At 36.7% G+C, this 72,089-nt stretch overlaps 1 protein-coding gene across 5 annotated transcripts; it reads left to right on the top strand.

Annotated features, from left to right (window-relative positions):
* Window positions 1–15,560: 15,560 nt before the first annotated feature.
* Window positions 15,561–39,655, top strand: SPDL1 (spindle apparatus coiled-coil protein 1). Of its 5 annotated transcripts, XM_046665445.1 has the most exons (12): window positions 15,561–15,674; window positions 19,990–20,171; window positions 23,196–23,372; window positions 25,894–26,088; window positions 26,679–26,828; window positions 26,925–27,023; window positions 27,101–27,211; window positions 28,861–29,001; window positions 33,388–33,491; window positions 34,074–34,261; window positions 36,199–36,541; window positions 38,777–39,653. In XM_046665445.1, exons 2-12 carry the CDS (start codon window positions 20,013–20,015, stop codon window positions 38,922–38,924), a joined length of 1,815 nt encoding a protein of 604 aa, XP_046521401.1. In that variant the 5' UTR covers window positions 15,561–15,674; window positions 19,990–20,012; the 3' UTR covers window positions 38,925–39,653. The 5 variants fall into 5 exon arrangements, with proteins under 5 accessions (XP_046521401.1, XP_046521403.1, XP_046521402.1 ...); XM_046665447.1 differs by lacking the exon at window positions 23,196–23,372 and having other exon boundaries at window positions 38,777–39,655; XM_046665446.1 differs by lacking the exon at window positions 26,679–26,828 and having other exon boundaries at window positions 38,777–39,654.
* Window positions 39,656–72,089: the final 32,434 nt, after the last annotated feature.

The raw sequence follows: 72,089 nt of genomic DNA, 5'->3' as shown, positions 1-72,089 counted from the left end.
CATGATGCAGGCCAGCTTTCAGCCCCTTCCTATCGCCCTTTGTCTTGTCTCCTTTCTGCCAGTGTGTATTTCCCTTTTAAACATCTAATGCTTAGTGAAAAAAATCAATGTTAACAGGTTAAAAGTTAATGTGCTTCACCTGTTTCACCTCCTTCCATTAGTAAACTTGGACCGGCTAAGGGGGATTTGATGTATTACCTGTTTGCCTATCTCCTCCATGGAGAAAATTATGAGGGGTGCTCAAGAGTTGTTAATCAAAATGTCAGGTTCCAATTTGGTAAAATCATTATAACACCTGCTTTCTGGGAACTATCGTGAAATCTCACTCCTTTTCCCTTTGTATAGTGCCTGCCATTGGCCAAGAAATACACCCACCCATGACGTTTATTTACAGTTCAAGGCCTATTTGGGATGGTAGGAAGGAAAGACATTTCAGGAATCAGCTGGTGGTGAACAGTCCTTGGAGGATGAGGCTGAAAGGCATCCAGACTGCTTGAGAACCCTCTTGAGATTAGGGGGTTCTTACAAGATTGTCAAGGACTTCCGAAGTTTCCATTAGTCAGACTCAGTAAGCTATGAGAACAGTTTCACCTGGAAACTATCTCAACTCCAGCCAAAGCAGCAAGCATCTGATATTCAGATAAATTAAAAAGAAATAATGTGCAAAAAGAAATCAAGTCTGAAGCACTTGAAAGTCATAGAAAAAGCTCAAAATGGCAATCCTTTCGAGAGTGCAGAACTGGGGTTCCTGGAACCAAAGCTTATACTCAAGATTCAGGTCTTCCCTCTTTTCTATTTTCTTGCACGGCGACACCCCCCCCCCCCCCCCCCCCCCCCCCCCCAAGTCTCCTATACTCCTCCCCTGCTGGTCACCCAACAACACCCTAAACAAAAGAAAAATGTGGTTCTTCTTGGCTCACTGGGGGATTTTAAGCAGTTTTTAATTTCCAAATTGCTTATGTCTTTTTATCTACCACCTCTGCAGCTAGAAGGGCTAACAGCTAAAAGACAGGCCATAAACCCTGAAGATTGAAAGGAGGGAACTCGCCCTGAATTCAGCTGCTGATTTTTCTAAGGATGAGCCATGCTCTCCCAATTACCATTGCCAGATGTAGCAAATAAAAATACAGGACACCAGGGGCTGGCCCTGTGGCCGAGTGGTTAAGTTCGCGCGCTCTGCTACAGGCGGCCCAGTGTTTCGTTGGTTCGAATCCTGGGCGCGGACATGGCACTGCTCATCAGACCACGCTGAGGCAGCGTCCCACATGCCACAACTAGAAGAACCCACAACGAAGAATACACAACTATGTACCGGGGGGGCTTTGGGGAGAAAAAGGAAAAAATAAAATCTTTAAAAAAAAAAAATACAGGACACCAGCTAAATTTGAATTTCAGATAAACAGTAAATCTTTTTTTATTATACATCCCAAATATTGCATGAACATACTTGTACCAAGAAATTATTCATTGTTTAGCTGTAATCAAATTTAACTGGCTGTCCTGTATTTTATCGGGTAATCCTATCACCAATGGATTCAGGAAAATGGTTGGACTTTAGAGCCTAGTGAATTGAAGAAGAAAATTCATTCAACAAAGCTAATGAACAGCAATTTAAAAATGTAGAAAGTTCTTAACTGCCAGAAACAGCCTAAAGGACCCACCTTATCCTACCTATTTACATCATCAGCTAGCCCACTGATTCTCCACCAAGGCTGCATACTAGAGTCACTTGGGGAACAGCTAAACATTTCTGATGCTTGCACCCTGCCGTAGACCAAATGAATCAGAATGGGATGTTTTAAGATGCTTTGTGATTCTAATGAGCAGGCTGGTTGAGAACCATTGAGGTACAGAGGCAATGAAGAAAAATTGAAGTGTGGTAGAGTATATGACTGTTTTAACTCGGGCTTCCAAACTTTGCTGCACATTGCATTCTCCCAGGGATCTTTAAAAATTACTGATGCCTGACCCTACGCATTCCGATTTAATTAGTGTTGGGTAAAGACTGGGCATCAGGAGTTGTAAAAGCTCTTCAGGTGTTTTAATACAGAACAAAGTTTGGAAACCACTCTTCGAAACTTAGATACCTCTATTTCTTAGGATGAGAATAGCCCCGACGACTTTTGTGGAAACAGGAATAAAATCAGACCTTCCAACCATATTTAAGAATCAATTATATGTTACTTTTTACATCGATTTTTCCCATGTTGGCTGGGAGATTTAAACCCTATGAACAGGATGCTGTTTTCAAGAACTTAACTCTGCTTCTATTTACAGGACATCTATTAATCCCTTTGCCAGAAGTTTTATAAGAGGAAGGATGATAATCACCCAAGACCCTGTCATAATTCCCTACCTTCAATACAACAACAATGACTATGTGCCGATGTAATTCAGTAGCCAAACCTCTTTTGTACATAGAAATTTGCTCTGTGCACAAACTGATGGATTGACTTGGGGGAAGAGTGAGATGCCAACCTCCCGACTAATTTATAAGAAGAAAAAAAATAATCTGGGCCTTGCTACATTCAAATATAGTCATAAGGGACACAGTATTCCTCTGATCTTTCTTATAAACTGCTAAATGCACACTGATCCCTGGAACTGTTAGTCCTCCAACATTTAAAAGGTTACTCACTCCCAAGAGATTGCTCAGCCCTGACCTGACAGAAAGGGCAAGAGCATTACTTTTTAGTGCCCAAAGCCAATAGATCTGAATTTCCAAAGAGGCATGCTTTGTGGGAGGATATGGGCTTTACCCCAGCCAGTTGGGTAATCTGAGAGCCAAAGGAAGACATGACTGTCAGAGAGGACACTTGACAAGTTCCAGAACTTCAGCTTAGGGAAGTATTTCACAAGACTGACCAATTTATCAAAAATTGCCAAACACTGCCAGCATGTAATGTGTCATGGGGAAGCTGATGGGATTCGTTTGTGATGAAGCCAGAGTCCAAGCATCCTGCCTGATAATGGAGAGGCAAATAAAATGGCAAAGCAATGACTAATACAAAGAAAGGATCACGTCTAGTATCAGGGCTGCCTAAAGTTGCATCACCATGACAGAAAAAGAGTTTTTACTGTCTGTATAAGGTATGTAAAGTTCAGAAAACACTTTCTCATTTCTCATATTTCGAGAAAACTTTGAAAACATAAAAAAAACTTTTAAATACAAATACCTAACATTTCTCATTACTTTTGAGCCTTCTTATGTAGTCGATCATTTCATAACCAAAGGACTTTAAGGATTATTGAAATCGTATACCCTTTTTAATATTTTCTATTTTTGGAAAATTAATAGGACAAAACGTGCCAGATTTGTTTCGTAAGAAATAGATAAACTCATCCAAGACATGGTAAAATATTAAGAAAATGTGTGTTGTAAAACTTTAAGTTTATCAAGGGTGGCTCTTCCTTTAAGAGAACTTCATTTTTCCTTAAAGATTGGCACTTGAGCTAACATCTGTTGCCAATCTTTTTTTTTCCTTCTTCTTCTCCCCAAAACTCCCCCAGTACATAGTTGTATATTCTAGTTGTGAGTGCCTCTGGTTGTGCTATTTGAGATCAAGCATGGCTTGATGAGCAGTGCCATGTCTGCACCCAGGATCTGAACCAGCAAAACCCAGGGCCTCTGAAGCACAGCATGTGAACTTAACCACTCAGCCCTGGCGCTGGCCCCCCTTAAGGGAACTTAATACATGAAAGTCTGTATTGAAGAGGGTACAAGATGGTGGCATGGGAAGACTGTGAACTCACTTCCTCCAAAGGACACACTGAATCTACACCTACATATAAAGCAATTCCTCCTGAAGAAGAGCTGAGAGCTGAATGAACAGCTTCTGCACAAGAAATGATAAAGGGACCATAGAGAGACTAGCGGGAGAGATGGAGGCATGGTATCAATGGAAAATCCACCACTGATGTGACAACCTGCAGTAGGGAGGGATATCACTGAGGGGCCTGCGTGCAGTCTCACTTATCCTGGGGCACAGCAAAAAAACAGTGGTTTAAAGCGCACCTAGACTATACATGAAGGAAATTCATTTACTAATCTACAGCATTTGCCAAACAAGTGGGGAACTGCGAGAACTTTCTCTGGGGTTGAAGGTGCCTGCAAGTGCCATTTTATGTTCTCTCTCCACTTTGACAGCATGAGTGGAAGCATGGTCCAGGGGCTCTAGCCTGCCAGTCAAGGCTGCCCTCGTATGCCCAGGAGCCTGGCCCACACCAGCTCCAGACTTCCCACTGCCCTGGCTTATGCCCACCTCAGCTCCAGCCCCCTACAGGGGTGGCCTCAGTGTAGTGCACCCTGGAACCCCCCCAGCCCAGGCCTGCTCCAGCTCCAGAGAGCCTGCCAAAGCCACCAGCACATGCAGTCTACAAAGGGGATGCTTCTACACAAGCCCACTCCTTCAAGACCAGGAGAAGTAGCTGTTTTGCCTAATTCATAGAAACAAAAACACAGAAAATCAAAGAAGAGACAAAGGAATATGTTCCAAATAAAACAAAGTAAAACCCCAGGGGAAAAAAAAACCCTAATAAAATGGAAATAAGTAATTTAACTGAGAAAGAGTTCAAAGTAATGTTCATAAAGATGCTCAGGAGCATCAAGAGAACTCAGGAGAAGAATGGAAGGACACAGTAACAATTTCAATAAAGCGTTAGCAAATAAAAGAAAGAACCAATCAGAGAGAAAGAATACAATAACTGAAATGAAAAATACCCTAGAAGGAATCAACAGCAGATTAGATGACACAGAAGAATGGATCAGGGAAATAGAAGACAGACTAGTGGAAACCACCCAATCAGAACAGCACAAAGAAAAAAGAATTTTAAAAAATGAGGATGGTTTAAGGGACCTCTGGGACAACATCAAGAATACTAACATTCACATTATAGATATCCCAGAAAAACAAGAGAAAGATAAAGGGACAGAAAACTTCTTTGAAGAAATAATGGCTGAAGACTTCCCTAACCTGGGGAAGGAAACAGACATCCAGGTCCAGGAAGCACAGAGAGTCCCAAACAAGATGAACTCAAAGAGATCCACAGCAAGCCATTTTATAATTAAAATAGCAAAAGGTAAAGATAGAAAATCTTAAAGGCAGCAAGAGAAAAACAACTAGTCACATACAAGGGAACCCCTATAAGATTGTCAGCTGATTTTTCAGCAGAAACTGTGCAAGCCAGAAGGGAGTGGCATGATGTATTTAAAGTGTTGAAAGGAAAAACCTTACAAACAAGAACACTCCACCTGGCAAGGGTGTTATCATTCAGAATTGAAAGAGAGATAGAGAGTTTCCCAGACAAGCAAAACTAAAGGAGTTCATCACCACTAAACCAGTGGTACAAGAAATGTTAAAGGATCTTCTTTAGGCAGAAAAGAAAAGACTGTAACTAGAAATAAGAAAATATATGAAAGAAAAAATCTCACTGGTAAAGGCAAATATATAGTAAAGGCAGTGGATGAGTCACTTATAAGGTAGTATGAAGGTTAAAAGACAAAAGTAGTAAAATCAACGACAACTACAAACCTCAAAAGGGATACACAAAATAAAAAGATGTAAAATATGACATTGAAAACATAAAACATTGTGGGTAAAAATGCAGTGCTTTTAGAATGCATTTGAACTTAAGCTCCAATCAGCTGGTTAAAATAGACTGCAATATGTATAGGTCAATATATATGAATTTCATGGTAACCACAAACCAAAAACCTACAATAGATACACGAAAAATAAAGAGCAAGAATCCCAAACATAACACTAAAGAAAATCATCAAACCACAAGGGAGGAGAGAGCGAAAAGAAGAAAGGAACAGAGAAGAACTACAAAAACAATCAGAAAACAGTTAACAAAATGGCAATAAGTGCATACCTATCAGTAATTAGTTTAAATGTAAAGGGACTAAATGCCCTAATAAAAAAACATAGGGTGGCTGAATGGATAAAAAACAAGTCTCATCTATATGTTCCCTTCAAGAGAAACACTTCAGACCTAAAGACACTCACAGACTGAAAATGAAAGGATGGAAAAAGATATTCCATCTAAATAGAAACAAAAAGAAAGCTAGGGTAGCAACACTCATATCAGACAAAATAGACTTTAAAACAAAGACTGTAACAAAAGACAAAGAAAGGCATTACAATATGATAAAGGGATCACTCCAAGAAGAGGACATAATATTCATAAAAATTTTGCACCCAACACAGGAGCACCTAAATATATAAAGCAAATATTAACAACCAGAAAGGGAGAAATTCATGGGAATACAATAATAATACGTACACCTCACTTACATCAATGGATAGATCGTCCAGACAGAAAACCAATAAAGTAACACTGGCCTTAAACAACACATTAGACCAGATGGACTTAATAAATATATATAGAACATTCCATCCAGAAACTGCAGAATACACATTCTTTTTAAGTGCACATGGAACATTCTCCAGGATGGATCACAAGTTAGGCCATAAAACAAGTCTCAATAAATTCAAGAAGAATGAAATCATATCGTGCATCTTTTCTGACCACAACAGTATGAAATTAGAAATCAATTACAAGACGAAAACCAGAAGAAACACAAATATGTGGAGACTAAACAACATGCTACTAAACAATCAAAGAGTCAATAAAGAAATCAAAGTGGAAATCAAAAAATATCTTGAGACAAATAAAATTGGAAACACAACTTTCCAAAATCTATGAGACACTGCAAAAGTAGTTCTAAGAGGGAAAGCTTCCAAATGCATTTTACAAGGCCAGCATCACCCTGATACCAAAACCAGACAAAGATATCACAAAAAAAGAAAATTACCAGTCAATATCCCTGATGAACATAGATGCAAAAATCCTCAAGAAAATATTGGCAATCCAATTCAACAATACATTAAAAGGATCATACACCACAATCAAGTGGGATTTATTCCAGGAATACAGAGATGGTTCAATATTCACAAATCAATCAATATGATACACTACACATTAACAAAACAAAGGTTAAAAAATCATATGATCATCTCAATAGACACAGAAAACACATTTGACAAAATTCAACATCTATTTATGATAAAAAATTCTCAAGAAAGTGGGTATAGAAGGGATGTATCTCAACACAATAAAGGCCATATATGACAAAGCCACAGTTAACATCACACTCCATGGTGAAAAGCTGAAAGCTTGTCCTCTAAGATCAGGAAAAAGACAAGGATGCCCACTCTTACCCCTTTTATTCAACATAGTATTGGAAGGCCTAGCCACAACAATTAGTCAAGAAAAAGAAATAAAAGGCATTCAAATTGAAAAGGAAGAAGTAAAACTGTCACTATTTGCAGATGACATGATACTATATACAGAAAACCCTAAAGACTTCACGAAAAAACTGTTAGAAACTAATAAATGAATTCAGTAAAATTGCAAGATACAGAGTTAATACACATAAATTGGTTGCATTTCTATACACTAATAATAAGCTATCAGAAAATCAAATTAAGAAAACAATCCCATTTACAATTGCATCAAAAAGAATAAAATACCTAGGAATAAACTTAACTAAGGACGTAAAAGACCTCTAATCTCAAAACTATAAGACATTAATGAAAGAAAGAAATTAAAGATAATACAAATAAATGGAAAGATATACCACAATCATGGATTGAAAGAATTAATATTGTTAAAATGTCTGTATTACCCAAAGCAATCTACAGATTCAATGCAGTCCTCTCAAAAATACCAATGGCATTTTTCACAGAACTAGAACAAAGAATCATAAAATTTGTACAGAACCACAAAAGACACTGAATAGCCAAAGCAATCTTGAGAAAGAAGAACAAAGCTGGAGGTATCATGCTCCCTGATTTTCTCTATACTTTGTAGTAATCAAAAGAGTATGGTACTGACACAAAAATGTGTCAATAAAATAGATCAATGGAATAGAATAGAGAATCCAGAAATAAACCTACACATATATGGTCAAATAATCTATGACAAAGGAGGCAAGAATATACAATGGGGAAAAGACAGTCTCTTCAATAAATGGTGTTGGGAAAACTGGACAGCTACATGCAAAAGAATGAAACTGGACCACTGTCTTACACCATATACATAAATAAATTCAAAATGGATTAAAGACTTGAATGTAAGACCTAAAACCATAAAACTTCTAGAAGAAAACATAGGCAGTCAACTCTTTGACATCATCGGTCTTAGCAATATTTTTGTGGACCAGTCTCCTCGTACAAGGTCAACAGAAGCAAAAATAAATGGGATTACATCAAACTAAAAAGTTTTTGCACAGTGAAGGAAACCATCAACAAAATGAAAAGGCAATGTACTGAATGAGAGAAGATATCTGCAAATCATACATCCAATAAAGGGTTAATATCTAAAATATATAAAGAATTATACAACTTAACATCAAAAAACAAACAACCCAATTAAAAAAATGGGTGGAGGACTTGAGTAGACGTTTTTCCAAAGAAGATATACAGATGGCCAACAGGCACATGAAACGATGCTCAACATCACTAATCATCAGGGAAATTCAAACTAAAACCATAATAAGGTATCACCTCACACCTCTCAGAATGGCTATTATCAAAAAGACAAAAAATAACAAGTGTTGGCAAGGATGTGGAGAAAAGGGAACCCTTATACTTTCTTGGTAGAAATGTGAATTGGTGTAGCCACTATGAAAAATAGTATGGAAGTTCCTCAAAAAATTAAAAATCAAACTACCATATAATCCAACAATTCCACTTCTAGGTATTCATCCAAAGAAACCAAAAACGCTAATTTGAAGAGATACCTGCACCCCTATGTTCATTGCAGCATTATTTAGAATAGGCAAGGTATGGATGCCAGCTAAGTGTCCACTGATAGAATGGATATGTGGTATATAAATAGAATGGACTACTACTCAGTCATAAAAAAAGAATGAAATCTTGCCATTTGCAACAATATAGATGGACCTAAAGGATATTATGCTACACAATAGGGCGAGAAAGACAAATACTGTATGATTTCATGTATATGTGGAATCTGAAAAACCAAACAAAGGAACAAAAAAAGCAAAACAGAAACAAATTCATAGAGAAAACAAACTGGTGGTTACCAGAGCAGGGAGGGGTTCAGGGGCGGGGGTGGAAGAAATAGATGAAGGGAATTAAGAGGTACAGACTTCCAGTAATAAAATACAAAAGTCATGAAGATGTAACATACAGCATAGAGAATACAGTCAATAATGTTCTAATAACTTTGCATGGTGACAGACGGTAACTAGGCTTTTCATGGTGATCATTTCATAATGTAAATACATATTGAATCATTATGATATGCACCTGAAACGAATAGGATATTGCATGTCAATTATACCTTAATTTAAAGAGAAAGAAAGAGATTGTAACATAAAAAAGCAAGTCTATATTTACACAGAAGTGAACATTTACTTCTGCCAAGGATTCTTTACTTTACAGGCCGCTCCGATGGGGTTATTTTATAAACCAAGTTCTGTAGCACAATTTACAATACTTGAATTACTGAAATTACATCAATACACAAATTCTCAATGAAGAAATATTGGTTCAAGTGAGGGACACATATTGTCACAGTTCAATGAAGCAATTAAAATTTCAAAGGGTATCAAATGCCCCAAACTACTTATTTGGTATACAGTCTCTGGGACATTTAATCTGTTTTATGTAAACTGATTAATAAATTTTCAGCATTTTTCACTCAGGATTAAGAATAGTAATTATTTTACAAGTTACTTGACTCTGATCTCTCAAAGAGAGTTTTACAGATTCCCCATTTAAATCAATGAATTGCATTTTTCATTCATTCATCAAACAACTTCAGCACCTAGCATGTTCAAAGCACTTGCTGGGAGAAACTGTAGGGAGTAAAACTTAGATAGGTCTTTTCTATCCTAACAGAGCTTATAACTTAGTGAGGGAGGCAGACATAAATCACACAAATTACTACAAACTAGTCTAAGTGGTTGAAAAAATAAGCACAGGTGCTATGAACTGCACACAGAGGTCATGCCCTAGGCTCCAGATTCAGCAAAGGGGGCCCAGAGGGAGTGACATTGGAGCTGAGACAATGTTCTTAATAATAACAGCTACAATTTACGGACATTATGCTAAGAGTTTTAAAAGTATTAGCTCATTTAAACCACACAATGACCTACAGAATTAAGTACTTTGATTATCCCCTTTTGTACTTGAGGAAACTGAGGCTTAGAGAGGCTAAGTAGTTTGTTAAAGGCAACCACAGCTAGGAGGTAACAGAGCCTGCAATTGAACCTGGATGCCGACTCCAGAATACGTACTGTATTCTTAACCACTAGTCATAGGGCCTCTCCAGTGAAAAGGAAGAGATGGAGTATATTAGTCTTCTTGGGCTGCAATAACAGAATTCTTAAACAATAGAGAATTTATTTCTCACAATTCTGGAGGCTGGGAAGTCCAAGGTCAAGGCGCTGGCCAATGCAGCTCCTGGTAGGGGCTCTCTTCCTGGCTTGCAGGTGCCACCTTCTCACTGTGTGTACAGACGGCTTTTCTTCCATGATGCACAGAAAGAGAGAGATTCTTCTTCTCATAAGGCCACCAATCCTAACGGATTAGGGCCCCACCCTTATGACTTCATTTAATTGTAATTACCCCCTAAAGCCTCTAATCCAAATAAAGTCATATTGGGGGTTAGGCTTCAATACAGGAATTTTGCGGGGACACAATTCAGTCTATAGCATGGAGTAAACCAAGCAGGAGGAGAGAAGAGTTCCATATAAGGAATAAGTACGATCTCAAATGACTAAGAGTGTAGGTTATAACAAATACATGTGTTTGGCTAATCTAGCTGAAACTAGCAAGGTAAACATCTCCACCAACAGAAACGAATTTCTGTAACAGAAAGTCTCCCTTCAGATAAAGCATTTGCAAAGACTGTCACCTAGTGGCAACAGGCAGGAGGTGGCTTATTACTGAACAGGTGTATTCAGCTGCTAACTTCGGGGTGCTGACTCATCAACTTCCCCTTTTACCATGTGCACTCCCAAGTTGTTTTTCCTAAGAATAAAATACATTAAACCCAGCATTACAACATCTAGCAGCCACCATGTCTTTCCACTGAATTGAGACACTACACATACAAACACACACACACACACACACACACAGAAAAGTAGTGTGACAGTTTCAAGCTCTCAGAGAAAGAACAAGACCCTAAGTTTTATCACATCCCACTTTGAGTCAGACCAAATAAATTTACACCAACAGAATAGTGAGTAATATAAATCATAACTAGTGATTATATTTTTTCAGTAGTATAGATGTGGGTCTCTCTACTGGATAAAGAACCTCAACCAGCTGAGGTATTACCAGAAAATAAAAGCAATATGTAATGGGTACTGCAAGATAGGAAGTGATAAGCAGCAACTACAGACCTGTGAATAGTTGCAAAAATTAGGACTCTAGCATTTTTTTATATACATATATATCTTCAACTAACTAGAGTGGGTATTGTTCTTGGAAAGTAAAAACCGTAACTGATAGAAACATTCAGTCTTAATTCTAACTGGCTTAGGTGTTAAAGTCACCTGAAGAAGTCAGCTTAACAGGGGTGTAATGGTAACGTGAAGTGGAGCCAAGAAAGGGATTACACACAGCTGTTTGGATCCTTATTTTCCTCCACTATACACTAGGCTTCTTCATTTAGGATAAACCTTCCTTTTAGTTCAACCAAGGCATTTTTCTCAGAGGAGCCATCACTAGATCCTATCTCTGGAAGTTAGCACCTTTCAGTTTTAGCCTTATAAAATTCTAAATGTAGAATGAGAACTTGACAGGTTAATTAGTCCACTCAAGCTCAAACACAAGTATTATTGAGTGTACTGTTTAAAACCCTTTATGTTGAAAATAACAGAAAACTGAAATTGAAGCCATTTGAGCAAAAACTAAACAGTTCAGGGATATCTCTAGCTTCAAGAGGAGCTTCATGTAGGGCCCAAACAGCATAAGCATGACTCTCTTCTCTCTCTTTGTCAGCTTTGCTTTTGATTCAATTTCAAACAGACTTAAAGTTCATGGAACCAAGATGGCAGCTGGTAGCTCTGGGCTGACATTCAAGTCCAGAAGGGTTTAGCAAAATCCATTTTTCCAGCAGTCCCAGTGAATATCTCATTTTATTTCACTGACTTGGATTCAGTCACATGCACATCTCTGAACCAATGACTACAACCAGAGTGATGGGATACCCTAGAGCTGAAGGGTGGGACCAATTTTAAACAATCCACATGGCTGAAAATGGAGGGAAAGATGAATTACCCAAGGGATAATCAGAATGCTTTTGGCCAAAAAAGGTGAGGGAACTGATGCTGGGAAGTTAGCCAATAAATGTCCACAATATTGAGATGGTGCACCTTTGCCGTGAGTGAGGACCATAGCTACTTAAGGGGAAAAGGAGTATAGCAATAGGGCTCATGCAGAGTTGAAGCTGGTGTTATACAAAGCAGGGCCAGGAGAGACTGCAGAGTGGGCTGTCATTGTCATTATTACTCTTAAACAGTCCAACCTGCCTCCTGGCACAATTCTTCATTTTGATATCAAATCATCACAGAGGGAGCTGCGACAATTCAATTTCCTTATCTCTTCTCAGATGGCTCTGCTGTTTGTTTTGCTGAATGCTTATTCTCCTCTTGTTCTGTGAATTAGGACCATCACCAAAGTCCTGCACACAGCCCCCTCTTTCTCTAAGCCTCTTTTCTTGATCTCAGCCATTCTCCAGGTTTCAATGACCACGACTTTGAGTGTAACTTCCAAAACTTCATCTCCTGGCCCATTCTATGAATCATGGACTTTGTAAATTAATCCAGTTCTTATTTGCAAACTCTGTGTCTTAGAATCCTGGGCTTGTTCTTGTTTGACCCCAAAAAGACCAGCTTGGAGCTTTACTTAACAATATGAAGGAAAAAGAAAGTCTTAAGCCATACTCTGAGTAAAGGTTTATTGTTTGGTAAAAGCTCCTTCCACTAAATTCCAAGTTCCTTGAGGACAGAGACTATTCACCTGTGGTAGCAAAAACAAACTTAATCATTCAATAAGTTCATGTCAAAATATACATAGATTTCAGTACAAAGCAACACTCCCTCCTACGCCATTTCTGATAACCAATCCTCTCATTCCCACTAGAACAGTCACAGTGAAGGAATGATGGTCAGCTTACTCCAGCAGTCTATCCCGGTTGTGAACAGCTATAATATTAGGAATTGTATTGGGGGAGGAGTGGTGGTGTTGTTTTCCAACATCTAAATTCCCTTCATATGCTTGGTGAATCCACTACTCTCTGTGAGGAGGCAAAATCCTCTCTCTCAACTTGTAAGCTCAAAATGACACATATGTGGTTTTTTCCTCCTGACCCTTAGCATTTAGCACATGGTATGTGGACCTCATCTGGGTGTGTAGATCTGCATCTGGAACTGTGAATCTTAAGCAAGTTACCCAAACAAGAAGAGACCAGCTAGAATTCATTTCACTTGTGACATCTAGTGTCCAGTGGTGGTAGTGGCAGTACTCTATGCAGACAGTTCCTAAAGAATGATCTTAATATGATATGGGTAGCTTCTGTGGCTTTGCTAATGCTGTGCCCTCCCCTTGAATGCCCTCCTTCTTAGCTCTGCTATCCTTGAAGGCCCTGCTCAAATGCTACATGCACTATGAAACTTTAAGGGAATACTCAGAGAAAACTGACCTCTCCCTTTACACAATTCCTTTACTGTAGTGTAGCCCTGTAGTTATATATACATATAGACACACACACACATATATATATTTAATCCCCTAGTATATTGTGAGCATCTTCCAGACAAGAGTGGAGATTACCACATCTCTGAATTCCTTCCACTATGCCTAGCACATTGTGTCCACTCAGTTCATAGTTTAAAATATTTAAAAAATATTAGAAACATTAATGAAATATAGGTCTACCTTCTCATATAACGAAGGAGAAAATGAAGTTCAGATACATTTTAGATTACCTAATTTCAGCCGGTCATGATTGGCCTAGGCTAGAGTGGTGTCTTCCTGACTCCTGAGCTGAGGAGTCTTTGCTACATAATAGAGAATGGAATTTCATTTATTCAAGAACGTCGGGGTGAAGATAAATGAATGAGCATCTGGCTCATTCAGCCCTCAAACACATATGCAAGGCTATACTGTGAACAACTTGAAGGCATCACTGTTGCCAGTGTTCAAACCCAGATCAACTCTTTATGGTCTGGCCTAGCTCAGTCAGAAACAGAAGGCTGCAAAAGAAACTGAGAAGAGGAAAGCAAGGAGGGTGTGTTATCCCAAGACCCAAACCGAGACTCAAGGAGAGCAATTGATTTTGCAAGACGGAACTCTCTGGTGATGTCGAGAAGAGCCATTTCACCAGACTGGCGGGGACCAAACCTGAAGTGGGAAACAAGTTAGAATAAAAGGTAGAAAATGAAGATAGTGAGTCTAAACTTTTTTTCCCCAGGAATTTTGTTATGAAGGGAAGCAAATAAATGGGGAGGTAGCTGCTTGGAATCAAAGGAGGTTAGTATTATTTTATGAGATGGAAGTCATTACAGCATGTTTACTGATAGGGAAGATCCAAAAGGGAAGAAAAAACTGATGATGAAAAAGATACGAGCTACGGCCAAGTCCTCAAGTAGGCAAGAAAAGATGGGCTCAAAAGCACAGCATGATCGATACAACAGTTGCTAGGACTCAGAAGTGCTCACTAAATGTTGGCTATTATTATTTCCGATTGCGTAAATTTTGGAATAATGAATAGGCACCAGGTTTACAAAACATAAATTCATTATTTAAACATACATGCAAGAGCTTGGACTCTTAGCAGCAGACTGCATTAGTTCAAATTCTAGTTCTACCACTTGGCCAAGACTCTTTTCTTCTTGGGGCTTTGTTCTCTGCAGAAAAAGAGAAGGTAATAATACCTACCTCACAAGGCTGTGTGCGGGCTTAAATGAGACAATCCGTGTAAAATTTTGCATTTCCCCGGCACATGGGGAAGGCTGGAGTGTTAACGTTATTATAATAACTGTCATTCTATCTCATAAAAGTAACTGTGATTCTCGCCGATGATGCTGTTAGGCACTGTCATACTGATTCTGATTCGTGGAACCACCAGAAAGGCACCAGAGGGCGGGGTCCTCAGAGCGCACACTGGCCAATCCGCTGGGAGGGTGTATGAGGCCGGCACACCTCGGAATTCCCCACCGCCTCGCCTTCTAGGGACACTGTCTCTCAAGAAACACTGTCATTTAAAAAAAATACACCCGGGAAACCAACCCTGAGTAAGGTTGACCAGACGGTGAGCCCCCTCGGCGCCCACGCCCAGCCCACGGCCCTCCACGTGCGCCCTCACTGTCGCTCTAGTGGGGCGGGGCACTCTGCTGAACGTTGTTCCGGGTTTTTCCTTTACGCGCGGCTTGGGCGGAACGTCTCGTGAGAAGTGCGCATTCTCGCGGGAACTGCATTCAAAAAGCCCTGGCGCTTCCCGGGGCGCTAGCTGAGCGTCCTGGCCGGTTTGTCTGTGGTGCGTTGGAGTTGCCGCCACCAGCTTGGGCGCCGCGAGCTCTCGCCGCGAGCCGCCCCCTGCAGCAGCAGGGGAGAGGGGTGAGGAGAGAGGTAGGGGCCAGGGGCCTGGAGGGGGGTGCCTGTGGAGAGGAGCGGCGGGGAGCGGCGCGGGGCAGAGAGCAGGGCCTTGAGGGACCCAGGGCCTGCGTCTCGGCCGAGGCCTGAGCCGGGTCGGCTCCTCCTGCGGAACCCGGGGCTCTGGTGGACGGCTTCCCAGCCGGTCTCAGTTCCGGGGGGGCCGGCTCGGCTGCCGGCCTCTGAAGGAGCGGACACTGGGTCTGCGCGGTCGGGTCCGGTCCGGTCGCCGCCGGCCACACGCGGCGGTCCGCGCGAGAGACCCATTTCATGGAAAATACGCACCCGGTTTCGAGGACTTCTCAGAAGAGTAGTGTGTCTCGTTAATTCTCTTTATAATGATTGAATGTTGAAATGATAATATTTTGGATGTACTGGGTTAAATAAAATGTTATTAAAATGCAACTCCGTTCACTTTTTTTTTTAATGTGGCTCCTTGAATATTAAAAATCCTGTGTGGCTCGCGTGACGTTTCTGTTGGACAGCTGCGTGCCGGGCTCTTCCCCGACTGCTGTTCGCCGGGTAGCTGGTTTCATGGTCTCAGAACCCTGTTAGGGAGAGGTCAATGTCCTGGGGTTGGGGAGGACGGACAGGGCGTGAAGGAACTGTCCGAGTTCGTGCGACCGGTGAGCAGGTAGGCGGGTGGGGACTCGGGCAGCCTGGGTCCCGCTGCTGCCTGTCCCCTAGATGCTCGGTGCCTGCTGTGGGTCTGAGACGCCGAGCTAGGAGCGGGTTAGGAGCGCCAGGCTTCGGAGCTAGAGCCGGCCCCGTCTGACTTTGCATTTCCTAGCTGGTAACCCTTGGGCAAGTTCCTTATCCTTTCTGTGCCTCAGTTTGCACCTGTGTAAGATGGGGGAGATGACTTCTGTTTTATGGGGTTGTTGAGAGGATTAAATAAAATAACCGTCTGCAAAGCACCAAGCACAATGTCTGGCACACGTTAGCTGTAGATGTTATTCAACCCTGGCTCCCCGCTCTGCAGGTTGATAGGTGAACTCTTACTCATCCGTTAGACCTCTGCTGAAAAGTCACTTCCTCCGGGAATCTTTCTTGTCCGTGATCCCCCCTACCCCGCCCCCACCCCACTACCCAGATTAGGGCAGCTTCCCCGTGTTACAGGCTCAGATAGCGCTATACATCTCTCTCTCTTGCATTTATCACACTTTATAGTTCAGATCTTTGGAATGAATGAGAGCTAATATTTTGGCTTCCTTGCACATTGCTGGCTGGGAGGTCTTGAGGCTAACTCCATTTTTTCTTTGGTAAATATTGATGACAATAGTACTTAGGCCCATCAAGAGAATTAAATGAGATAATGCATTTGAAGCCTTCTGCCTGGCAAAGGGTAAATCCTCAATAAATATAAATTATTAACGGTGCAACAATTAGGGGCTGACTCCATCATGTACAGGCTTTGGAAAGGTCTTACATTTTAGAGCAGTAACTGCCATCCCTGGATAACATAGGATACCTTCTTTTTTTTCTTCTAAAACCCTGTATCTCCTTCATTTTCATCCTGAAAGACCTTGCTTCCTAATTCCATGATAAATTGAAGCAGTTAGAAAGGCACTTATGCAGATTCTCGCCACTATATCTGCCTACATACCTACCCTACCGGTGTCTGCACCCATGTACTTTTCTTTCTCTTACTTTAGATGAAATGTTCGTGTTGTGTCTAAAATCACTTCCTGTACGTTAGACCTCACCCCTTTATTCATCCCTCTGGCCATTCTCCATGTCTTCTATATCATCAGTTTTTCCTCTCTTGGATCTATCCCATGGTGTACAAGCAGGCTCTAATGTTTTTCTTAATTTTTAAATTTTAATTATTTTTTATCTAAGAAAAGAAATCTTTGCCCTACTTCCCCTCCAGCTACTGCCCCATTTATCTGTTCTCCTTTGCACCAAAATTGTGCTTGCTGTCTCCTAATCTACCATTTTCTCTCCAACCTGTTCCAGTCAGGCCTTTGCCCCTTCTCTCCTCCAGAACTGCTCTTAGGGTAACCAGTGACCTCCATGAATTCAAATCCAATGGCCAATTCTCAATTCTCGCCTTATTAGACTTAGCATTTGGCACAATTGATTACTTCTACCTCCTTAGGGTAGAATAAACACTTTTATTTATTGGCTTCCAGGACAACACATGCTCTTGGTTTTCCTCCTACCTCACTGGCCATGACTGAGTATATTTTGCTGTCTTCTTTCCCATCTCTTAACAGGGCTCAATCCTTGGTCCTTTTCTCTTTAATTATGCTCATACTCTGGTGATAGCAAGTCTCAAGGATTTATGCTAATAACTCCCAGATTTATATCTCCAGCCCAGACCCCTTTCTTACTCATATAGCCAACTTCTTACTTGACATATTTCCTGTCTAAAGCCTAGTCCTCTGATTTTCTTTCCAAAACAGTCTTTACTCACCAGTTTTTGGTGCCTCAGCTGTTGGGGAATCTATTCTACTAGTTGCTCAGGCCAAAAGCCTTGGAGGCATTTTTGACTTCTCTCTTTCTCACACATCCCACATTCCATTTGTCGGAAAATCATGTTGGTTTTACCTTCAGAATATATGCAGAATCTGACCATTTCTCACCACCCCCTATGCAGGCACCCTAATGGGAGTGTTCATCTCACCTTGTTTTTCTGCTTCCAACGTGTTCCCCTCCAATCTATTCAACATAGCAGCCAAAATGATCCTTTTAAATGTCAGACCTCTACTGCAGACTTTGCAATGACTCCCCATTTCACCCAGAGTAGAAGCCAAACTCTTTACAATGGCTTGATCGGTCTGTTCTGCCCTATTATCTCTTCTGACCTAAACTCTGTCTTGTTCATTCATTGGGCTTCCTTCCACCTTAATGCTACCCCATGCCTGGAACATTCTTTCCCTAAATAGGTACTTGGGTAATTTTCTTATCCTCTGCAAAGCTTTACCCTGAAGTCTCCTGAGGGCCTACCCCTCAACACTAAATTTCATCCTAGTTGCCATACCTCTCCCTCTTCCAGGCTCCCTTATCCTGTTATATATTTTTTTCATTTCTACTTTCTAACGCACTTAATATTACACTGTTAATGCTTGTCTTCTCCCACTGGAAGGTAAGTTTTATGAAAAGAGAGCTTTTTTTTTTTGTCAGTTTGACCTCTGATGTATCTGAAGTACCTAAAATGGAGCCCAGCACATAAGGCATTCAAGAAATATTCATTTAATGAATGAGTACATTGATTGGAGACATGGGAGAACATCTTAATAATGGCCTGTTGCTCTTTGAAGGCGAAGCTGAGTTTGAGTCTGGCCTAAGAGTTTGGGACCCATCTGGAAAGGGTGATGAGTGAGGTTAAGTTAAAATGGAATGTTTCTATATATAATGTTTAAGTCCTTGCTTGAAAATTGATAATGAGAGCAATGTTCTTTAATTACTGTGAATATGGTTTCTGTTTTGCATGCCCTCATAAATAACTAGAAAAATACTAGTGAGTCTGTTTTCAATAAAGCAAATTTAATGTGGCAAATTTAATGTGTTCAGGAAGTTAACACTTATGAAAAATTGTGGACATGATAGTCCTTGTTTTACCTTAGGAAACTTATTCAAAGCTGTCTTTTTATTTGTTAAGTAGCAGTCATGCTACTATAAAGTTTCTTGGTTTCTTTCATTCTTTTCTTACCTTGATTACCTGAATAATGATCTATTTATGAGACTCACCCTACCTTACCATTTAAGGAAGCTGAGCACACAACAACTGAACAGTTTCCTGATACTGCATTTCTTAGAAGCAAAACTAAATGTATTCATTTGTATTCATTTACATCAAAATGTAATGTTTGATTTGGTCTCAAATCAGGTAACAGAATGGTCAAACCTTGCTCTTAGGACAAGAATACAATTTTGAACATTTAAAAGTCAGGAAGATCTTTAATATTATGTTTTTATATGGTGGTAGTATTGAGTATATATATATATATCTTTTTGTGTGTGTGCGTGAGGAAGATTACCCCTGAACTTGAGCTAACATCTGTTGCCAATCTTTCTCTTTTTGCTTGAGGAAGATTGTTGCTGAGCTAATATCTGTGCCAATCTTCCTCAGTTTTATGTGGGGTGCTGCCACAGCATGGCTTGGCAAGCAATGCTGGGTCTGCATCTGGGATCCAAACCTGCAAACACTGGGCCGCCAAAGCAAAGCACACAAACGTACCTATTCTGCCACAGGGCTCGCCCCTATATATGTATATATGTATTTAATTGATATCATTGTATGAACTTTTTTGTTTAAGCTTAAGTACTTTTATTTCCTCTACAGTAGACTAAAAACAAGAAAAAATCATGGAGGCAGATGTAATTGCAGATCTTCGCTGCAAACTCAAAGAGGTTGAAGAAGAGCGACTAAAAGCTGCACAGTATGGTTTACAGCTAGTGGAGAGCCAAAGTGAATTGCAGAATCAATTGGATAAATGTCGTAATGAAATGATGACCATGACTGAGGTAGGACTCTAGATTCCTCTGTTTACAAGGGTATACGTAACTATTGAAGATTTGTGTTGTCTAGCAATTATCATTAATATTTTTATTCTTTTCTGAAGATTTTATGTCTAGTTCCCACCAACCCCCATCCCCAATAAAGGGGAATAAACTAAATGAAGTCCTAATAATTCTTTCTGACCCAGTGTGTTCTGAGTTTGAAAAATCAAATTATCATCACTCTCTTTACCGCATATTGGATTTTAGGTTTTGTTTTATCTGCACTCTTCCTAGGTGACCTCAGTTGTTTCATAGCTTTAGATGACATCTAAAAGCCCCATGACACTACGCCAAGTTCTTAGTTCCCCCTTAAAGTCTAGACTCTGTATTCAATTGCGCACTAATAGACATCTCAAACTTAACATAGAAAGAATAATTGATTTCCTGCCCACTAACCAAACATTCCCTTGCAGTTTTCTTTATCTCATTTAGTAAATATAGTAGCATTCATCCAGTTACTTGAGCCAAAAATCTAGGAGTTTAATTCAGTATCTTTCCCTTATTTATCATATTTAATCCATTAGTAAGCTCTAAGAACTTGACCTACAAAACATCCGTCTATACTACTGCCACTCTGGTTAGACCACCATCATCTCTCCCTAGACTACTACTGCAGCCTTCTAACCAGGTTGCCTATTTCTCTCATTGCCATTCAGACCATCCGTTCCTCACACAGCAGCCAAGTTGTCATTGAAGAATATACAAAAGAGCAGTCACAACCCTGCTAAAAACATGCAATGGCCTCCGTTTATGTATACAACAAAATTTAGAACCTGGGTTTGCAGATCCCTATGTGATCTGACACCTACCAACCTTTTGACCTCATCTCAAACTTCTTTCCCTTGTTCTTAGCTATGCTAGTCCTGCCTCATAGGCTTTACTGAGCTGCTGCCTCCATCTGAGATGTTCATCCCCCACTGGCGTGGATTGAGTCCTCAACCTTCAGGTTTCTTTTAAATGTCACCTCAGCAGAAACGGCTTCCCTTACCATGTTTGTAAAGTTGCCATCATTCACTCTTTTAGTTCTCTGCAGTGCTAATTACCTCCAAAATAAAAGCTCCCTGAGGGGCCGGCCCAGTGGCAGAGTGGTTAAGTGCACACATTCCACTTTGGCGGCCCAGGGTTCACTGATTCGGATACCGGGTGCTGACATGGCACCGCTTGGCAAGCCATACTGTGGTAGGCATCCAACATATAAAGTAGAGGAAGATAGGCATGGATGTTAGCTCAGGGCCAGACTTCCTCAGCAAAAAAGAGGAGGATTGGCAGCAGATGTTAGCTCAGGGCTAATCTTCCTCAAAAAAATATATGTATATTGTAAAAGCTCTGAGAGGCAGAAGACTGCTGTATCCCTAATGTCTCGAATGCATTTATTGAAAGAATGAATAAATCAGTTTGATTTAGTAAATGCTCAGAAATATATTTAAATTTTGAGAAAAAATTTAAATATAGCAAATAATCACTAAGACTAAAAATAATGTGTTGGAGAGGGTGTGGAGAAAAGAGAACTTGTGTACACTGCTGGTGGGAATGCAAACTGGTGCAAATACTGTGGAAAACAGTATGGTGATTTCTCAAAAAACTAAAAATAGAACTACCATACAACCCAGCTATCCCACTACTGGGTATCTACCCAAACAATTTGAAATCAACAATCCAAAGTAACATATGCACCCCTATGTTCATAGCAGCACTATTCACAATAGCCAAGACATGGAAACAATCCAAGTGCCCATTGACTGACGATTGGATAAAGAAGATGTGGTGTGTATGTATATATATACACACACACACACACACACACACACACAATGGAATACTACTCAGCCATAAAAAAGACAGATTCATCCCATTTGCAGCAAAATGGATGGACCTGGAGGGTATGATGCTAAGCAAAATAAGCCAGACTGAGAAAGACAAACACCAGGTGATTTCACTCATGTGGAATATAAATATACACATGGTCAAAGAAAACAGCTCAGTGGTTACCAGGGGAGGGGGTTGGGGGTGGCACAGGGGGTGAAGGGGAGCACTTATGTAGTGAGAGACAAGAAATAATGTACAACTGAAATCTCACATAGATGTAAACTATTTTGAACTCAATTAAAAAATTTTTAATATTGCAGGTAAAAATAAATAATGGCATTCCTTTTCCTGTTTTTCCTTCTTTTATTTAATCTAATTGTATTTTATTTTATTTATTTATTTTTTTCCTGAGGAAGGTTCTCCCTGAGCTAACATCCACTGCCAATCTTCCTCTTTTTGTATGTGAGCCGCCACCACAGCATGGTCACTGACAGATGAGCGATGCAGGTCTGCACCCAGGAACTCAACTGGGCTGCTGAAGTGGAGTGCGCTGAACTTAACCACTAGGCTACCACTCCTGGCCCTATTTTATCTTATTTTTTAAAATTTATTGAAGAACTTTGAACTGATGCCCTTTTTATCTTTAAACTTCCCTGTCAGTAAGCAAAAGCCTTCTTAAATACTCCTTTTATCTCAGCACTATATTCATTTGAGTAGTCATTTGTGAACATTTCTCAGATGACTACATTCTGAAAGAAGGGCTTATTCAGTATTTCACTTTACACCTCATCCACTATTTCTTCATTTTGCTCTGAGCTACAAATAGAGCATATCATATCAAATCAAGTAATTCTCACTAGGAAGACTTAATTGCTATTAAATCTTTTCTCTTTTTCTTTTCCTAGCAGAGATTACTTAACACATTGGCATTGCCATGTAGCACTTTTTCCTTCCTTGAGAGGGCATAGAAGCAAATACTATATCCCTGGCGTGGACTTGAATGTAGTCTCAGAATACGCCTCGGGCTTTTTAAGACTGATTAGCTACAGTTATTCCAGATTTAACATGTGGTTGTTACTTAGAAAGCAGCAGATGTGTGAAACAGTTGAAGGTAGAACTGCTGGTACGTGATGACTGTAACTTATTTTTATGTAATTGAATTACTGTTGAAACTGTTTTCAGAATTATGAGCAAGAAAAATATACACTTCAGAGAGAAGTTGAGCTCAAGAGTCGAATGCTAGAAAGTTTGAGCTCTGAATGTGAAGCTATTAAACAACAACAAAAGATGCACCTGGAGAAATTAGAAGAGCAACTGAACAGAAGCCATGAACAGGAAATGAATGAACTAAAAAATAAGGTTTGGATATCTATGTATTTCAGAACAAAAATGTTCCATGCTTATACAGCAATCTCTGACCTTTAGGTGATGAAGATTTTCTCAAGGGCTCCCTCATCTTAATGTTGGGAGTGGGAACACTGAGAAACGAGAGTTTACCCAAAGGACTTGTATAAATAACATTCTGCTAGTTAAATACAATTATTTCATTTTAGTAACTGGACGTTTGTTATGGAGTTTTAGTTCAGTGACCAGCATGACCTCCTTGCTTATAGTATATAGTGTGGCAGTCCCCTTTGAGAAAGACTAGTCTCCTAGCTTTGACTGCAACTAGTGGTACACTTTGTAATTCCACAAAAGAAACCAACAGTTTCTTGTTAATTAATGTACATTAGAATTGATACTTTATAGTTTGTTTATTGAAGATAAACTAATACATATGATCCAATTCTTAAAACAACTTCATAGGGGCCGGCTCTGTGGCTGAGTGGTTAAGTTCACGTGCTCCGCTGCAGCGGCCCAGGGTTCGGATCCTGGGCGCAGACATGGCACCGCTTGTCAGGCCAAGTTGAGGCGGCATCCCACATCCCACAACTAGAAGGACCTGCAACTAAGATATACAACTATGTACAGGGGGCTTTGAGGAGATAAAGCAGAAAAAAAAAAACTTCATAAAGGGAGATACCATTAATTATCTCCATATAACAGATGAGAAAACCAATGTTTAAATAGATAGAGTAAGCTGGATGAAATTAAAGAGCTAGAAATTATAGTCAAGAGTTGAAGTAAGGCTGTCTGATTCCAAAGCCCATGTCACTATACTTAGTCTAATGACATGTTATACTGTCTCCATTTCAAGCATAAATACAAAATAAATGATTATTCAGTGATTGTCCCTTCCCTTTTGGCACCCCCATCTACCCAGTTCCTTCAGGTTACTCATAAGGAATCCAGAACTTTTGTCGTGGCTCCTCTGTATAGAGTCCATACTTTCCAGAACCCTCCCTATCAAAACTTGCCTCACTTTTGTCCTGTTTTCTCAGAAGTGTGTGTTCCCATTTTCATTGTTAGGTGTAGCATCGTTTAAGATTTTTGCATATCTGTGTACCACTTATTGTTACTTAATTTCTCATTAAATTGACTTTTAAATATTTTCTCATTTCTCATCTCAAGTAGTGATATAGTGAAATTACATATTTGAGCTGGTTATATTTTTTCCTAATATGCAGTAAAACAAACATAACTATCAAAATATGCTTTTGTGTAATACTTAGAATCATCTTGCATACCTCTGGCAAATAATAATCCAGCTTATCTGAACCTAATCTGAGTTGAGACACCAATGACTGATAATAACGCATCCTTTTCTTTTTCCCGGATGTTATTTTGATTTTAGCTGTAGCTTTCATTACCTAAACACTAAAGAGTAATGTAGGAAATATTCAGAGACTGAGGCAAGGCCAATTATAGAGATGGCTTTTTGGTAGGGCAAAGACTGAATCAGTCAAAAAATATTTTCAGTCTTAGTGATGTCCTCAAACTACTTGTGCCCAAAATTTGGAGGTTTATTTGCTATCTTTCTTTCACTTATTTCTCACATTTACTCCATCAACAAGTTTTAAGAACGTGACCTACAGAACATCCATCTACACTACTACCATTCTAGTCCAGATCATATCATCTCTCTCCTGGACCACTACTGTAGCCTTCTATCCAGATAGCCTGCTTCCATCATTGCTCTTCATAACATTCGTTCTTTACACAGTAGCCCAAGTGGTCAGGAATCTAGACCTACTTTGATAACTTGTATGGATTCTTTGTATGTTTATAAAACAAGGCATGTCATTATCAAAAGATGCCTGGCCTTGGCCAAATAGGAAACCCTAATAGTCTCCTCACGCAGTAAGTTTGCTTCAATCAGTGATGTTTTTTGGGTAGATGGCCACATTTTGACATAGATTATTCAGCTGAAATTTTTATTTTATATCATAAAAATAGAAAAGGGAAAACAAATCAATCTAAGAGGCTCTTATTTTTAAAATAGAAAACAAATATCAGGATATATTCTAAGAATGCTGAGACCTTATTGAAGATAATTCAATATAGATGATAATCATAACCCTGGATATCAAGTGAAAGCTTTTTATTGATAACAGAAACCATGTAGTGAATGCTAGACATGATGCTGAATGTTTTACCCCTCTGATCTCAATTGAGAGCCTAACAATGACTCAGTGATGGTAGGTGCACTCATTTACCAGTTTTACATATGAGGAATGACAACACTGAGACAAGTTAAACTTAGGCCTCACCCTAAAGCTTTCTCCTTCTGCTGTAAGTTTGTTCCCTTTAAGCTATATATTCTAATTTTCCAAGATTTGGAACTATGCGACATTTTAAAATAGTTTTGTTCCACTTGACTGTTTTCCTAAAAGTTATCCTGTAGATACCAGGACAATTTGTGCTACAACTGTATATTCTGATGACCTTCAGTTACCTTTTGATTTATAAGAATGTGAATTATTTTCTTTTTTTACTTTAGTTAGAAAAACTGAAAGCAGAATTAGATGAAGCTAGGCTTAGTGAAAAGCAGCTGAAGCATAAAGTTGATCATCAGAAGGAACTCCTCTCTTCTAAATCAGAGGAAATACGGATTATGTCTGAACGTGTACACGAAAGCATGTCTTCAGACATGCTGGCTCTTCAAATTGAATTGACTGAAATGAAAAGTATGAAGGTAATTTTTATGGCATGTGTGTTTTCAGTTTTCTTTCTTTTTTTTCTTGCATATTTTTTACATAGTTTTGTAATAATCCTTATGAGCTAATTTTAAGGCTGAAATATTCTTTGGCCTAATTTTGATTTAACTAATTAAAAAATGTTTTACAGAGTCTTCAGGTAGATTACTTCATGCATAATAAAGCTTTAGATTACATGATTACTTAAGGCAGAATTTACCTTTAGATTAATGAAACCTCTGGAAAAATTTAGAGACATTTTCTCTGATCCTAGTTTGTGTCATAAAAGCCCCTTATAAATGTTGGTCCATAGAAGTTGATGTGCATACGAGTGCAGTTTTTTTCATTGAAGGCTAAGGTTAATTAAAAAGTGAAGCCTTAAATTCTTAGGAAAGAAAGTCTCCAGAGCCTTTTATTTGATTCTCTGCTAAAAAATTTAGTAATTTTTATTTGTTATGCACCTTACAACCTTCAACTAGTTCTTTCACTTTAGTTTTGGGTGTGCAACACTGATGATAGATAAACTGAGCAGCTACTAAATGAAGGATTATTCAAGAAGATTTCGTCTTTTTTAATTCCTGTTGAATAGACCACCCTCAAAGAAGAAGTGAATGAACTACAGTACAGACAAGAACAACTAGAACTTCTTAGTACTAATTTAATGCGCCAGGTAGACCGGCTTAAAGAAGAAAAAGAGGAGCGAGAGAAAGAAGCAGTTTCTTACTATAATGCTTTAGAGGTATTATGGTCATAGTGACATCATCTTTTCCAATTTGTAATAAGTTTTCTTGCTAATCTAATCTCTATTAGCTAAACTGTTTTCTTTTGAATTTAGAAAGCTCGTGTAGCAAATCAAGAACTTCAGGTGCAGTTAGACCAGGCACTCCAGCAAGCCTTGGACCCCAATAGTAAAGGCAACTCTTTGTTTGCAGAGGTACTTACAAATATTCCATTGATTAAATTGACGTTTCACTTAATAGAAGAATAATGAAACAGATTAATATTTTCTAGGTGGAAGATCGAAGGGCAGCAATGGAACGTCAGTTTATCAGTATGAAAGTCAAGTATCAGTCACTAAAGAAGCAAAACGCATTTAATAGAGAACAGATGCAAAGAATGAAGGTATTGAATTATTACCATCAAAGATTTATTAAACCTATTTTGTATCACCATTACATGTACGGATATATCAAAGAAAGCATCTTTTTCTTCAAGGAGTGTACTTATTTAGTTATTTCTAGAAAAGCATGATTTTAGAAAAAAATCAGTATTTTTAAGTTGAGCTAAAGATCCATTTATATTTTATTTAAAAAAATTAATCCTGTAGTAAAGATTTAGTAGTAGTGTATTTAGCATTGATTGATTGATTGATTTTTTTTTTTTTAATAGTTACTCACTAGCCTTGCCTGAAAGGTATAAATCTTTCTTTGTGGAGTGGGGAAAAAAATTAATAAAAAAGTTTTCATTTCCTGCTGTTGGCCTGGTGTCTTTCTGAGCACAGCCCTACAGTTCCTACTTCCATTAAAACTAGCTCTCTCACCATTCTTCAGTTCTCCCACAAAGCCTTTTTATAGAGTGAAATTTGAATTTCCTTCCCTTACAGTTACTCAAGTCAAGCCTATAGGCCCTTTTAATTAAAAATTTAATTCATAAAGGGTTTGTTGGTCATCATTTTAGTCAAACAGATGGCAACAGAAAAACATGTGGAAGATAGAAAGAGTTCAGTATTGTACCATCCCTTAGAATTCTCATCCCTGATCTCTTGTGCCTAATTCTCCTAAGGTGGTGACTGAAAGTCTTCCTGCTTTTTATTCAACATGATAAGATTTACCAAAAAAAATAGGAAAGGTCAGTAATTAAACTTTGGAGTTAGGTGAATTTAGGATTGAATCCTCGTTCTGTCACTTGATAGCCTTGTGACCCTGGACAAGTTCTTTAACTTTTCAGACCATCAGTCACCTCATCTGTAAAGTAGAGATATTAGAACCTGCCTCTTAGAATTGTCTTGGAGTTAAATGAAAGCATAGTAAAAATGCTTACGTGGTGCCTAGCAAGTAAGCAAGTGCTGACTTAATAAACAATAGCTGTGCCTTTTATGTCTAGGGTTCACCTGTGCTGCCTGGTTTACTGAGGCTCTCCCCTGCTGGGAGTTTCTTTGTAACTTTTCTCACATTTGTTCTTTGTTTTCTTTCAGTGTTTGTTGGGCTACTACCATGTCTCCCAGTGTTCCCATAATATCCCAAACTGGCTTTAGACATCAGTAGTATTCCGAATCTTCTTAGGCTACATGTTTCTAGCCTCTAGTGTCAAGCAAGAACAAAAAGTAGATCCTTAAAAATGTTAAAAGTCGTCTTTCTCTCTTCCTTGTAACCATACCTGCAATCTCGTATCATTGCTTGCTTTACTCAAAAGTATGTTTAAACTAATTGACACTTTTTAGAACTCCAGAAATTTCTGAAGGAGGAAAAGAATGTTAGGTTTAGATTTTAGTTGACTTCTTTCCGATTGCTATGCAATTATGTTTCACAGAAGTACAAATAATTGTTACGGACTTCAGATATTACTCATAAGTAGTTAAAACAAGTACTCAAGAGTTATGTCTATAACTAAACTTATTGATATATTTTTAAATTATTAATCATTAGAAACAGCTAATTAGTTTCCAAAATGAGTTCAAATTCATACAAAGTGTAAATTGTACCAAAAGATATGGTTATCAGAATCTTCCTCTCCCCTACTTAAATTTATGGGGGGGTGATTTTTTTTTCTAGTTACAAATTGCCACATTGCTACAAATGAAAGGATCTCAAACTGAATTTGAGCAGCAGGAACGGTTGCTTGCTATGTTGGAGCAGAAGAATGGTGAAATTAAGCATCTCTTAGGTGAAATTAGAAATCTGGAGAAATTTAAGGTATGTGTAACATCTTTAAAAAAACAGCCAAATTTTGGTTTGAATATTTTAATACTTTTAACTTGAATAGATTTTTTAACTTATGTAATTAATTTGTAGTTTCAGTTGAGATTGGTTAATATTTAAATTAATTTTTTCTTCTAGTTTCTTTTTTTTTCAGTGTTTTTGACTGTTGCTTCTTCTAGTAGATCCAAACTAAACTAACCTCCCCCATATTTGTTGTTTTTGTATGTAAGTTATAACTCAAAGTGCCCTTATCTTTAGTGTACAACTCAATGAGTTTTAACATACATATATTCCCTTGTAATTACCACTTAGCTCATGATATAGAATATTTCCAACCCTCCAAAAAAGCTCTGCCATGTCCTTTTTAAGTGAGTACTACCACCTTCTAATTTTTTATCAGCGTTACATGTACAAATACTTTTGAACTTCATGTAAATGGAATAATTTGGTGTATACTCCTCTGTTTCTCTATTCCACTCAACATTATGTCTATAAGATTTGTTCCTCCTTTTGTGTGTTATCAGTAGTTGATTATTTTTCAGTGCTGTCTGCTTCCATTTTTTATTGGATGCACAGTAGAAGCTTTGTCACATTGTCCAACATTGTGTACCAACTGGAATTCATACACGTCTTTAATAAACTACTTTTTAGAAAAATTTTGAAATAAATTCAAGACTCCCAGAAGAGTTGTAAAATTATTCTTATATACCCTTCAGCCAAATTCTCCAGTTGTCAGTTTTACGACATTTGCTTTATTATCTTCTGTATGTCTCTCTCTCCATGTGTATATATTTTTTCCTTAAACATTTGAGAATAAGTTGCAAACCAGATAGCGCTTTACTCTTAAATTGTACCTAATGTTATTGAAGTTCATTCTCTTACTTATATAGTACAATGGTCAAAATCAGGAAATTAACGTTGGTACATAGGGTTAGCTAAGTTGCCTTTTACGTTTACTAATTACCAGTGTCCTTTGTAGCAAAATGAAAATACCCCAAATGCTTTCCTTTTGGGGTCCAATCCACGATCACATACTGTGTTTAATTGTCAAGTCTCTTTAGTCTGCCTTAATCTGGCATAGTTCCTCAGTCTTGCTTTATCTTTCATGACCTTGACATTTTTGAAGAGTACAACCAATTTGTAGATTGTCCCTCAGTTTGGGTTTGTGTGACATGATTAGGTTCAGGCTGTATTCGTTTGACAGGAATGCTACGTGAGTACTACTGGACCCTTCTCACTGCATCACATCAGGTGGCACGTGGTGTCTACTTGTACCATTAGTGTGATATTAACCCTGATTGCTTAGTTAAGGTTATGCCTGCCAGGTTTCTTTACTGTAAAGTTGTGATTTTTTGCTCTGTATTGAATAAATTTCTTATGAGGAGATACTTAGAGCAAATAAATGTATGTTTCTCCTTATACTTGAACATCCATTGATGATTCTTGTCCGAAAAAGATATTACTATGATGATTGCCAAATGGTAATTCCACTATTCCTTCTACATTTATTAGTTACAATAGTAGTAAACGGATGGGAAAGAAGAAGCTTTCTCCTCCCTCATTCATTTACTTATATCAGTTTAGCCTCATGAATTCTTATTTTATCCTATGGATTATAGTCCACTACTTTTCTTTATTTACTCTGATAAATTGTCCCAGATTAGGCCAGTAGGAGCACTTTCTTACTCTGGCACAAGAAGGTATTCCTAGCTCACCTGCCCCCGCCCTGGAATCAACATTTCTCCATGAGCACTGGTTCTTTTCAGCGGAGAATGGTGTTTAGAAACCAAGGTCTGAGTATGAGATGGACTTATTGCTACTGGAGTGTCATCACTTCTAGACCCTCTCAGCACACAGAACTAGGAATCTGTGGGCATATATTTAGTGTATTTATATATGTGTTGTGTGTGTGTTTATCAATGTTTTGTGTGTATATTTAGGTATGTATGAGTATATGTATGTACATATCTACATACACACAAACAACAAAACCTTGATTTCGTACTGATAACTCCAGTTTGAATCGAGTACCACAGGGTTCATTGCTTACCCTGTTTTCCAACAGTGAAAAACCCGGCACTTATTGTCCTCAATATATTTGCTTATTTACTCAACCTTGGAATGCATATAGTTTTGGAATTATCCTACTCACGAGAGTTCAGGATTTGTTTGCAGTTCTTTTTGTTTTTAGCCTGAGGGTATACATAGTCAAAATACTGTGTTCAAAAGTTACTTGGGTTGTTTGGGATTTTTCTTCCCCCTCCTCCCTGGGGTATGAGTATGTTATTGATCTGAAATATAGTTAGATTTGTTTATTTTTGTTTCTACTTCATTTTGTTGCCCTCCATCCATCCTTCTTGAATTTTTTTATTTTTTTCAGTATGTGAAATATTAACATGGTTCTAAAAGTCGGAACTATAAAAAAGATGTACTCAGAGAAGTATCCCTCTTCCCCATCTCTATTACCCTGTTGCCACACCTCCTCCCCTTGTAGGTAGCCGATTATATTTGTTTCTGGTTTACTCATGCTGTGTTTCTTTTTGCAAAAATGAGCGACTCTATGTATGCTTTACTTCCTCTTTTTTTAAGACAAACTGTAGCATAACACAGATAGTCTTTTACACTGTCCTTTTTTCATTTAACTGTATCCTGGAAATCACTTCAACTCAAGTTTATAGAGATCTTCCTAATTCTTATTTACAGCAACAAAGAATTCCATTGTACAAATTCTCACCCACTCTCCTGTGTCCAGGTATTTAGGTTATTTCCAGTATTTTGCAATTGCATGCAGTGCTGCAAAGCACATTTTGCTTATGTATGCATTTTCTTATTATTGTAGATGTATCATCAGGGATAATTCCTACAGTACAGTTGTGGGGTCAAAAGTAAATGTGTATGTAGTTTTGTTAGATATTCCCAAACTCCTCCATATGGCTTGTACCAATTTACATTCCCACTAGTGATATATCAGAGTACGTATTTCTCCATAGCCTCACCAATGGAATGTGTTGTCTTTTTAAATGTTTGCAAGTCTGACAGATGAGAAATGGTATCTCAGTATAGTTTTAATTTGTATTTATCTAGTAATGAATGAGGTTGAACATTTTAAATGTGTATTTGTATGTGTGTGTGTGTGTATAGAGGAATTAAACCATGTTTTCTACTAGTACTTGTATGGTTTCACTTTTCACATTTAGAGACTGAGCTCTGTTGAAGTTTATTCTTTTGTATGGTGTGAAATATGAATCTACTTTTATCTTTTTCAAATAATTAGCTGGTTGTCCCAGCATCATTTATTAAAAAGTCAATCTTGGCTCCAGTGATTTAAGATGCCACCTTTATCATGTTTCAAACTGACATGCGTGCTTGAGTCTGTTTTTGGATTTTCCATTCTATTCCATGAGTCTACTTATCTGCATGTCAGTACCACACTGTATTAATTATAGAAGTTGTATAGTATTTTTTGTCTGGTAGGGCTCTTCCCCCACCATAGCTTTTCTTTCTCAGTGTTTTCCTGGCTACTGCATGTTTGATTTTCTCTATGAACATCTTGTCTAGCTCCAAGAAAAGCTTGTTGGTATTTTTATTAGGATTATATTAAATTTCTGAATTAACTTAGGGAGCACAGTTATCTTCTCACTAACAAAAGAACTGATTAAAATTTATAAATGACGAATTTTTGTAAATGTTAATAACCTCTTAGGCATTCTGAGTTTTACCCATTAGTGTGCCATAAAATTTTGTTTATGTAACTTTATTTCTTTCCCTTATAATAACTGTTGAAAGGACTGCAATTTTGATTAAATTTGTAGTGCATCGTCAGGCATGTGGCCCACCAGTGGGTTCAGTGCTATACTTTGAAAATTATGGCTTTAGATCAGGGTTTTAAGCTGCAGTCTCTGAAATTGTTTACAAGTTTTTGAACAGATTTACATTTCCCCCCCCCTAGAGAAATTGTACACAGATTCTGTACAATTAACTTTAGGGATCTCCACTCTCATATTTTTCTAATTTATGACTTTGTCACAAAGTCCAGAATTAAACCCAGTGAGTATTTATTTCTTCCATTTTAAAAGCCAGGAGAGGGAAACCAGAGGATACAGGTGTAGTTAGGAGCAGAAGCTTTGGAGACAGATCTGGGTTCACATTCTCTCTTCTCAGTTTACTTGCTTGTGGCATCTTGAGCCAGTTCCTTCGTCTGTAAGAGAGGAATGCTCATTCTTGTACCTACTTCAGAAGGTAAAGGAGTTAAGTGGATAGTGCTAAGCACAGTGCCTGCCATATGATAAATATTAAGTGATAGCTGATATTATTAATGATAAACATATGCTAACCAATTTGTTACTTATTTTAAGAAATAAGAATTGTTGTTTTCTTTAGAGTTTATATGAAAGTATGGAATCTAAGTCTTCAGCCAACTCTGGTGCTCTAGAAGATAACACCTATTACACAGATTTACTTCAGATAAAGCTTGACAACTTAAAGTAAGTGTTGGGTGGATGGAAAGATGCAGACTCTTTTGACTTGTTTTATAAGTAGTATTAGTGACTATAATTTTTTGTTTTAAAATTACCAGAGGAAAATTCCGGGAAAGAAAGGCAACAAAAATATCTTTGTGTAGCAAATGAAATGTATTCAAGATATAAATAGTGTTGATTATTGAAGAAAAAATACTTTCAATGAATAGTTGTTTTTATTTCTTTGTATTTAGCTTTTTATATTGGTAAGTGAAAAGAACTTTAATGTAGAAAATGTTGTTATAATCTAAATTTTTCAAGAATAAGTATCACATAGTGTAAAACTTAAGGGAATTTATTTACACATGCATAAATGTGGGAAGAATAGTTTCCCCCTTAGTCTATTTCCTTTGAAGAATGCACGAGATTTTTTTAATTTGAAAGTGCTATTGTTAAAGCTTATTTTTTTTACTGTTTGTTACTAGAAACCCCAAGGAAATATATATTAAACTAAGAGTTCAAATATATAATAAAAGATTTGCACTAACAACTACATTTATATTATATGTTATTTTAATATTCTTTGGTTCTCCTTTTTCATTAATATAGCAAAGAAAATGAAAGTACTAAAGGGGAATTGTCCATACAGCGAATGAAAGCCTTATTTGAGAGCCAACGGGCTCTGGATATTGAGCGCAAACTTTTCGCAAATGAAAGATGCCTCCAGCTTTCCCAAAGTGAAAATATGAAACTAAGAGCTAGACTAGATGAGTTAAAACTGAAGTATGAACCTGAAGGTATGTATGTTTCATATGTTTTATCTTTCAAATTGTGGGAAACTGAGACATCTTATAAATTTTTTTCTTATCACAGCTTTATGCAAATCCTGTTACAAACTAATCTGTCATTATATATTTATATTTAGTAAAAGAAATTTACTGCTACAGAATGTATAGGACAATTCAAAGAGAACTGGGTACTGGGTGTGCATGAATATAATAGGTATTCTTTTTGCATGTCTGTATAGTATCTGAACCTTGATGTTTGATGCTTTTACATTTCAGGTTGCAGCATCTTATGTAATACTAAAGAGTTCACTCTTGTTGAGGCAACTCATGTTTGGGAGCTATATTAATTAAATTGTTTATAGAAAACCTAAAATACTGGAGACTTAAATGAGATAGGTATTTATTGGTCCCTAATAAAAGTCTGGAGGAGGCATTTCAGGATTGGTCAAAGTGTCAGGATCTAGGCTTCATTTGTGCTGTTCGTCACCATACATCTCCTTGAGCAGAATTTAATCATGTGGCCTCACCTGCCTTTAAGAAAAGCTGAGGAATACAGCCTTGATTCTCAGGGGCCATGTTCCCAACTAAATCTTGAGGATTGTATTATTAAGGAATAATAGTAGGACAGATATGAGAGGACAACTAGCAAGTCTAATCACTGAGATAGAAAGTAGCTTAACCATACAGGCTCTGCCTCTTGTTCACTAAAGAGAGTGATTTTACTGTATGTAACTTAACAAGTAAAAGGCCGAAGGTAAAAAAGTCTAAGAATGTGATAATTCTTAGACCAAAAAAAAGTATCATTATGTGTTTTAGGTTATAGATTTTCACTGTTCACATGCCTAAGACTCTTCATTATTGCCTCAGTGAATCCAAAGTGATTCTCAATGATGGCAGGGAGGTTGTCCGCAATAATAAGGATTTTTTTATAGTTTAAAAAGGCTTCTCCTTCTCTCAGTCTTTTTCTCTTCCCTGATTCTCATAGGCTTTCCTGATTAAGAATCGTCCATTATGAATTTTAAAGGTCTGCTGAATTGAACACAGCAAAGAGACAGGAGGAAGTTTAGTGAATCTAGATTATGTGGTTTTCAAAGGAGCAGTGCAAGAGAAACGGAAAATAATGATTTAAAAACAACAGTGTAGAGTTGGACCACCAACCCCCTGTCCAACCGTGGTTTCTCCAACTTCACTAACATTTTGATTATTAAAATGAAGGACACATATAGGTATGGGGATAGGGAAAAGATATTAGAGCAATTAATTCAGTAACTGTGTATATGGACCTGCATAGGAGATGAAATGATATAACGTTAGGCAATGGGGTAGAAGACTATTGCAATAGTCAGCAGTGAGACATAATATGGTTTGAACTGGGGAGGTATCCGTGGTGGAAGTATTCAGATTTTAAGTATATTTTACAAGCTGTTAGGCACAAATCACCATATTCAGAGAACTTTATCTGTTCTTTTCATTTAACCTGTAAAACACACAATATCGAGTGAAGTAGGTACTTTTAATCCTCATTTTACAGGTAAAGAAAAGAAAGCTCAGAGAGGTTAAGCACTCCCCAAGGTCACTGAGCTACAAAGTGCTAGTACTAAGATTTGTACCTGGATTTCTTGACTCTTTGCCACCTCATCCCTCATCTCTATGCTGAGATCTTATAAAGCCCTGTGCAGCTTTTGTCATAATACCAGAAGAGAACATTTGTGTTCATTCATAGAGCCAAATATATTGAGTTCCCAAGGAAAAACTTATAGCCAGAGAACCTTTAAAAGATATAGTTAATGGAGTCCATGAAAAAGGATAAAAGAAACAATATGTTTCAATAAGGAGATGAGTGGGTTTTAAAAGAATGGGAAAAAGAATCTGTAACTAGTTCTACCTCTTTATATTGTGTCTTTGATTTATTGACTGGATATATGTTTAATGGTTTTTATTCTCAGAGAAAATTGAAGTGCCTGTACTCAAAAAGAGGCGTGAGGTACTTCCTGTGGATATTACGACCCCTAACGATGTATGTGCCAACAGTGCCGTTGGGGAAGAAGTTTATAGATTATCACCTCAGAAAGAGGAGTCACACTCCTGTCCAAATAACTTAGAAGATAACAACTTGCAGTTAGAAAAGATAGATTCTGAAAACAGACCAGGAGTCGTTCTCTCTCCTCACAAAAATCTGCCCATGGATATTCAGCCAACAAAGGCAAAGAAATGTGTGAAACTTATAGGAGTTCCAGCTGACTCTGAAGCCTTAAGTGAAAGAAGTGGAAACACCCCTAACTCTCCCAGGTCAGTGTCCTCTTTTCTCCAAGGCAACCAGCAGACCTCTCCATCTCTTCTCTTTCGCTGCATGAACTGTGCTATCTGTTTCTTTATCTATTTTCTTAGTATTGCATGCAGTGTAATTCCCCAATTTCATCTGCCTACCTTCAACTTTTCTAAAACTTTAAGAAAGACTAAGATGATTGCAAGGGGAAAGGACTCCTGAATAAGGGAATTATTTTTAAAAGTTATACTTTTCTGTTTCATGAAACAGAAGTATCACAGTCTAGTACATCCCTGAATGTTTTGGTTTGAATAAATGTACTGTTATTTTTTTTCCTGGTTCAAGAGTGGCCATGAAAGACAAATTGCCTCCTAAAAGGGCTTTCCAGTAGTCTAAGAAATTTCAGCTTCTAGAAAACTGTTAGGTGAAATTTGTTATGACTTTTAAAATTGTTCCTCCTAAGTCTTCAAGAATGGGCTTTGATACCTATTTTGACATTTTAAAATATCGAAGGTAATTTATTGTCATTTTACACCAAAACTTCAAGGCCTCTAGTTTCTGCGTATTTGAGTTTGTGACTAAAAGAGGAAGTTTTAGACATTTATGTCTGTAGGAATCAATGTTTTAAGGGTCTTATCTTTTAAAAAAAGTTAAAATAATAGGTCAGAAAGTAAGAGAAAGTGAGTAGAAGGGAAAGGTAGGTAACAGGGGCTGAGGCTAACGTGGAATAAGAGGTTCTGGGTGTATACAGCAGGACCAAGAGTGGGGAAAAAAGCGAATGAGGAAAATGGAGAAGGTAAAAAAAGATGATAAAAGCTAAAGGATGTCTTTATTCAACGGAATGATAGACGCATTTAAAATAAATATCTTTAGACATTTAAAAAATTAAGCATATTGATGTGAAAATACTTGTATTGTCTTCTGTGAAAGGAGATCTTGAAGGTGCTGCTAGGGCTTCATCATCCTTAGATGGAGGAGTACAGAATGAGACATTTTACTAAGTGTGCGTTTGAGCTGAAATAGTAAGACATAGCCCATCTTAGTAAAAGGGCTTTCTTTTATGTTTTATCTGATTTCTCTTTAAGTCTTCAGTGCTACTAAATGTAGTACTCAACAATGAAGGCACTTCAACAATGTTAGCTGCTGTTATTATTAATGAGAGGAGTAATTTATTACTCCGTTCCTTGAATTTTTATATGATAACATTATAACCTATAAGTCACATAAAATAAAAGCTTGATCTTCTCAAGGAAAAAGTAACTTTAAATGAATGATAGGTGATGCACACACATGGTTCTAAGTATTTTGAAATGAATTTAACAGGTTATGCTTGTATATATGTGATTCATTGTATAAGTGCGCTTGACGATTGTATATTTCTGGAGGTGGATTTCCAGAATTAATCAGTGCAAACCTTGCTATCTGTGTTGTCTTCACTTCTTTTTCTGCCTTTTTTTGCTTGATAAAAGTTACTTAAGCAAATGTATGTAGCTACTTATTTGACTCAAATTAAGTAGCATGTTGGAATTTTTTGTCTTGTTAGTTAAACAAACCAAATAAAATACCACAAAACATTTGTTTTTGTGTGTCTGTGTGAGTCCATCTGCTAACTTAAGATGTTTCCAACCTTTTGCTCTCTGCATGATTAACTTAGACACACAATCCTATGAAAATATTGTAACAATAAATATGGGCTTTATTGGGAACTTCACTATGCATGCTTTATAAATTTAATTTATGCTCTTGCTATAAAACATAGACCTTTTAAAATATCTCTCCACTGTTGGTTTTTCTAAAATAATTATTCTGCTATTTGAAACTCAATTTGAGGTTTTTTTTTCCTTTTTTGAGATAAATAGACATCTTTTCATGCAGCTCAGGATTCCCTGTTATTTTTATGTTGTGTTTGTCTTTTGTATGTCATGTTAACATTAAAATAGTCCTCTAGCATTTAAATTTTTTTATTAGGTGTGTTTATCATTATATTTTAATTCTTTAATGTAGGCTTCATCATGACCTTGTATCAACCTTAAAGATATTTCTTTAGACATTCAAAAATTTGTCTATTGGTATAAAAAGATTCTTTTAGAGAGGCAGTGACTTAGTTTTCTTAATGGTGTTGAAGTTAATTTTTTTCGTCATACACATAAAGAAAAATCACCATGTCTCATTAGAGACCCCTTATGCTAGAGTATTGTTTCTTCTTTAATTTTTCATAACCACATTTGAATTCAGAGTGGATGCTTTAATGCCTGTAGGTTAGCTGCTGAATCAAGGAGTCAAACAGAAGTTAAAGAAGGGAAAGAAACTGCAAGCAAATTGGAAAAGGAAACTTGTAAGAAATCACACCCAATTCTGTATGTGTCCTCCAAACCAACTCCAGAGACCCAGTGTCCTCAGCAGTAAAGACTTTTCTTTAATGAGAGTAAGGAACCATTTGACCAAACCATTTGGACCTTAGTTAAGATTGTCTTCATCTATAGTATACTACCTTGTAGGTTACTTATTTCTATTCATTGGGGCAGCAGTTGGCATTTTCCTGCTTCTTTGACCAAATGTTCAAAATTTGGTTGTAATTGTAACCAGGAGAGTTCCTTAAGTGATGACCCTTCATGGAACTTCTATAAATCACAATGGATTAACTGTTAACTGAAGGAAAGTGTTATTATAAATCTATTTGTTGCCTTTTATATGGATTTTTTAAATGATATTAACACATACCTTCAGAGCCATATATTTGAAAAGGGAACACTGAAATCATTATTTTATTTTCCTGTGTACTTTTTTATGAACATAGTTTTTCACTATGTTGTAAAAATAGAAAACTTGGTTTAAAAATATATATTGTAACTGGCTTTTGTCAGTGTTTAAAGGACCAATGTTCATCTTTGTACTCATATACATGATTTAAATTTTGTCTCAAGCATATGAAAAGAGTAATTTTGAAAGTTAAAATAAAACTGCAATAATTTATCCTCTTTCTATTTTCTTACTCTGTATAGATAATAGGATATTATCAAAGGGAATAAAGGAAACAAAAAGGAAACTTTAGGCATTCTTGATTCTCTGGTAAATAAAATTTTTGTGTATATATATTTTATATATAATATCTATATAACTATATATACACACATAACATATATTTTTAATTCTAAACTTTCCAAATAAAGACTTTTTTTCCTTTCAATGGTTATAGCCTGGTCTGTAACTTAATTTCGTATATACTGTAGGTGGATGTATTAGTCTATATAGAGAGAGACAAAGAGAGATTTATTTTAAGGAATTGGCTTATGTGAATATGGAGGCTGGAAGGCCGAAATCTGCAGGGTGGGCTGGCAGGCTGGAGACCCAAAGAAGAGCCAATGTTGCAGGTCAAGTTCGAAGGTCGTCTTCTGCAGAATTCTTCCTTGCTTAGGGGGAGGTCAGTCTGTTGTTCAATCCAGGGCTTCAACTAATTGCATGCATTGGCCCATCCACATTAAGGAGGGAAATCTGCTTTACTAAAAGTCCACAGATTTAAATGTTAATCTCATCCAAAAACACTGTCACAGAAACATACAGAATAATGCTTGACCACATACCTAGGCTCTGTGGCCCAGCTAACTTGGCACATACAATTAACCATCACAGTGGATTAATTAGATAAGTCTTTTAAAATGTATTAGGTAAAAGGAAATTGCCTTTTCTAAATAAATAGTAAACTTTAATTTGCTGCAAAAGGCATACTCTAAGGAAATTAGAAATTTCATATTAAATATCTTTTGCAAAAAGAAGTAGCTGAAGGCACTAGGTAACAAATATTTTTAACGTGAGCATAATGAATGCTCATATTCATTGCGTATTACAGAAGGTAGATTGAGTTTTTACTATGAGCTATATGCTAGGGGTAGAAAAAGAATCCTTCAGAGCTCCCAGTTTAATTGACCCACATAGAGGAGTAGTGGTAGTATTATTAGTAATAATAGTTATATCTAACATTTGAATCAATCTGATGTGCTAAGCACTCTTTTAAGCCCTCTCATGTATTATCACATTTAACCTTCCCAATATCTTTGTGAGCTAGGTATTATACTTACTTATCCTCATATTACAGATGAGGAAACCAAGGCCTCAGAGAGGTTAAGTTACTTGTCCAAGGGCACAGGTGTTTGTAAATGATGAAAAAAGTTAAAGAGCGGCAGAAGTAGTAATGGAGCGTAAAAAATGCCAGAAGAACAGAGAAGGAGACAAGAAACTGCCTGGGGGGTTTTATGTTTTTGTCGTCTCTAAGCTGAGATTGCTTCAAGGTTTCCTAAGGCATGGAGAGAATAGAATTGCAGGTGGAAGAAATAGCTGTTCAAAGAATAAAGGCATGGAACAACATCTCTAATTCGGCAGACTGAAGACTTCCCAATGGCAGGATGTATAGGACTTGTGAAAAGCAGTAATAGTAAGTTGAATCTAATGAGATAGCTAGGAGCAAAATAATGAAGAGCTTGAGTTAGGGAAGTCTTTTCCAACAGAAACTTACGCAAACCTGTAAAGAAATTAAGGAATTTGGTTGAAGGTTAGAGCATGAATGACAAGAGAACCTTATCCATCTAGCTTCTGCCTTATTACCCTTGGGGACTCAGACAGTTCTATTGAGTCTTGAGTCTTTTAAGAATATATTTTGAAAAATCACTGTAGATGATGGGAAGCAACTGAATAAGCAAAGCAATTATTGAATAGATGAAGAAGGTTGAAAACTTATTCAACTTATTTTTAGTAAAAACACTCTAGAGGCATAATGGAAAATGGATTTTAAAAAAGGAATGGAGGCAGAAAAGACTAGTTTGGCCACATGGTCGTCCAAGCAGGAAATACAGATACGAACTAAGGCAGTAGCAGTGGGAATGTAGAGTGGTGATTGGATTTAAGATACTGTGTAGAGAAGCAAAGTGATCAAGACTCGTTGGCAAAATAGGATGTGGGCTCTAGGGGAAAGGTACATCTGCTTTTTGTGGATAAGTGGTGGTGTTAACAGGAAATAGGAGTGGGAGGTATTTCAGTTTTGAGGAGCACTTTTATTCAGCTACCTGTGTAGTTACATTTTGGGGGCAAGCGATATGTTCAAATATCTTTATGCAATCAAAAAGAATAAGTCTGTTAAACGGACTGTCTCATCTATGAAATCTTTTATACAAACCTCATGGTAACTGCTAAATAAAAAATCAGAGCAGAGCCACAATTCATAAAAAAAGAGAAAACTGAGGAAACGTCCACAGAAAACCATGAAAATGAAATGGCAGTGTTGGAAATAGAAAAGAAGTGAAACAACGGACATACAGAAGAACAGGAAAACAAGAGAGAAAATGGCAGTGTTAAGCCCTCATATATCAGTAATCACTCTAAATGTAAACGGATTGAAGTCTCCATTCAAAAGACAAAGAGTGGCTGGACAGATTAGAAAACAAGACCCAACAATACACTGCCTCTGGGAAACACATCTCAGCTAGCTCTAAAGACAAACAGGCTCAGAATAAAAGGATGGAAGATGATACTCCAAGCTAATGGCAACAAAAGAAAGCAGGTGTTGCCATGTTTGTATCAAATAAGACTTCAAGATAAAAAAGGCAATGGGTGACAAAGAGGGGCAGTATATAATGATACAAGTAACCTTGCACCAAGAGAATGTAAGCTAGGAAAGTCATGAATATCTGGAGACTAAACAGCATGCTACTGAACAACCATTGGATCAAGGAAGAAGTCAAAGAAGATATCAAAAAATACCTGGAGACAAATGAAAATGAAAACAGAACATACTAACTCTTATGGAATGCAGCAAAAGCAGTCATAAGAGGGAAATTTGTAGCAATACAGGCCTACCTCAATAAACAAAAATCTCAAATAATCTTTTTTATTTTATTTTATTGCTTTTTCTCCCCAAATTCCCCCAGTACATAGTTATATATTTTAGTTGTGGGTCCTTCTAGTTGTGGCATGGGGGATGCTGCCTCATCATGGCCTGATGAGTGGTGCCATGTCTGCACCCAGGATCTGAACCGGCAAAATCCTGGGACACCAAAGCAGAGCGTGCAAACATAACCACTCGGCCATGGAGTTGGCCACTGTCAAGTAATCTTAAACTACACTTAACAGAACTAGGAAAAGAACAGACAAGGCCCAAACAGCAGAAGGAGGAAAATAATAAAAATCAGTGCAGAAATAAATGAAATAGAGACTAAAAAAGCAATAGAGTGGCTGGCCCCGTGGCCAAGTGGTTAAGTTCGCACGCTCTGCTGCAGGCAGCCCAATGTTTCGTTGGTTCACATCCTGGGTGCGGACATGGCACTGCTCATCAAACTACGCTGAGGCAACATCCCACATGCCACAAATAGAAGGACCCACAATGAAGAATATACAACTATGTATCGCAGGGCTTTGGGGAGAAAAAGGAAAAAAATAAAATCTTTTAAAAAAAAACAGTAGAAAGTGTCAATGAAACTAAAAGCTGGTTCTTTGAGAAGATATGAATCCTTAACCAGACTCACTAAGAAAAAAAGAGAAAAGGCTCAAATAAATAAAATTAGAAATGAAAAAGGGGAAATTATAATGGATACCACAGAAAAACAAAGGATTATATGAAGACACTATGAAAAACGATATGCCAACAAATTGGAAAATCTAGAAGAAATGGGTAAATTAGAATCATACAACCTCCCAAAACTGAATCAAGAAGAAATAGAGAATCTGAATAGACCAATCACAAGTAAAGACATTGAAAAGCTCTCAAAAAACAGAAGTCCAGGATCAGGTGGATTCTCTGGAGAATTCTGCCAAACATTCAAAGAAGATTTAATACCCATCCTCTAAGTATTCAAAAATATTGAATTAGATAGAACACTTCCTAACTCTTTCTATGAGGCCAACATTACGTTGATACCGAAACCAGACAAGGACAACACAGAAAAGGAAAATTACAGGCCAATATCACTGATGAACATAGATGCAAATTCTCCAACAAAATATTAGCAAATCAAATACAGCAATACATTAAAAGGATCATACACCATGATCAAGTGGGATTTATTCCAGGGATGCAGGGATCGTTCAACATCCTCAAGTCAATGAATGTGATACACCACATTAACAAAATGAGGAATAAAAATCACGTGGTCATCTCAATAGATGCAGAGAAAGCACTTGACAAGACCTAATATCCATTTATGATAAAAAAAAAAACCTCAGTAAAATAGGTATATAAGGAAAGTACCTCAACATAATAAAAGCTATATATGACAAACCCACAGCCAACAGCATACTTAATGGTGGAAAACAGAAAGCTACCCCTCTGACAATAGGAACAAGAGAAGGGTGCCCACTCTCACCCCTCTTATTCACTGTAATACTGGAGGTTTTGGCCAGAACAATTAGGCAAGAAAAAGAAATGAAAGGTATCCAGATTGGAAGGGAAAAAGTAAAACTCTCACTGTTTGCAGATGACATGATTCTATATTTAGAAAACCCTAAAGGATCCACCAGAACACTATTAGAAATAATCAACAACTACAGCAAAGTTGCAGGTTACAAAATCAACATAGAAAAATCAGTTTCATTTCTATATCCTAATAATGAACTAGCAGAAAGAGAAGTCAAGAATACAATCCCATTTACAATCACAGCAAAAAGAATAAAATATCTGGGAATAAATTTAACCAAGGAGGTGAAAGACCTATACACTGAAAAGTATAAGACATTATTGAAAGAAATTGAAGAAGACATAAACAAATGGAAAGATATCCCATGCTCACAGATTGGAAGAATAAACATAGTTAAAATGTCCATACTACCTAAAGCAATCTGCAGATTCACTGCAATCCCAATCAGCATCCCAATAACATTTCTTCACAGAAACCGAACAAAGAATCCTAAAATTTATGTGGAACAACAAAAGACTCCAAATAGCCAAAGCAATCGTGAGAAAAAGGAACAAAGCTGGAGGCATCACAATCCCTGACTTCAAAATATGCTACAAAACTATTGTAATCAAAACAGTATGGTACTGGCAGCAAAACAGACACACATCAATGAAACAGAATTGAAAGTCTAGAAATAAAACCACATATCTGTGGACAGCTAATCTTCAATAAAGGAGCCAAGAACATACAATGGAGAAAGGAGAGTCTCTTCAATAAATGGTCTTGGGAAAACTGAATAGCCACATGCAAAACAATAAAGGAGACCATTATTCTACACCATACAGAAAAATTAACTCAAAATGGATTAACGACTTGAATGTAAGATCTGAAACAATAAAACTCCTAGAGGAAAATATAGGCAGTACACTCTGACATTGGCCTTTGCAGTATCATTTAGAATACCATGTCTACACAAGCAAGGGAAACAAAAGAAAAAAACAAATGAGTCTACATCAGACTAAAAAGCTTCTACAAGGCAAAGGAAAGCATGAACAAAAAAAGCCCACCAACCCCACCACCTGGGAGAAAATATCTGCAAATCGTTTACCTGACAAGAGGTTAATTTCCAAAATACGTAAAGAACTCATACAATTCAACAATGAAAAAAAACCCCACTCAAAAAATGGGCAAAGGATAGGAACAGAAATTTTTCCAAAGAAGATATACAGGTGACCAACAGGCACATGAAAAGATCGACATCACTAATTATTCAGGAAATGCAAATCAAAACTACAATGAGCTATCACCTGACACCCATCAGAATGGCCCTAATTAACAAGACAAAAAATAGCAAATGTTGGAGAGGATATGGAGAAAAGGGAAACCTCATACACTGCTGGTGGGAATGCAACTGGTGCAGCCACTATAGAAAACAGTATGGAGATTTCTCAAAAAATTAAAAAGAGAAATATCATATGATCCAACTATCCCACACTGGATATTTATCCAAAGAACGTGAAATCAACAATTCAAAGAGATTTGTGCATCCCTGTGTTCAAAGCAGCATTATTTGCAATAGCCAAGATGTGGAAGCAACCCGTGTCCTCCAACTGATAAATGAATAAGTAAGATGTGGTATATATATATACAATGGAATACTACTCAGCCATAAAAAAGACAAAATTGTGCCATTTGCAACAACATGGATGGACCTTGAGGGTGTTATGCTAAGTGAAATAAGCTGGACCAAGAAAGAAAAACACTGTATCATTTCACTCATGTGGAAGATAAACAAACATGTAAATAAGGAGGACAGATTAGTGGTTTAGCAGAGGGGAAGGGGGTAGGGGAAGGACAAAAGGAGTTAAGGGGCACATATGCATGGTGATAGAACTAGACTTGGTGGTGAGCGCAATGCAGTCTATGCAGAAACTGAAAGAACGTACACCTGAAATTACACAATGTTATCATTAAATAAAAAATAAGGTCTGTTAATCAAACCTTTATTTTTCTAAGGATAATGTAAGACTAACATAACTGTATTCTAGTAGGCACTTTTTTTCCCTGATCATTACTCAGAAAGTGGCCTTGTGGTCAACTGTTTATAATCATAGCCTTGATTTGTTCAGTTTTCACTTATTAGACATAACGTGTCCTGTGTATGGGCCTAGAACAAAGATGGCAAAATGCTTAGGTCTTGTCTCCCCAAGTAAGGTATTGGTGGAAAGGACCTAAGGTTCATTGATTTGCTAGGTGCTTTCCCTATCTTATGTCTCTTACTACTACATAATTTAGCATAATAGTTAATATTGTAGCATCTGTAGTTAGACTATCAGAACTCAAATCTCAACTTCTCCATATAAAAGTTAGATTTGGGCAAGTTTATGGCTCTGGGAATAGTATAACTCTGAATTACATACTGCTTTTTAAATATTTTTTATATTAGTATGTAAAATGTGTGGATCTAAAGTGAAATCTACAAAACAATGTATATTTAAAGAAACCTACCTTGTATCCCTGTTTCCTCCTTCCACCAGGAACCATTTAAATTTTGTGGGGTTTTTTTCTTTGCATAGCAAATATAGACAGATAGGTGGATAGACAGACTCTTCATCCTCTTTCTTAGATAAAAGTTAGAATATTGAGTGATATGAGAGAAAAATTGTGGATAAGAGCCACTGAAAGCCCATCCCTCCACAACATCAGCCAATAAACTGGAAAGGACTGTCAGAATCAGCTTTATTGGACTCTGGAAGTTAATCAAGGGTTTATAGCAACCAGGTGAATAATTAATTGAAAATCAGCTGAGTCTTGGCATTTCAGGAAATCTTTGATGAATCATTATTTGACCACTAAGCTAATGGAATGGAGATTCCAGTGGCCATACACAACACAAAGCGCCCACAAACAACACAGACTTTACAAAATTAGTGCAAAAAAGTCATTAACAAATTACATCAACAACCGCAACAAGCAGCAACAACAAACTGGGGATGCGTAGAATCTTATTTCTAACGTTGTAACATTATAATACTCAAAATGTCCAATTTTCAAAAAAAATTACAAGCCTTGCAAGAAAGAAGTAAGTTTGACCCATATAGAACAAAAGGAATTAATAAACTGTCCAGGAGGAAGCCCAGACATTGGACTTACTAGACAAAAACTTTAAATCAGCAGTTTAAAATATGTTCAAAGACGGACCAGCCTTGTGGCTGAGTGGTTATGTTCACATGCTCCACTTCAGCGGCCCAGGATTTTGTCAGTTTGGATCCTGGGCATGGACCTAGCACCACTCATCAAGCCAGGCTGAGGTGGTATCCCGCATAGCAGAACTAGAAGGCCCAATAACTAGAATATACAGCTATATACTTGGGGGGGGGGGGGCGGCGAGAAGAAGAAGGAAGGGAGGGAGGAAGGAAGGAATTCAAAGAGCCAATGGGAACCATGGATAAAGTCCTAAAGAAAGCCGTAAGAATGATACCAAATAGTGTCAACAAAGAAATAGAAATTATTAAAAGAAACCAGATAGAAACTCTGGAGTTGAAGAGTACCATAACAAATGATAAACTCAATGGAGTGGTTACTAAACAGCAGATTTGTGCAGGTAGAAGCATCAGTGAAGTTGGAGATTGGCCAATTGAGATTCTTCAGGCTGAAGAGCAGAAAGAGAAAAGAATGAAATAAAGAGAGCTGAAGAGACCTATGGGACATTCTCAAGCATAGCAACATATGCATAACAGGAATCCCAGAAAGAGAGAAGAGAGAGAAAGGGGGAAAAGAATATTTGAAGAAATAATGGCCAAAAAACCCCCAAATTTGATGAAAGACATTATTGTATAGATGAGTGAAAGATGGCCTCTTTTTTTTTTTTTTGAGGAAGATTAGCCCTGAGCTAACATCTACCAATCCTTCTCTTTTTGCTGAGGAAGACTGGCCCTGAGCTCAGATCCATGCTCATCTTCCTCTACTTTTTTTTATATGTAGGATGCCTACCACAGTGTGGCTTGCTAAGTGGTGTCATGTCCACACCTGGGATCTGAACTGACAGGCCCTGGGCCGCCAAAGCAGATCGTACACACTTAACTGTTGTGCCACCAGGCTCGCCCCAAGATGGCCTGTTTGTATTGGTTCCTAGGTTATTTGTTTCTTCACTACAGGCGGAGACCCATTAGCCAAAAAGCCTACCAGTCCCAATGTCAAATTTGTGCATATCCAATTATTTTAAAACATGGATGGACCTTGAGGGTATTATGCTAAGTGAAATAAGTCAGAGGGAGAAAGTCAAATACCATATGATCTCACTCATAAATAGAAGATAAAAGCAACAACCAGCAATCACATAGAGACAGAGAGTGGATTGGTGGTTACCAGAGGAGAAGGGGCAGGGGAGGAGGATGTGTGGTAATGGATTGGAATTAGCCTTTGGGTGGTGAACATGATGTAATCTACACGGAAATAAAAATATATCTCAATATACACCTGAAATTTCTATAATGTTATAAACCAATGTTACCACAAGAAAAGAAAAAGAAAAAAACAAAAAACACAGTGTTCATAGAAAAGGAGCAGATCACTGAGGAGTACATACAGCATAGCCCATTTGAGTAAAGTTCAAAAGAGGCAACACTAAAACAATATTTTTTTAGAATCACATACGAGATGACAAAACTAAATTGAGAAGCAATAGAATGATTAATATGAAATTCAGGACAATGTTCATCTCTTCAGGGAGGGACAAAATGTGATCTGTGAATACCACACAAGGGCTTCTAAGGTACTGGAAGTGTTCTCTTCCTTAACCCAATAGGTAGATCCTCACATGTGGATTTTGTTTTATTCTTTAAATGCTAAGTATATATTTTATACACCTTTGTCCATGTGACATTTGCAATAAAATATCAATTCCACTACAAAAAAAAAGGCCAAACAAGCAGATTCTTAGTCATTTAGAACTTGCCTGCCTTCCCTACTCTGCAAAACTGATCACATGACCTATTGCCTAATAAGAGAGGGTCTTGCAGCTATAAGGTCCTAAGCTGCTGCTGCTTTTTGGAGTTTTCTGACTCGGAGACTCCCACTGTGTTGTCGAGCAACATCACTTAGACATGTAAACCCTTTCTCCATTCCCTTCTTTTCCAAGAGTTCCCTTGCTCTCCCATTCTGGAGGCCCCTACCCCATAGCCTCTGGATAGTCTCCTGCTGTGAGAAACTTCCTCTTTCAGACAACCCAGTTCAAGTACCACCCAATAAAGCTTACTGTATGTTACTCCTTGCCATAGTCATATCTTTTTCCTTGATAGTCCCAAATCCCTCAAACCCTCTACAGACATGAGTTTACACATCCAAGGACATTATATAATGGGTAAAGGGGTCAATCCATTAAGAAAGTGTGACAATTATAAACATATATGCACCCAAACAAGAAAGCCCCAATATATTTGAAGCAAAAACTGAAAGAATTGAATGGAGGAATAGACAATTCAACAATAATAGTTGAAGACGTCAGCACCCACTTTCAATAATAGAACTAAATATAAATGGAGGGAAAGGAATATAAAGGAAATAGAAGACTTGTATAATACTATAAACTAACTAGACCCAACAGATATATATAGAATGCTCCATCCAACAACAACAGAAAGCACATTTTTCTTAAGTGCACCAGAAACATTCTGCAAGATAGATCATATGTCAGGCCTCAGATAAGTTCTCAGTAAATTTAAACAGTTGAACTCTCACAGACTATCTTCTCTGACCGGAATGGAATTAAATTAGAAATCAATAACCAGGTAATTTGGAAAATTTTCAAAAATGTAGAAATAAACACATTCTTAACCAGTGGATCAAAGAAGAAGTCACTAAGGAAAGTTAAAAATACTTTAAGATGGATGAAAACAAAACAAAATAACAAAAATTTATGTAGTGTAGCAAAAACAGTACTTAGAGGGAAATTTATAGCTGTAAATCCTTGCATTAAAAAAAAAAGAAAGGTCTCAGGGCTGGTCCCATAGCAGAGGGGTTAAGTTAATGTGCTTCACTTTGGAGGCCCTGGGTTCACAGGTTCAGATCCCGGACGTGGACCTACACACTACTCATCAAGCCATGCTGTGGTGGCATCCCACATAGAAGAACTAGAATGACCTACAACTATGATATACAACTAGATACTGGGGCTTGGGGGGTGGGGAAGAATGGCAACAGATGTTAGCTTGGGGCCAATCTTCTGTCCCAAAAAAGAGAATTAAAAAAGAAAAAAAAGATCTCTTGGGCCTGGCCCCATGGTCTAGTGGTTAAGTTTGGCACACTCCACTTTGGCCGCCCGGGTTTGGTTCCTGGGCACAGACACACACCACTCGTCAGTGGCCATGGTGTGGCAGTGACCCACATACAAAAGAGGAAGATTGGGAAGGTGTTAGCTCAGAGTGAATCTTTCTCAAGCAAAAAGAGGAAGATTGGCAACAGATGTTAGCTCAGGGTTAATCTTCCTCAGCAAAAAGAAAGAAAGAAGGAAGGAAGAAAAGAAGAAGGAAGATCTCAAACCAATAATGTGACTCATACCTAGAAAAACTAGAAAAGGAAGAGAAAACTAAACTCAAAGCTAGAAGAAGGAAAGAAAAAACAAATATAAATGAAATACAGAATTAAAAAAAAATAAAGAGAATCAATGGAAACAAAAGTTCATTCTTTGAAAATATCAGCAAAATTGGCAAACTTTTAGCTAGATTGACCAAGAAAAAATGAGAGAAGACTCAAATAAGTAATGAAAATGGGGACAGTGCTACTGACTTTACAGAAATAAGAAGGGTTATAAGAGAATACTATTAACAGTTGTATGCCAACAAATTAGATATACTAGGTGAAATGGTCAAGTTCCTTGAATCAAACTACCCAAACTTACTACAGAAGAAAGTGAAAATCTGAATAGAGCTAGTAAAAAAAGAGATTGAATCATTAATCAAAAAAACTCCCAAAAGAGTAAAAGAGTAGAGCTTTTAGAAAGAGGTCAAACCAAAGAGACTATCAACTCAATATAAGTTGCTATATAAGTAGAATATTATATATGAACCTCATGGCAATCACACACCAGAAACCTATAATAAATAAGTAAGAGAAAGGAAAAAAAACATATTACTAAAGAAAGCCATCAAACCACAAGGGAAGAGAGCAAGAGAAGAACTACTAAAACACCCAGAATAAAGTAACAAAATGGCAACAAATACATATTTATCAATAGCTACTTTAAATGTCAATGGACTAAATGCTTCAATCAAAAGGCATAGGGTGGCTGATTGGATACGAAAAACCAAGACCCATATATATGCTGCATACAAGAGACACACTTCACACCTAAAGGCGCTCACAAACTGAAAGTGAAGGGATGGAAAAAGATACTCCATGCAAATGGCAAAGAAAAAAAAGCTGAGGTAGCAATATTTATAACAGACAATATAGACTTTAAGACAAAAACTGTAACAAGAGACAAAGAAGGGCACTACATAATGATAAAGGGAACAATCCAACAAGAGGATATAACACTTGTAAATATCTATGCACCCAACATAGGAGCACCTAAATATATAAGCAATTATTAACAGACATAAAAGGAGAAATAGACAGTAACACAATAATATTAAGGGACTTTAATACTCCATTTACACCAATGGATAGATCATCCAAACAGAAGATCAATAAGGAAACACTGACTTTAAATGACACATTAGACCAGATGGTCTTCATGGTTATATACAGAACATTCCATCCCCAAACCACAAAATACACATTCTTTTCAAATGCACATGGAATGTTCTCGAGGATTGGTTGCATATTATGCCACAAATAAGTGTCGATAAATTTAAGAAGATCAAAATAATACCAAGCATCTTTTTTAACCAGAAAGGTATGAAACTAGGAATCAACTACAAGAGGAAAATCAGAAAAGCCATGAATATGTGGAGATGAAACAAAATGCTACTGAACAATAATTGGGTCAATGAAGAAATCAAAGGAGAAATAAAAAATTACCTGGAGACAAATGAAAATGAAAATATGACATGCCAAAATCTATGGGATACAGCAAAAGTGGCTCTAAGAAGGAAGTTTATAGCAATTCAGGCCTACCTCAACAAATAAGAAAAATCCTGAATAAACAATCTCACAGTGCACCTAAAAGAACTGGAAAAAGAAGAACAAACAAAGCCCAAAATCAGAAGAAGGAAAGAAATAATAAAAATCAGAGCAGAGGGGCTGGCCCCGTGGCTGAGTGGTTAAGTTCGTGTGCTCTGCTGTAGGCAGCCCAATGTTTCATTGGTTCGAATCCTGAGAACAGACATGGCACTGCTCATCAAACCACGCTGAGGCAGCATCCCACATGCCACAACTAGAAGGACCTACAACGAAGAATATACAACTATGTACTGGGGGGCTTGGGGGAGAAAAAGGAAAAAAAATTTTTAAAAATCTTTAAAAAAAATCAGAGCAGAAATAAAATAGAGACTAAAAAGCAATAGAAAAAAAATCAATGAAACCAAGAGCTGGTTCTTTGAAGAGATAAACAAAATTGACAAATCTTTAGCTAGACTCACAAAAAAAAAGGGAAGCCTCAAATAAATAAAATCAGAAATGAAAGAGGAGAAATTACAATGGACACCTCAGAAATAGAAAAGATTATAAGAGAATACTATGAAAAGATAAACACTAACAAATTGGATAATCTAAAGAAATCAATAAATTCTTACAACCATACATCCTTCCAAAATTGAATCAAAAAGAAGTGGAGAATTTGAATAGACTAAACACCAGTCAGGAGATCAAAACAATAATCAAAAACCTCCCAAAAATTAAAAGCCTAGGACCAGACGGCTTCCCAGGAGAATTCTACCAAACATTCAAAGAAGACTTAGTACCTATCCTTCTCAAACTGTTCCAAAAAATTGAAGAGGTGGGGAGGCTTTGTAACTTATTCTACAAAGCCAACATTATCCTGATAACAAAACCAGAGGAGGACAACGCGAAAAAACAAAATTACAGGCCAATATCATGGATGAACATTGCTGCAACAATCCTCAACAAAATACTAGTGAATTGAATACAACAATACATTAAAAAGATCATAGACTGTGATCAAGTAAGATTTATTCCAGGGATGCAGGGATGGTTCAACATCCACAAATCAATCAACATGATACACCACATTAACAAAATGAAGAATAAAAATCACATGGTCATCTCAGTAGATGCAGAGAAAGCATTTGACAAGATACAGCATCGGTTTATGATAAAAACTCTAAATAAAATGGGTATAGAAGGAAAATACCTCAACATAATAAAGGGCATATATGACAAACCCACAGCAAATATCATTCTCAATGGAGAAAAACTGAAAGCTATCCCTCTAAGAACAGGAACCAGACAAGGACGCCCACTTTCACCACTCTTATTTAACATAGTATTGGAAGTCCTAGCCAGAGCAATCAGGCAAGAAAAAGAAATAAAAGGGATCCAAACTGGAAAAGAAGAAGTGAAATCAATAAAGAAGAATAAAGTGTCGTCACTCTTTGCAGAGGACATGATTTTATATATAGAAAATCCGAAAGAATCGGCTAAAAAAAACTTTTAGAAATAATAAAAGAATACAGTCAAGTCACAGGATACAAAATTCCAACATACAAAAATCAATTGTGTTTCTATACACTAACAACAAAGTAGCAGAAAGAGAAATTAAGAATACAATCCGATTTACATTGCAATAAAAAGAATAAAATACCTAGGAATAAACTTAACCAAAGAGGTGAAAAATATGTACACTGAAAACTATAAAACATTGTTGGAAAATAATTGAAGAAGAGAAAGAAATGGAAAGATATTTTGTGGTCTTGGATTGGAGGAATTAACATCGTTAAAATGTCCATAATTCCTAAAGCAATCTACAGATTCAATGCAATCCCTATCAAAGTTCCAACAACATTTTTCATAGAAATAGAACAAAGAATCCTAAAAGTTATACGGAACAGCAAAAGACCCTGAACAGCCAAAGGAATCCTGAGAAAAAAGAACAAAGCTGGAGGTATCACACTCCCTGATTTAAAACTATACTACAAAGCTATAGTAACCAAAACAGCATGGTACTGGCACAAAAACAGACGCAGATCAATGAAACAGAATCGAGAGCCCAGAAATAAACCCACAGATATATGGATGGCTAATTTTTGACAATGGAGCCAAGAACATACGATGAAGAAAGGAGAGTCTCTTCAATAAATGGTGTTGGGAAAACTGCACAGCCACATGCAAAAGAATGAAAGTAAACCATTACCTTACACCATGCGCAAAAATCAACTCAAAATGGACTAAAGACTTAACTGTAAGATCTGAAACCATGAAACTTCTAGATGAAAACATAGGCAGTATGCTTGTTGAAATTGGTCTTAGCAGCATATTTTCAAATACCATGTCTGACCAGTCAAGGGAAACGACAGCAAAAATAAACAAATTGGATTACTTCAAACTAAAAAGCTTCTGCACAGCAAAGGAAACTATCAACAAAACAAAAAGACAACCTAACAATTGGGAGAAGATATTTGCAAACCATATATCAGATAAGGGGTTAATATCCAAAATATACGAAGAACTCATACAGCTCAACAACAAAAACAGTAACAACTCAATTTAAAAATGGGCAGAAGATCTGAACAGAGATTTCTCCAAAGAAAATGTACAGATGGCCAACAGGCATATGAAAAGATATTCAACATCATTAACTATCAGGGAAATGCAAATCAAAACTCCAGTGAGATATCACCTCACTCCTGTCAGAATGGCTATAATTAACAAGACAGGAAACAACAAGTGTTGGAAAGGATGTGGAGAGAGGGGAACACTTGTACATAGCTGGTGGGAGTGCAAGCTGGTGCAGCCACTATAGAAAGCAGTATGACGTTTCCTCAGAAAATTAAGAATAGATCTACCATATGATCCAGCTATTCCACTGCTGGGTATTTATCCAACAAACTTGAAAACACAAATGTGTAAAAATACATGCATCCCTATGTTCGTTGCAGCATTGTTCATAATAGCCAAGACTTGTAGGCAACCTTGGTGCCCATCAAGGGATGAATGGATAAAGAAGATGTGGTATATACACAGCCATAAGAAATGATGAAATCTGGCCATTTGTGACAACATGGATGGACCTTGAGGGCATTATGCTAAGTGAAATAAGTCAGAGGGAGAAAGTCAAATACCATATGATCTCACTCATAAGTAGGAGATAAAAATAACAACAAACACATAGCAACAGAGATTGGATCAGTGGTTACCAGAGGGGAAGAGGGGAGGGAGGAGGGCGAAAGGAGTGATATGGCACATGTGTGTGGTGATGGATTGTAATTAGTCTTTGGGTGGTGAACATGATGTAATCTACACAGAATAAGAAATATATTATGATGTCCACCTGAACGTGATATAATGTTATAAACCAATATTACTGCAATAAAAAAAAATAAAGGGAAAAAAAAAAAGAAAAAGCTCCCAACAAAGAAAAGCTTAAGACCAGGCGACTTCACTAGTGAACCTCTACCAAAAGTTTAGACAGGAGTTAACACTAATCCTTCTCAAACTCTTCCAAAAAAATAGAAGAGAGGTCATTTTCTAACTCATTCTATGAGGTGAGCATTACCCTGGTACCAAAGCTAGACAGAGACATCATGAGTAAAGAAAACTGCAGACCAATATTCCTTATGAATATGAATACAAAAATGCACGACAAAATACTAGCAAGCCCAATCGGTCAGCTTATTTTTGGATTATACTTCATGGTCAATTGTGATTTGTCGCAGGAATGCAGGGTGGATCAACATGAAAATCAATGTAGTATTATTGTATTCATTCTCAAGGACTGCCATAGTGAATTACCACAAACTGAATGGCTTTAACAATTAAAATTTACTGTCTCACGGTTCTTGAGGCTAAAAGTCAGAAAGCAAGGTGTCAGCAGGGCCATGCTCCTTCTGAAAACTCTAGAAGAAACTTTCTTTGTCTTTTTCTCACTTCTACTGGCTCCTTGCAGTCCTTGGCATCCTTTCCCTGTTTGATGCATCACTTTGATCTCTGCTTCTATCTTCACATCACAAACTTCTCTGTGTCTCTGTCTGTCTTCTCCTCTTTTTATAAGGACACTCATCCCTGGATTTAGGGCACACCCTAATCCAGTACAATCTTATCTTGATCCTTAACTAATTACATCTAGAAGATCCTATTTCCAAATGAGATCACCTTCTGAGGTTCCAGGTGGACACGAACTTTGAGGGGATACTATTCAACCCACTACAGACACCATACTAATAGAATGAAGAAAAAAAAACTACATGATCATCCCAATTGATGCTAAAGAAGCATTTGGCAAAATACAACACCCTTTCATGATAAAAAACATTCAACAAACTAGGGATAGAAGGGAACGTCCTCAATTTAATAAGTGGCACTATGAAAAACCCATACCTAACATCATACTTAGTGGTGAAAGACTGAAAACCTTCCCACTAACATGAGGAACGAGACAAGGATATCAGCTCTTGCCACTTTTGTTCAACACTATACTGGAAGTTATAGTCAGGGCAGTTGGACAAGAAAAGAAAAGGCATCCAAATTGGAAAGGAAGAATTAAAAATATCTACATTTGCAGATTACACGATCTTATATGCAGAAAATACTGAAGAATTCCCCCCAAAATTATTAGAGTTATAAATGATTTAAGTAGAGTTTCAGGATACAAGACAAACAGGCAAAAATGCATTGTATTGCAATACACTAGGAATGAAAAACTTGAAATTAAGAAAACAATTCCACTTAAATAGCACAGAAAAAGGGGAACAAATTTAACAAAGGAAATGTGACTTCTATACACAAAAAATTAAAAAGCATTGTTGAAAGAAATTAAAGAAGATCTAAATATATGGAAAGACATCCTGTGTGCTTGTATTGCAAAACAATATTGGTAAGATGACAATACTCTTCAGAGTGATCTACAGATTCAATGCGATCTCTATCAAAATGCCAATAGCATTTTTGCAGAAGCTGATTCTAAATTTTATATGGAATTGCAAGGGATTCCAATAGCCAAAGCAGAACAGACTTGGAGGACTCACATGTCCAAATTTCAAAACTTACTACATAGCTACAGAAACAAAACAGTGTGGTACTGGCATAAAGATAGACATATAGACCAATGCGATACAAGTGAGAGTTCAGAAATAAGCCTATATATTTATGGTCAATTGATTTTCAACAAGAGTGCTAAGACCATTCAATAAGGAAGGCAAGTATCTTCAACAAATGATACTGGAACAACTTGATGATTACATTCAAAAGAATGACGTTGGACTCTAGAATACATACTATATAAAAGCATAAAATGGACCAAAGACTTGAATATAAGCACTAAACTATAAAACTCTTAACAGAAAACATAGGGGTAAATCTTTATGAACTTAGATTTGCCATGGTCTCTTAGATATGACATCAAAAGCACAGGCAACAAAAGAAAAATAGATAAAATTGGACTTCATCAAAATTAAAAACATTTGTCCATCAAAGGACACTATCAAGTGAGTAAAAAGACATCCCACCAAATGGGAGAAAAAGACATCTCCCAGAATGGGAGAAAATATTTACAAATCATATATCTGATAAGGATTTAATATTCAGGCTACATGAAAAAGTCTTACAACTCAACAACAAAAAGACCAACAACTCAATTTTTAAAAATGGATGAAGAACTTGAGTAGACTTTTCTCCAAGGAAGATATCGAAGTGGCCAACAAAAATATGAAAAGATGCTCAACATTAATCATTAGAGAAATGCAAATAAAACCTACAATAGGAAACCACTTCACACCTACTAGGATTGTCATAAAAAGGAAAAGAAACAAGAAAAAAAATAAAATAGTGTTTAGGAGGATGTAGAGAAATTGGAGCCCTCATACATTGCTAATGGGAACATAAAATGGTGTAGCAGCTGTAGGAAACACTTTGTTCCTCAAAAAAGTTAAACATAGAATTAATAAATAACTCAGCAATTCCACTCCTAGATACATACTCAAAAAAATTTAAAACAAGTGTTCAAACTAAAACTTGTGCATAAATGTTTATTGCATCACTGTTCACAATAATCAAAATGTGGAAAAAACCTAAATATCCACTAATGGCTGAGTGGATAAACAAAATGTCTATGCATATGATGGAATATTATTCAGCCACCAAAAGGAATGAGTACACATACTACAGCATGGATGAACCTTGAAAACATACTAAGTGAAAGGAGCCCAATAGAGACCATATATTGTATAATTACATTTAAATGAAATATCCACAATGAGCTAACCCTTAGACAGCAGCTTAGTGTTTGGCAGAGATTGAGGGATGAGGGGAAATGGGAAAGGACTATTTAATGTGTATAGGATTTCTGTTCAGTGAAGGAAAAGTGCTATAATTAGATAGTGGTGATGTTTGCACAACATCATGAATGTAGTTAATACCATCGAACTATACATTTTTAAATTGTTAAAATAGGGAGTTTTATGTTACGTCTATTTGGCCACAGTAAAAAATAAATAAAATCTTACGAAAACAGCTTTCAGATGTTTACAATGAAAAAAGAATGACTACAAGTTAATGATTTAAACTTCTATCTCAGGAAACTATAAAAATAAAAACTACAGCAATTTAAACCTAAAAAAGATCAAAGAAGAAATATTAGTAAAAAAGAAATCAATGAAATAGTAAACAAGTATGTAATAGAGAATCACAATGCCAAAAGTTGATTATCAGAAAAGATTGATAAGATTGATAAACCCCACACCAGACTGATGAAGTCAAAAAGAGAAAATACAAATTCACAATATCAGGAATGAAGAAGGGAGTACACTGCAGAATCTACAAACATTTAAAAGATAAGTAGATGTTGTTGGTGTAATCAGTTTACAGCAATAAATTGGACAGTTGGGATAAAGTTTTTAAATTCCCTGAAAAAGACACTCAGTGAAGGCTCCAAGAAAGGGGAATCCAATTGACTCTTCGGTCTTTCCTCAAGATGGCAGTGTTGTGGATAAGTGAGTTTTTAATGCCCAGACAATGGCTACGTCTGGCACTTAAAAAAAATTAATATATTTAATAATTTTTGTTTCTCCTTAGGAATAAGACTACAGGACTATTTTGTACTGTGAATTACAGATGCTTTTTGAAGGAAAGAAATATTGATCCCAGTGTTCTTCAGAAGCTCTGGCAGGGATAAGAGGACACTTGACTGGAACACATGCTAAATGTAATCAGACAAATTCTATTTTCTTCCTTGAGCAAATATTTTATTGAGACTGTTTATGTATTTCCAGGGAGCCCACAACTTCCGTTAACAACTTACAGCCACTTACAAAAACTGACATAAGATAAAAATCTGAATTGTCTGATATGAAAGAAATTGAAAGTAAAAACAAAAATTCCACAAAGAAAACTCAAACCCCAATGTTTTACTGGCGCATCTTTCCAAACAGGTAAGGACAATATACCAATCTTAAAATTTTCTCATGAACTGGGGAAAAAAGGTGGGGAGAGAGCATTTTCCACCTTTTTTTATGTAGCCAGCATAATCTTGAGATCAAACCTGACAAGAATATTAGAATAACATTGTGGATCAAAATCTCTTATAAAATCATGCAAAATATTAAACAACATGTATATTAAATATGATGATATATAAAAAGAATAATAGAGCATAAGGAAACAGTATTTATTCTAGAAATGCAACATTAGTTTAACATTTGAAAATTAATGAAATGCACTATATTAACAGAGGAAAAGAAGTTATATTGTCATCTTAATGTAGAAAAATTGTTTGATAAATGCCCATGATCGTTAATTATTTTAAAAAAACCTCTTGAACAACTAGAATAGATGGGGACTTTATTAATCTGATTAAGAGTACCTACAAAGTTACCTACAGCCATAATTGTACTTAATGGAGAAACATCAAAAGGTTTCACTTGACATTAAGAAAACTGTAAGGATTCCTAGTCTCACTCATTCTTTTGGACAGTGTATTAGAGGCGCTAGCTATAAGTGCAATAAGAAACCCTCCCCCACTGCCACACACACACACACACACACACACACACACACACACAAGAATTGAAGAAATTTAAAATGTTGTTATTGGGATTTCTGAGGTAACTCAGGTAATGGTCATGCATATATCAAATTCTCCAACTCATCCTCCAAAAATAATATAGAATAACAAGAAGAAGAACAGTGAAAATGCACAAACTCATGAATCCTAACAGCGAGACAGGCAAAGCCCAAACTTCAAATTATTTGTAGGCAGATAAATAAACATCAAATCCCATTGAGTAACTCTTAAGGGCTCCCACCACATGTCTCTACACAGTGTACAGGCCATCCAGGAAAAACTACATAGAAGAGAGAAGGAAAAAGCTAAGGGAAGACCTAAGATTGATCTAACCACTACCAGAAAGAGAAAGTCCACCACGAAGTAGAAAAATACTGAAAAATAGTCCTGATTTATCAGAGCGTTTAGTAGAAGGAAGGGACTTAAAATTATAGGCATTACGACCTGGTAGTCTTCCAAAGGCTTTGCTTTCAGGAAGAAGTTAAGAAGGAGGAGCAAGGCTCCCTTTGTAGATTGGAAAGAGAAGGGAAAAGAAAGCAAAAATATAGACACTAGAGGATATTTTATGTTCTGACTCCATGGCTATTACAACCAGTAAATACAGCCTAATTCCTAGCTAGCTAAACAAAACCTCACACTAAAGACCTATTTACCTTGGTTTCTTTTACCCAATACATCATGTGTGGCTTTCAAAAAAAACTATAAGGCATACTAAAAGACAAAACCACAGTGTAAAGAGACAAAGTAAGCCTCAGAACCAGACTTATATATGGCAGCAATTTGGAATTATCAGACGGGGAATTTAAAGCAATTTTGATTAATGTGCTAAGAGTCGTGAGGGAAAAAGTGGATAGCAATCAGGAACAGATGGATAATGTCAGCAGAGAGATGGGAACTCTAAGAAAGAATCAAAGGAAATGCTAAAAATCAAAAACACTGCAACAAAAATGAAAGTTTTTGATGGGCTCATCGGTAGGCTGAACATGGCTGAGGAAAGAATCAGTGAACTTGAACATACATCAATAGAAACTTTCCAAACTGAAAGACAAAGAGAAAAAACAATGGACTAAAGGGAAAAATAACCAGAGGAGAATATCCAAGAACTCTGGGACAATTACAAAAGGTGTAAATTATGTGTAGTGAGATGACTAGAATGAGAAAAAAGAAGGAAAGGAACAGAATAAATATTTCAGTATTAGTGTTTAATATTAGTATATTGATAATCCTGAGAATTTTCCAAAATTAATGACAAGTACCAAACTAGACTGAGGAAGCTCAGAGACTACAAAGGATAATAAATACCTAAAAAATCTACACCTAGGTTTAGCATATTCAAACTCTAAAACACAAAACAACAAAGAAAATACTTTGAAAGGAACCAGAGGGAAAAAACACTTTACCTACAGAGAAACAAAAATGTGAATAACGTCAGACTTCTCTTCACAAGTCTGTAAGCAAGAAGAGAGTGGATAAAATAAAGTCTTGAAATAAAAAACCCCCAAGAATCTAGAATTCTGTACCCAGTGAATATTTCCTCCAAAACTGAAGAAGAAATACTTTCTTCAGAAAAACAAAAATTGAGTGAATTTGTCACCAGTAGACCTGCCTTGCAAGAAATGTTAAAAGAAATTCTTTAGAGAAAAGGATAAATGATACAGGTCAGAAATTTGGATCTATGTAAAGGAAGGAAGAGCATTATACAAGGAGTAAGTTAAGGTAAAATAAAATCTTTTATTTTTCTTATTTTTAATCTAACAGAAAACAGTTTGTTCAAAACAATAATAGCAGCATTGTACTGGGTGATTATAGACTATGGATAAGTAAAAGGAATGACAGCATTGTACTAAGGGATGGGAGGGAGGAATTGAGAATACTCTGTCACAAAGTACCTGCCCTACCTATGAAATGATATAATGTTATTTGAAAGTGCACTTAGATTAGTTGCAAATGCTACATTAACCACTAACATTTTTAAAAAATGTAATTGATAATCTAAGAGAGGAGATAAAATGGAATCACATAAAATGCTCAGTTAAAACCATAGAAGGCAGTCTGGGGCTGGCCCCATGGCCGAATGGTTAAATTTGCATACTCTGCTTCAGTGGCCTGGGGTTTACCAGTTTGGATCCTGGTTGCAGATGTACACTCTGCTCATCAAGCCACGTTGTTGCAGCATCCACATAGAAGAAGTAGAATGACCTACAACTAGGATATACAACTATGTAGCCAGGCTTTGGGGAAAAGAGAAAAAAAAAAGAGGAAGATTGGAAACAGATGTTAGCCCAAGGCCAGTCTTCCCCAAACACACACACACACACACAAACCCCATAGAAGGCAGAAAAAGAGTGGAAGGCAATAAGGGAAGAAAATGAAAAAGGGTTACAAATAAAAAATATTTACAAATATGGTAGATATTAATCCAGCTATGTGAATGGTCTAAATACACCAATTAAAAGGCAGACTGTCAGATAAAAATAAAGCAAGACCCAACTATATGTGGTCTACATGAAACCCAGTTTAAAGACACTGATAGATTAAAAGTAAAGAATCAGAGAAAGATACACCATGTTAACACTAATTAAAAGAAAGCTAGAGTTATGTGCCAGTTAGCCATTATATGTCTTCTTTGGAAAAATGTCTATTCAGATCCTCTGCCCATTTCTTAATTGGATTGCTTGGTTTTTTGTTTGTTTGCTATTGAGTTTTGTGAGTTCTTTATATATTTTCGATATTAACCCCTTATCAGATATACGATTTGCAAACTTTTTTTTCCTTTCTGTAGGTTACTTTTTCATTTTGTGGATGGTTTCCTTTGCTGTGCAGAAGCTTTTTAGTTTGATGTAGTCTCGCTTGTTTATTTTTGTTTCTGTTGACTTTGTTTTTCATGTCAAAACCAAAAAATCATTGCCAAGACCGATGTCAAGGACCTATGTTTTCTTCTAGGAGTTTTATGGTTTTAGATCTTACATTTGAGTGTTTAATCCATTTTGAATTGATTTTTGTGTAAGGTATAAGATAGAGGTCCAGTTTCATTCATTTTCATGTGGCTGTCTAGTTAGCCTAACACTATTTGTTGAAGATACTATCCTTCCCCCATTGTATATTCTTGGCTCCTTGGTCAGAAATTAATTGACCTTAACGTGTGGGCTTATTTCTGGGCTCTCTATTCTGTTCCGTTGATCCATGTGTCTGTTTTTATGCCAATACCATACTGTTTTAATTACTATAGCTTTGTAATATGGCTTGAAATCAGGAAATGTGGTGCCTCTAGCTTTGTTCTTTCTCAATATTTCTTTGGCTATTAGAGATCTTTTGTGGTTCCATACAAATCTTAGGATTTTTTTTCTGTTTCTGTGAAAAATATCACTGGTATTTTGATAGGGATTGCATTGAATCTGTAGATCACTTTGTATAGTATGGACATTTTGATAATATTAATTCTTCTGACCCATGAGCATAGAATATTATTCCATTTATTTGTGTCTTCAATGTTTTTCATTAGTGTCTTACAGTTTTCAGTGTACAGATCTTTCACATACTTGGTTAAATTTATTTCTAGGTATTTTATTCTTTTTGAGTCAATAGTAAATGGGATTGTTTTCTTAATTTCTCTTTCCTATAGTTCATTGTTAGTGTATAGAAACACAACTCATTTTTGTATATTGATTTTGTATGCTGCAACATTACTGAATTTGTTTATTAGTTTTAACAGTTTTTTGGTGGAGTCTTTAGGCCTTTCTATATATGATGTCATGTTATCTGAAAATAAAGACAATTTTACTTCTCCCTTTCTGATTTGGATACCTTTTATTACTCTTTCTTGCCTAATTGCTCTGGCTAGAACTCCAGTGCTACATTGAATAAAAGTAATGAGAGGGGGTATTCTTTTCTTGTTTTTGATCTTAGAGGAAAAGATTTCAGCATTCCACTGTTGAGTATGATGTTAGCTGTGAGCTTGTCATATATGGTCTTTATTATTTTGAAGTACATTCCCTCTATACCCAGTTTGTTGAGAGTTTTTGTCATGAAAGGACATTGAATTTTGTCAAATGCTTTTTCTGCATCTATTGACATAATCATATAATTTCTCTCCTTCATTTTGTTAATGTGGTATATCACATTGATTGGTTTGCAGTTGTTGAACCATCCTTGCATCTGTGGAATAAATTCCACTTGATCATGATGTATGCTTCTTTTAATTTATTGTTGAATTCACTTTGCTAATCTTTTGTTGAGGACTTTTGCGTCTATGTTCATCAGATTTGTTGGCATGTAACTTCCTTTTTTTGTAGTGTCTTTGTCTGGCTTTGGTAACAGGGTAATGCTATCCTTGTAAAATGAATTTGGAAGAGTTCCCTTCTCTTCTATTTTTTTGGAAGAGTTTGAAAAGGATTGGTATTAATTCTTCTTTAAATGTTTGGTAGAATTCACCCATGATGCCTTCTGGTCCGGACTTTTCTTTTTTGGGAAGTTTTTGATTACTTGTTCAATTTCCTTAGTCATATTGGTCTGTTTAGATTTTCTATTTCTTCATGATCCAGTCTTCGTAGACTGTATGTTTCTAGGAATTTATCCCTTTCTCCTAGATTTTCTAATTTTTTGGCATTTAATTGTTCATGGTAGTCTCTTATGGTCCTTTGTATTGCTGTGGTATCAGCCATAATGTCTCCTCTTTCATTTAGTTTTATTTAAAGTCCTCTCTTTTTTTTCCTGGTAAGTCTAGCTAATGGTTTGTCTATTTTGTTCATCTTTTTAAAAAAACCACCTCTTAATTTCACTGATCCTTTCTGTTGTCTTTTTAGTTTCTATTTCATTAATATCTGCTCTGATCTTTGTTATTTCCTTCCGTCTACTAAATTTGGGCTACTTTGTTCTTTTTCTATTTCGTTGGGGTGTAAAGTTAGTTTATTTGAGATCTTCCTTTTCTCTTAATGTAGGCATTTATTCCTATGAACTTCCCTCTTAGAATTTATTTTGCTGAATCCCATAAATTTGGTATGTTGAATTCCCATTTTCAGTTGTTTCAAATTGTGTTTTGATTTCTTCTTTGACCCATTGGTCATTAAGTAGTATGTAGTTTAATCTTCAAATATTTGTGACTTTTCCAGTTTTCTTCTTGTAATTGATATGTTGTTTCATATCATTGTGGTTGGAAAAGATGCTTGATATGATTTCAATTTTCTTAAGTTTATTAAGACTTGTTTTGTGGGGTAACATATAACCTTCCTGAAGAATGTTCTATGTTTGCTTGAGAAGAATATGTATTCTCCTGTTATTTGATGGAATTTTCTGTAAATATCTGTGAAGCTCATCTGGTATAACATCTAGGTTAAGCCCATTGTTTCCTTATTGATTTTCTTTCTGGGTGATCTATCCATCATTAAAAGTGGGTAATTGAAATTTCTTACTATTATTGTATTGCTCTCTCTTTCTCTTTTCATGTTTTTTAATATTTTCTTTATATATCTAGGTGCTCTTCTGTTGGGTGCATAAATATTTTGTCCTATTTAGGATTGACCCCTTTATCATCATATAATGACCTTCTTGTCTCTTATTACAGTCTTTGGATTAAAGTCTATTTTGTCTAATATAAGTATAACTATTTCTGCTTTCTTTTGGTTTCCATTTGTATGGAATCTTTTTTTCTATCCCTTCACTTTCAGTCTTTGTGTGTCTTTGAAACTGAAGTGAGCCTCTTGTAGGCAGCATATAGTTCATTGGACCTTTTTTTTTTTTTTTAATTTAATCCATTCAACCACTCTATGGCTTTTGATTGCCGAGTTTAGTCTATTTACATTTAAAGTAATTATTTATTATATTGACATGCTATTGCCATTTTGTTAATTGTTTTCTGGCCGTTTTATAATTTCTTTGTTCCTTTCTTCTTCTCTTGCTCTCTTCTTTGTGATTTGATGATTTTCTGTAGTGGTATGCTTAGATTTCTCTCCTTTATCTTTTGTGTATCTACTATAGGTTTTTGCTTTATGGTTACCATTAGGCTTACATTAAATATCTTTTATTCATAACAGTCTTTTTTAAGCTGATAACAACTTAACTTCAAAAGCAACTAAAGCTCTACATTTTAACTACTCGCCACCCACACGTTTTCTTTTCTATGTCACAGTTTATATCTTTTTACCTTGTGTATCCATTAGCAAAATATTGTAGTTTTATTTTATTACTTTTGTCTTCTAACCTTCCTAGTAGAGTTATAAGTGATTGACCCACCATCATTACAACATTAGAATATTCTGAATTAAACTATATATTTACCTTTTCCAATGAGATTTATACCTTCATATATTTTTTCTGTTACTAATTAGCATCCTTTTATTCAGCTTGAAGAAGTCCGTTTTACATTTCTTGTAAGGCTAGTCTAGTGGTGATGAAGTCCTTCTGCATTTCTTGTCTTGAAACCTCTTTTTCTCTCCTTCAAATCTGAAGGACAACTTTGCTTGGTAGAGTATTCTTGGTCAGCAGTTTTTTTCTTTCAGCACTTCGAATATATCCTGCCACTCCCTTCTGGCCTGCAAAGTTTCTGATGAAAAGTCTGCTGATAGTCTTATCGGGGGTGGGGGGGAGGTTCCCTTTATGTAACAAGTTGTTTTTCTCTTGTAGCTTTCAAGATTTTCTTCTTGTCTTTATCTTTTGACAATTTAATTATAATGTGTCTCAGTGTGAGTCTCTTTGGATTCATCTTTTGGAACTCTCTGGGCATCCTGGATCTGGATGTCTGTTTTTTTCCCCCATTAGGGAAGTTTTCAGCCATTATTTCATTGCACAAGTTTTCTTCTTTCTCTCTCTCTGTTCCTTCTGGAACCTCTGTAACACATATATCGTTCTATTTGATGTTGTTCCATAAATCTCTTTAGCTATCTTCACTATTTTTTATTCTTTTTTCTTTTTGCTCCTCTGTTCAGATGACTTCCACTGTCCTTTCTCTGAGTTTGCTGATCCTTTCTTCCATTTGATCTAGTTTACTGTTGAATCCGTCTATTAAATTTTTCAGTTCAGTTATTATATTCTTTAGCCCTGTGATTTCTGTTTGGTACTTTCTTATGTATTCTTTCCCTTTGTTCAAATTCTCATTTTGTTCATGCATTGTTCTGCTGACCTTGGTGAGCATATTGATAACTGTAATTTTGATCTATTTATTAGGTAAATCAGTTATCTCTGTTTCATTAAAGTGTATTTCTCGATTTTTATCTTTCCTTTTTGTTTAGAACATATTCTTCTGTTTCTTCATTTTTTGACTCTCTGTGTTGATTTCTGCACATTAAATGAAAAAACCACCTCTCCTAGTCTTAACAGAGTTTTCTTGTGTAGGAGATGAATCTTTTCTATCAGGACAGCCTGAGCTCTTGGTAGTCTCACATACTTTTGTGGTTGTCTAAGCTGCCTTCTTTGTTCTTAGTAGATACCAGTAGTTGCAGGTGTATTAAGACCCATCAGTATCCCAAAGAGGAGAATTGCAGTCAGCACCTAGATGCAGGCTGATTGGAAGCCAGATCCCACGGCAGCAGCTGGGAAAGTATGTAGTTAGGGCTCTTCCAGGGAGAAACTGAGAGAAGGGCTTCTTTGCCTGCTCCCTCTGCACTGGGACTGGGAGTATAGCTGTGGGTGAGTGCTCTTGCGCTTGTTAATAACTGTTCCTTTGCTACAGTCCTGTGGTACTCATGAATGCAAGCGCCTTTGGCTGTCAGAGCCTGGCATTTCCAAGGCCCATCCCTTGGGTGGCAGCTACAAAAGCTGGGGCACCAGATGTGTGTACAGTCTCCTTCCAGGGAAGATAGTAATGAATTGCAGTGGGCTGGAGGGAGAGGGCAGGGCAGGTGTCCACCGTCTTTCCTGGTCTCCAGGGAAGATCACACTCAGCTCTTAGATGCAGGCTAGATTAGAAGCCTAACCCTCAGGCAGCGGATTTTAATGTATGCAAATACAAAGAAGAAAGAAGCCAGTCTTAACAGGCTACTTACTGTATGATTCCAACTCTATGACATTCTGGAAATGTTGAAACTATACATACAGGGAAAAGATCGGTGGTTGCCTGAGGTTTGAGGGAAGAGTGGGGATGGAGAGAGGAAGGACTAGCCACTGCGCAAGGGATTTCTAGGACAGTGAAGCTATTCTGTATGATACTGTTGTGGTAGATACATGACATTTTTGCGTTTGTCAAAACCCACAGAACTATCCAACACAAAGAGTAATCTCTAATGTAAACTACAAACTTTACTTAGTAATAATGTATCAGTGTTGGTTCATCAGTTGTAACAAATGTGCCACTCTAGTGCAATAATAATAATAGGGGAAACTGGGCTGGTGGAGGAGAATGGGTAAATGGGAACTCTGTATTTTCTGCTCTTTTTTATGTAAACCTAAAAACTACTCTTAAAAAAGTAAAGTTTACTAGTTTCAAAAATATAAATCAATATGTAATTTCCATCATAAAAAAGGGAGGGTCTGCCTTTGTAGATTGAAAAGTGAGAGGAAAAGAAGCAAACGGGAAAATGTGGGGCCTTATAAGAAAAGAATCGTATCAGAGGACTTAGAACTCTTCTCCCAACTCCCCCATCACTGACAACAAAAACTATTAAAGACTATACTTTGCTTCACTGACAGAAGGGGGTGCCCTTTGACTAGGAACCTTATAAAAACACCCAGAATTTCCATGACATAAATAGGCAAAAACAGACTAAAGTTATACAAAACCATTTTATGAAGGAAACGGAAAATAAGACCACCTCATGAACTGATGAACCCCCCTGCCCTCCCCTATCAAAAGCCATATGAAGGAGAAGCAAAGTATAACACAACACTCCAAACTGGGAAAATTGATCTAAAACATTCAAAACTATTATATATATATATTGCTGAAGAAGACTCACTCTGATCTATCATCTGTTGCCAATTTTCCTCTTTTTGCTTGAGAAAGATTCTCCCTGAGCTAACATCTGTACCAATCCTCCTCTACTTTGTATGTGGGTCACCACCACAACCTGACCACTGATGAGTGGCATAGGTCTACGCCCAGGAACTGAACCTGGGCTACCAAAGCAGAGCATGCTGAACTTAACCACTAGGCCATGGGGCCAACCCTAGATTTTTTAAATAAAGAAAAATCCTCAAGAACTCAAGCAAAAATCAAATAACTTGCAGAGGTAAGAGAATTAGTGTGACATCAGACTTCCTCAAAACAACATTCAGAAGAAGACATGAATGATGGAGCCTTTTAAAAAACTTTAAGGAAAGAAAGTGTGAACCAAGAGTTTTATTTGCATTAAAGCTATTCTTAAAAAAAAAAAGCAATTCTTTAGGCATCAAGGCTATAGGAAAACAGTTTTAAACATACTAAAATTCAGAGATTTTTGTAGCCATGAACCCTCCTTGAGGAATTTCCAAAACAAAAGTAATTATCCCAACAAAAGACGACTGGGGAAACTTTTGCAAGAGGACTGGGGGATTGAACAAATAACTAAACATGTTGTGGACAATTGGAGCCAGATTTCTCACTGTTGGAGAAGGGAGTAAACATTAATGGGAAGGCTAAATGAGTGAAGAGGAAGGCTAAAAATGAACCCCGTAGTGTTAGGTTAGAATTGCAGGCGTCAATATGGTTTGGGGGAGATAAAAAAATTTAGACAGAGATGCACACACATATATATACACATACATATATGTGCGTATACACACAGACATACGCACACACACATATTTATACACATATATACATATGCATCTGTGTACATATATATACCTGCATATATATGTATTTATGCATTTCCTAGCTCTATCTACTGAGCCCTATGAACAACAGCATCTCAGTAACAGTGAGCACATCTAGCACCAGATCTTGGTTTCTTAATACCATTCTCCACTAAATGAACCATTTCTTTGAGAAATGGCTACTTTCTGTACTAGGCTGAGAATGAATGAGATGAGCCCTGAATACCTTGTCCTAAAAAGTAAGGAAGTGCTCAAAGAATGATAGGGGAATGTCAGAATGACATGGGAGCCAGCTCGAAGTGGCTCCCACTGGCCAAATCTAGGACAACTTGAGCATCTAAATAAATGATAGCAATGAATATATAACCTACTGAGTAAAATAAGAAAACATGAACCCATATTGTTTTAAACAAATAAATAAATACATGAATGAATGAATAAAGAAGGAAAAGCTTTTTCTCACAGTAGAATCCCCTTTAATAAATGTAGAAAGAATGATAGAATTAAAAAATCTCTATTTGGTAATTACCATACTAATAAGTGATTTGGGAAAGAATTATCAATAGATGCTAAAGTTAATGGGCTAAAAGTATGATGAGTTGTAGAATATTTATATAGTCTCACAGCACCTCTCCACAAACACATATTAATTACAACCAGAAAACCAGTAACTTTCCAGTAGAGAAACTTGGAAGACATCACCCTAACCAATGATCCAAGTTAACATCACCAGTAATGGGACAAATTTATAGCATGCAACTTCTGATATAAAGCAGTGAGGAAAGCATAGCATCATTTATATGGTATTCCTGCCAGAAAATGCATAACTTGCATCTTATCATGAGGGAACATCCTGAAACCCTAACTGGCATTCTATTTAATAACTGGCTGTACTCTTCAAAATGCTGAGATCATGAATGACAAGTAAAGCTGGAGGAACTCATCCTGATTAAAGGAGACTAAAGAGACATATAACAACTGTACGCAACTTGTGATATGGAATTTTCTTTTGCAACGGAAAAGATTAATGGGACAAGGGGCAAAATTTGAATGAAGACTTTGATTAGTTGATAGTGTTGTATCAATGTTAATTTCCTGAATTTGATCATTGTACTGCCCTTGTTTTTAAGAAATGCATAGTGAAATATTTAGGGATGAAAGGGCATTACATCTGCACCTCATTCTCAAATGATTCAGAAAAACATATGTACATATATTGAAAGAGGCGTGATTAAGCAAATGTGGTAAAATGTTAACATTTGGAGAGTCTGGATAAAAAGTCTATAAATTTTCTTTTTTACTATTCTTGAAACTTTTCTGTGTCTGAAATTACGTTAAAATTAGAAGTTTTTAAATGTAATTATTTGCAGATGATATGAGAGTTTATGTAGAAAATCTAAAATAGTTTGTAGATAAGCTGTTAAAATTTAGAACTGAATTTGTTAAGGGCATTTATTGAATGTAGAGTCAATTTTAAAAGCTCAATTATATCAGCTAAAAACAAATAGAAAATAAATTTTTTAAAGTACACTATTTACAATAACATAAATTATATCATATGCCTAGGGATAAAGTCAACAAGAAGATATGTAAGACCTCTGCACTGAAAACTACAAAACATTGTGGAGATAAATTAAAGAAGATCTAAATAAATGGTAGAATATACCATAGTAAAGGCATCAGTTCTCTATTGATCTAAAGATTCAACACAATTCCAATAAAATTCCTTGCAAGCTGGATTTTTTTGTTTTGTTTTGTTTTGTTTCTGGAACATGACAAGTCGATTCTAAGATTTATATGGAAATGCAAAAGGCCAAGAATATCCAAAGAAATCTTGAAGTACAAAGGTGGAGGACTTGCACTAACAGACATTGAGACCTCTTCTACAATGAGAATTAATTCAGTGTGATATAAATGCAAACAGAGAGAAATACCTCAGAAGAAGAGAAATGGAAAACCCATAAACAGAGCCAAACACCTATGCTTATCTGATTTGTGACTATAAATAGGGTGGAGGGAAGGATGGTCTTTTTGAAAAATAATGCTGGGTCAATTTGTGTAATACATGGAGAAAAAATAAATCTTGATCCCTATCTCCAGCTAACACAAACGTTAATTCTAAATGTATTGCAGATGTAAATATAAGGCACGGTAATTTTCCTTTAGACCCCAGCCTTAAATCCAGAATTTTGGACTCCACATCTAGTTCTTCTTGATAATGTTACTTCCCTTGAGCCTTGAGAGATACCTTATATAAAAAAAGAGGATAAAAAGTCAGCAAAGAAACTGTAAAAG

The sequence above is a fragment of the Equus quagga genome, chromosome 7, assembly GCF_021613505.1.
Source record: "Equus quagga isolate Etosha38 chromosome 7, UCLA_HA_Equagga_1.0, whole genome shotgun sequence".
Classification (NCBI taxonomy): Eukaryota; Metazoa; Chordata; class Mammalia; order Perissodactyla; family Equidae; genus Equus; species Equus quagga.
This window is presented reverse-complemented; position numbering and strand designations above follow the sequence as displayed.

What these genes read in the sequence shown, in the direction of transcription:
- SPDL1 (XM_046665444.1), top strand. Translation starts at nt 20,013, where the DNA reads ATGGAGGCAGATGTAATTGCAGATCTTCGCTGCAAACTCAAAGAGGTT. An exon ending in CTGAAATGAAAAGTATGAAG is followed by an intron (nt 26,089 to 26,678) that starts GTAATTTTTATG and finishes CCTGTTGAATAG; the next exon opens with ACCACCCTCAAAGAAGAAGT. An exon ending in ACTGAAGTATGAACCTGAAG is followed by an intron (nt 34,262 to 36,198) that starts GTATGTATGTTT and finishes TTTTATTCTCAG; the next exon opens with AGAAAATTGAAGTGCCTGTA.